This window comes from Adiantum capillus-veneris, chromosome 12 (assembly GCF_014529385.1).
Source record: "Adiantum capillus-veneris isolate H3 chromosome 12, ASM1452938v2, whole genome shotgun sequence".
In the NCBI taxonomy this organism is placed as follows: Eukaryota; Viridiplantae; Streptophyta; class Polypodiopsida; order Polypodiales; family Pteridaceae; genus Adiantum; species Adiantum capillus-veneris.
Genome location: NC_140942.1, coordinates 61905840 through 61977928, shown reverse-complemented (window position 1 = coordinate 61977928; position 72089 = coordinate 61905840). Strand labels below are relative to the sequence as shown.

The 72089-nt window shown below is 41.9% G+C and overlaps 2 protein-coding genes and 2 pseudogenes across 2 annotated transcripts; all 4 read right to left on the bottom strand.

Annotated features, from left to right (window-relative positions):
* Nucleotides 1-49503: 49503 nt before the first annotated feature.
* LOC147445820 (uncharacterized) lies at nucleotides 49504-51409 on the bottom strand (annotated as a pseudogene).
* LOC147445819 (uncharacterized) lies at nucleotides 51404-52102 on the bottom strand. Its single transcript, XM_086525193.1, has one exon. It carries the CDS (start codon nucleotides 52100-52102, stop codon nucleotides 51449-51451), a length of 654 nt encoding a protein of 217 aa, XP_086381319.1. The 3' UTR covers nucleotides 51404-51448.
* A 314-nt stretch (nucleotides 52103-52416) lies between these two features.
* LOC147445818 (uncharacterized) lies at nucleotides 52417-54718 on the bottom strand. The gene has a single exon (XM_086525192.1). It carries the CDS (start codon nucleotides 53290-53292, stop codon nucleotides 52417-52419), a length of 876 nt encoding a protein of 291 aa, XP_086381318.1. The 5' UTR covers nucleotides 53293-54718.
* Nucleotides 54719-57124: 2406 nt separating this feature from the next.
* Nucleotides 57125-58959, bottom strand: LOC147445817 (uncharacterized; annotated as a pseudogene).
* Nucleotides 58960-72089: the final 13130 nt, after the last annotated feature.

Below are 72089 nucleotides of genomic sequence, written 5' to 3'. Positions count from 1 at the left end.
ACATCGATAGAGTTTCGATTGGAGAATGAGGAGTACTCCTGCACGATATGGGAGATACCCAATACGACTATTTACAAAAGCAACCATCGAAGATTGCAGATTCTCCCCCTAACTTCTAAGCCTCTTCTTCTTCTTCATAGCCCTTTTGTGTTTTGGTTTAGTGCTTCACTTTATTTTTAAATTTTTTTTAACCCAAACATTAGCTTAGACAAGGATTGTATTAGTTAGGTCTCATCATAGGTCAATTTAACCTTTTGAAAACGTTTACTAATTACCAGTCTTGCTCTCTCTCTCTCTCTCTCTCTCTCTCTCTCTCTCTCTCTCTCATCCATTGAGTCTCGTCTCACCACAATGGAGAACTCCAACAAGGGAAAGACAGAACAAAAGGAAATCAAGCTCAACACGAAGGCAGAAATCACCCTCACCGAGAAGGTCAAGACTCAAGTGCAGGCTGCCATCTTTTGCAAAGTAGAAGATCGTGTAACGTCTACGCTATACGAACAACAACGACAAGATACTATTGCTCTCAATGTGTACATTGGCAGGCTCCCAAGCGATTGGCAAGGAAAGGAGGACCCCAAGTTCCACGAGTCTTTTGCTCACATCTGAACAACAACCCCAATGATACAATGGGATCCAACGACAATCACCACTCTCGCTCACGAGCATCGCACCAACCATGCAATTCTTACTTTCAAGACCAAAGACAATCAAGTCAAGGTCCTTGAGCAATCAAAGCTTCTCAACAAGGACACAAAAATCTGGTTTGCTGAAGATCTCACACCGACCCAACTCAAACAGAAAAAGACCGAACTCCAAAAGATGCGAGAAGCGTGCACAGCAGGGAAATGGGCAGTTTTTTGAGGAGGTAAAGCCATCATCCAAGAGTTTCGAACTCTCAAACCGGCTCTCCCCTTCTCACCTATCTCATCTTAGGTGTTTGTTCATCGCACCTTGTCTTTTTTCACCACTCGATGGACCCTCAGTCTTTAACTGATATGTACCAGATGGAATCCTTTGTATTGTTTTGTTTCTGGTCCCATAGGTCATATATGACCTCCATGGACGATAATTCAATCTCTCTCTCTCTCTCTCTCTCTCTCTCTCTCTCTCTCTCTCTCTCTCCGTCTCCGCACAATTCTCTCTCTCGGACCTGCAGTGAGCTAAAGCACACAGTCTATCTTTCTCTCGCCTGCAGTGAGCCCAGGAGAGTTCTGTGTGTGTGTGTGTGTGTGTGTGTGTGTGTGTGTGTGTGTGTGTGGCATGTAGTGAAAAAGAAGCGCACAGTAGCACACAGCTTCTATCATAGCAACAATTAAGAAGCTCTTCAACCTCAACTCAGACTTTCTCACCAAAAGAGATGCTTGGGCTGCCACCGTTGAAATTGTAAGGAGAGCTCTTCAACCTCAACTCAGACTTTCTCACCAAAAGAGATGCTTGGGCTGCCACCGTTGAAACTGTAATCTCCTTAAGAAGCACACCAAGGAAAGATTGCCCATGTACTCTCTCTCTCTCTCTCTCTCTCTCTCTCTCCAACTTCACAGTATCTCGCCTTTGATAGTTTCCTTCTGACAATAGCAAAGCCAAATAGGATGGAGGAAAGATGACTTGGAGAGTATCGTATAGTTCTCTCTCTCTCTCTCTCTCTCTCTCTCTCCCCTCTGGAGTGAGCCCAGGAAAGAAGGGAGATGATAGCGGATACACTTGCTACGTTACCACGACGTTCCATGCACTACTACATTGCATGCTCAATAGCAAGGTTCTCTACACTGCCCAAGGTGGACGCTCAGCACTCTTGCCGGCTGGACTGGTTGCTTCAGGCCATGCAGAGTTCACACTGGGCTCCTAAGACTTGTGATCCTAAGACTTCCACCGCCATGTTCACGGTTTTACGCGGCATTCTTCGAGCTACACACATCTGGCGCATGCAAGAAGTCAGCAGCGCTGGCTGATATGCGCTCATGATTTATCAAGAAATCTTTCTAGCTTCTCTGTAAATCTCGGCAGTCAATGCAGCCACTACGTCCAAAAGCAGTGCTCGCCGGAAGTAGTCAAAATAGCAAGATGCTGAATGAGATCTACCTGCACCTCAAGCAGGATTTTCTCTGCACGAACCAATCAAGGCTTTCTATGAATTCCAAGCTCGACGTAGAGCTTCCATGAGAACTCAAAGATGCCACCTCCCTCAGGCAGACCAATGAATCCCTCTTCGAATGCTAATTATATCAATAAGAAAAGCATGAGAATCATCATGGAAAGATTATATTACCCTGTGCTCTACAAGTGATGCGCCAATACCAAGTGCTGCGTCAATTGCTCTCTCTCTCTCTCTCTCTCTCTCTCTCTCTTTCTCTCTCTCATATTTAGCAGCTGAATCGCATGTGGCCACATGGCATAGCTAACCTTGCTCCTTTCACTAAATCGATCTTAGATAATCAAGGTAAAAAAAGTGAATAAAGTGAATTGACATGGTCAAGCAGCAATGGGTACATATATTTCTATACATATGTATATATGTATAGAAATATATGAGAGAGAGAGAGAGAGATTATGCCATGCTTTGTTCACTCTCCTCTCTCTCTCTCTCTCTCTCTCTCTCTCTCTCTCATATTTAGCAGCTGAATCGCATGTGGCCACATGGCATAGCTAACCTTGCTCCTTTCACTAAATCGATCTTAGATAATCAAGGTAAAAAAAGTGAATAAAGTGAATTGACATGGTCAATTAGCAGCAATGGGTACATATATTTCTATACATATGTATATATGAAAATGAGTTTTGATATTCTAGCTACATATAATCAATAAAAAGGTACTATAATTGCAGCAAGCGGCTTTTGCATTGATAAAATGAATAGCCTTTGAACCCAGAGATAATAGAACCTGGAATTCTTACCTACAATCATCATGCAAACAAAAAAATTCATTAACATTTTTTTTAAAGCATGGAATGGAGGTATAGAGCGGACATGACAATTGGCGTCCATGTTTCTATTATCTCCACATTCATGTTTATAAAAAAATCTTTGCCTTTTTTAGCTATGGGCCTGTTTACAATACCCTATTTTTAATAATAATGTGTCTTTTATAAGACATATTTTTTAGCTTGTAACTATCTTTGTCCTTGTTCAATGCCAAAATTATAAAAAATGTTGATATTGTTTTCACTTTTCAGGGTCCCGAAAGTCTAGAGAAATCACGGCCTTGTCCACTCGCGCACTGATGGGGAAGGGAATGATGTTAAGGACCCTGATGAAATGGATAAATTGATGTTTACATCAAATTATAGGCCAACCCAAGACCCGCTCTCGTGAAGTGAATGAAGCCCAGGACTACTCTTCTTTGGAAGTGTAAAAAAAATGATATCCCACTCGTACGCCTGCCTTCTAAAGAAGGCATTTACCGAGGAGGAACGCACTCTCGCACTTCAAGCATTAGGCAAGGAGAAGGCCCCTGGGTGGGACAAACTGACTACTGAGTTTTCTAAAAAAAATTTGGGATGATGTTGAGTCCCCAATCATGCGAATGGATAACCATGCCCTCGTCAATGGAGTGCTAGACTCAAGTATTAAAAGGGACTTGAGCAAACCCATCCCCAAGCAAATCTATCTCTCCCAATTGAAGCATTGGCATCCAATAACTATGATGTCAATGGCTTTAAAAATTATTGCCAAAACCATTTCCCATATGCTCTCTACTGTCATCTCAAAGTTATTACTCCCCACCAACATGGATATATCAAGGGAAAATCCATCTATGATAACATCTTGCACACGATGGTTGGAATTGAGTATGAAAGCTTCACTAAGCAAGAGTGCAATCTCTTGTAGTGAGACCTTGAAAAAGGTTATGAGAGGATCACATCGTCATTTATAGATGATGTGATGAAGTATTTAGGTTTTGGACCATGGATGTATCTATAGCTAGTCTAAACTACTGTTTAATGAAAGTATTATAGGGGCATTTGAGGTCAAAATATCAATCAAGTTAGGTTTACCGCTAGACCCACTATTTTTCGCCATTGTTTCTCATCCGCTAGTAGCTATGCTCAAAGATAGAGATGCAAGAGGGGATATTGAAGGGCTATCCCTACCGAATAATGACCAACTTCTTTCAAAGCTCTTTGTAGATGACCACTTACTCTTCCTCAAACCTTTCCCTCAAATGATTAGGAAGGCACTTGAGATTGTGCAAGTTTTTTCCTTAGCCTCATGTTCAAAGTTTAGGCTTATCTCACTAACAAAAAAAGACTCTTGGGGAGATAATATCCAAAGGGAAGGTTTTTAGGGACCTGGGAGCCCCTATTGTGGTGGACGTTGTGAGCGAGATGGAAACACAAACAATGCCTCTATAATCACCCAACACACACTCTTGGGACGATACACACACACACACACACACTATGGGGCACCACTCGGCTTACACAACCCCCCTGGCCGAGACAGGGAACAGACCGATGGAGTGAGAGGAGAGAGACTATCCCTTTGCCCACTCAACACAGACACATACACGCACACGCACACACCCAAAATACTCAGCTTAAAAGAGGAGAAGTTTTGATGTTTAGATACAATTGAGCTTAGGCCAACACCAATGGGGCAAATAGCTCACACAGTATTGATGAAATATGCCAGATACAATCACAAACTTGAGAAGAGGCTTCGCTCATAGGAGAAACTTACACAGTCGAAACAACAAAAAAAAAGTAAAAAATTTGGCAAAATGGACAGCGTCATCGCGTCCGGAACGCCCCAAGACCCTAGTCTACAATGTCAAAGTGCTCAAATCTGACCTCGGATGAGTTGTTTATGGCCAAAACAAGCTCCAAAAACAGCAAAAACTCACTTGCGACTGTTATTCCTCTTCTTTCCACATTTTTTTCTGGTCTTCTCTCAGGTTTTTGAGTTCCCACACTTAGCTTTATCACTCGGGCACCTTTGGCCTTTTAGTTGACCTCAAACGGACCCTGAACATGCCATAACGTGGCCTCGCAGTGCATAGTTGTCACCCTACTGCATCCATCCGCACACCTGGCACTCAACTTTTCCCAATAATGCATTCCGCAACCACGTGATGTAGCCCCTAGATACAGTTATTATGATGGTCTTTTTGCACAATTATCAGAAGAAAACACCCACGTTGTGTCCGTACTTATCCACGTCCAAATATTGACCCCATTCGACCTCCTCACGCCACTAGATGCCATCTGACGCACCTGCTTACCTCATGTCATCGGCTCGTGGATAGCTTCTTTGGGAAGTTTTATGTGCTACCAGATCCTCATTATTATAGAAAAATACAATGGTACTAGTGATAGTGAAAATCGATACAATATGTACATGCTGTCCTACCTGTACACATGTGGGCCCCACATAACCACGTGGCTCCAAAAAATGGGCGATCCTTTATTCGATGCACCATGCATGGGTATGTACATATGCACAATCACTCCTTCCAGAAAAATCCTAGAGTAGTTTGCCCATCCCCTAGCCTGCTAGATCATTCATGATCAGGAGCAGCAAAAAGAGATATGAGACTCGCCACGTCACAGGTCTCCTCATCCCTCACCAACATTACTTGCTCCACAGACAGCTCATCTTGCTCCACCATCACTAAGCTAGCATGATATAATTTAAGACGCAATCCATTTATCCTTGACTTATGTAGAATCCCAACCAGGTTAGCCAACTGATATGTACCATTTGGAAAACACTCCCCTTCCCACTTAATTTGAAAGTTGTAGCGCAAAACCAAGTCATGATTCTTGATACCCTTACTTTTGATCTTTTCATTTATCTTGCCTTATTCTACATCTGCCCATAATGTTGCAATGCACTCATCCTATCCAGCTGAACCTCTTGTAATTGTAAGAGCCTCTCTTTGAATGCATCACTAGGCGGCCCAAGCAACTTCTCTAGCCTCTTGACCGCACGCAACTCTACTTCCACGGGCAATAGTACTTCCTTTCCATACACCAAATGAAATGGAGTAAACCCTGTACCCGTCTTCATCGAAGTATGGTAAGCCCATAATGCACTAGGAAATTTCAAATCTCAATTCCTTCCTTGGTGCTCTGTCACTTTTGAAAGAATCTGTACCAACTCACCATTGAATCTTTCATTCAAGCCATTACACTACGGGTAATAAGGAGTGGTATGCTAGTGTCTAATCTTCATCTTCGCACATAAAAAGTATAGCAGTTTAGCTCTAAAGCCAGGCCCCTTATCTGAAAGTAGCTCCAGTGGCACCCCAAACTTGCAACATATTTCATCATACACAAATTTTGTCACATCCTTCGCAATGATTTGTTTTATTGCTATAGCCTCTGCCATCTAGAGAGATAGTCCACTGCACTCAAAATATAGCTTTTGCCCCTGCTTGTGATAGGTAGCGGGCCTATTGCATCAATCCCCCACTTTTCAAACACATCAAATGCCATAATGGTTTTTCGTAGCTCTGGCTTCAACACTCTCTTCCCAAATGCTTGACACCTATTGCAAGACCTACACCAATAGTGAACATCCTTGTGCAAACTAGGCCATACATACCCCTCTTGCAAGATCTTATGCAAGGTGATCTTTAGAGCAAAATGGCCGCCACATGCGCTTTCATGATTCTCTTACAACACTCTATAAATCTCCTCCCGCCAAGGTACACATTGATGGAGAAAAAGACGCCGTGTGCACACTCACACACCCAGACAACTCAACACCACACAATGAATTTACTTGAATTCCAACCCACACCTTCCACCACTCAAGAGCTCAATAAAAATACTACCCACAAGTTCAATTCAAACTCCCAACGCCTCGACCTACAAGCCCTTGCGTGCTAGCAAACACTACAAGGTGAGTCGAGTTTTGGAGGATGAGACCATGTAATTCATATTTTGGAATCAAATCAATATCTCCCTTTTTTCCAAACCCTTGATCATATTTTGGTTGGTTCTTCGAAACAACTTAGATTATTCTTCAAGATATAGATGACACTTTTGATATAATTTTTATGCGGATGTAATCAATCGTCATATTTATGGAATTCAAGCATCTCTAGTCAGTCAATTCTTTTGAGATTCAAATCGTCTATGGTGTTTTACAAGTCTAGCTATTATGATACGTGAAATATTTGATTACCAAGTGAAAGATGAGACAGTAAGCTATAGACAAAAGAGAAATAAGGATGGAGGAAATAAATTGGGTACACAAGGGAGGAGATATTGAAAGACTAATTGAAAGGTCAATATGAAATCCTTTAATTGTCAAAAACATGGTATCAGTTGGATGATATTAATAGTGAAATGAGTCAACGCTCAAAACGGAAAAAGTTAAAGTCTATATAGGTAAGAATGGTAAGATTTTTACAAAGCGTATTGAGGCTAGATAGAGAGCGAAGTGAAGAAATGATCTTCAGACCTCACAAGAGAAACACAATCCGGTCACACTAAAGGAAAAATACCTAGTTGAATAAGATCACACACAGTAACCCCAAGTCATTAAGACTTTTTAGTCAACGCTAAAAATACAAGAGAAATGTATTATTCAAGGTCCATACCAACTTCACTGTCCTTTAATCTAAATACCCTAAAGTTACTGACCATCTTCAATCATAAGTTGACTGAAGATCGAGTCTGACTATTCTCTAAAGCATGTCCCGAGCTGAGGACAACTCTTTCTTTTTGTTGGGGAGTTTGTAAGGTTCCTCCCTAAACCCTAGAGCCATTCAGAACTTTTTTCAGCCTAGAAAATAATTTTAAAAAAAGCAAGACCGACAAAGAAGTCATGCGGACAACAAGACTCTACTCCAGAATGAAAAGACAAAGATATTTTGGATAAGAAATTACATCATCCCTATATTTTTCCAAAAAGATTAAGATTATTTTTATACTTCTTCGTCAAAATCCGTGTGGAAACTGATCTAGATTGGGAACTGGGAGAAAAAGGGACTAACTTGATTGAAAGATAAAGTTAAGAGATAAGAACTAAGAAGAAAATTGGGGTCCAATAGCATTTGAGAAGAGAATTGGGGTTCAATAGGAATTAAGAAGAGAATTGGGGTCCAATAGCATTTGAGAAGAGAAATGGGTCCAATAGCAATTGAGAGGAGAATTGGGGTCCAATAGGATTTGAGAAGAGAATTGGGGTCCAATAGGAATTGAGAAAAGAATACCCACCATTTTCTATATAAGCACCCCCTCTCCTTTGTAATTTTATACACACATATTTCTGAGCTACTTGCATACTTGCCATGCTCAAGATTATGCTTCAGTAAATCAAGGTTTCCATTAAACCTTGCTCTTGCTCTTGCTCTCTCTCTCTCTTGAGGCCAAACCCTTGAGGGTTTTGTGAAGAAGCTCCTCTCTCCTTCCTCTTCATCATAAATCCCTTTCCTTCGTCCTTGAGCCTCACATCTCTTCAGGAAGGACTTCAACTTCACTTCCCTCTTGTTTAGAGAAGGTAATCTTCATTTCTAGTAGGATTAATTAATCCATGTGTTTTAATACTAGGAAGGTTTATGTGCATCATTTTAGGTTTAAGCTTTAATGGTAACCTTGGGATTAGGGTTAAGTATTAATGGTAGTTATGCATCATTAAGTTAAAATTCAAAGGTAGATTTGCACTCGTAAGCTAAGTTTTAATGGTAACTTTGCACTTAGATATAAGCTTTAGTGACTACCTTATATTTTTAGGTTTAAGCTTTAATGAAAACCTCGCAATTAGGGTCAAGTGATAAGAGTATCTATGCATCATAAAGCTAAGCTTCAAAGGTAGATTTTCTCTTCTAAGCTAAGCTTTAATGGTAACTTTTCACTTAGATGTAAGCTTTAATGACTACCTTGTATTTTAGGTTTAAGCTTTAATGGAAACCTCGCAATTCGATTTAAGTGCTAAGAGTATCTATGCATCATTAAGCTAAGCTTCCAAGGTAGATTTTCACTCTTAAACTAAGATTTAATGGTAACTTTGCTCTTAGGTGTAAGCTTTAGTTACTACTTTGTATTTTAGGTTTAAGCTTCAATGGAAACCTTGCAACTAGGGTTAAGTGCTAAGAGTATCTATGCATCATTAAGTTAAGTTTCAAAGGTAGATTTGCACTCTTAAGCTAAGCATTAATGGTAACTTTGTACTTAGGTGTAAGCTTTAGTGACTACCTTGTATTTTAGGTTTAAGCTTTCATGGAAATCTCAAAGACTCATAAATTATAGGACAGCGTAACCGGCAAGTTGTTATACCTAGGTCATTCATGCCCGAGGGATAAGGGATGAATGGGTTTGTTTTATTTTTGCCCGGCCGGGTGAAGTACCTGTGGTATCTTATTGGAAATCGTCCATAATCCGGATATGGCCTGATGCCAATAGTTGGATGAGAAGGTCATACTCAAGGAGGATGATGTGAATTTAATTAAGGAAATTTTTTCGACTTGGTTGCTTAAAAAGGAATTGGAAAGGCTAGGAATATAGGGACTATCCTGTGTATCTGTCACCAAATGGTGCTATACCTCTTGAAATAAAATCCTTAGGAAGGAATGATTAAATTACTTGATGAGCCTTTCCCAAACACTTAATTCTAGGAAATATTGTGAAGGTGTTTCCATTTTGTTGGCTTGTAACCGATTATCTTGGCCTGAATGGGGAGGCAAGATGAATTGGTTGAAACTAAATGTGTTGTATGATTAGCTAGGAAACTAGTTACAAGCTAATTATAGCATATTAAGGGAACAAAATGAATTAAAAGTTTTTAAATAAAGATCTAGTGGGAACAACAAGATGAATTTCCATGAACGAGGGTATGCAACAGATTGCATGCTGCTTGTTGTTTGATAATGTCCAATAGACTACTGTCTTCCTGATTTTGTAGTAGTTAAGTACTACCTCCGGAAGGGATTTTCATGAAATGGCTCGGTGGGTGGGTGGATCCAGAGGGTCAGATGGCCGGATATTCATTTAAAATTTTTATGTTAAACGCTAGGACGACGTGGAAAAAAAATGGGTAATCGGGGACATCGAGACCAGGTAGGATTGCAAGATCCCTCTTCTTAGGGGAAAGTGATAACTGTTGTGCCTGCTTGTTAGGAAAAAGGGGTTATCGCCATGAACCAAGGGAGAATAAGAAAGCAAGAGAAGATCCTCAAGTTAAAGATCAAGAGAACAAAGACTAAGGACCACAATTTTGGGGCTGAAAGCTTTCAAAGACAGATTGATTATGAGAAGCCGATAGAATCATTGAATGAAGGGATGTACCCCCTTGGGTTGACATTCAAGATAGGTTGGAGTCATGTTTGAGTGTCGGTCCCAAGTGGGAGGGATTCCTGTAGATAGATCTACGTCATTCCCTAGAACGGTCTGGAGGACTGAGGGAGGTGAGTAGGGTCGAGTTTGGGTACGGCCTTCACAAGTGGTATCAGGGCTTAATTTTGAATCTTGGACCTTGGAATTTTGAAATTTTGGATTTAAGATTAATGCATGAGAGAAAAACAACTCAGTCTAGCACCAAAATTTCAATTATACTACAAAGTGAAGTCTTGATGTTCCAATAAATTATTCAAAAAATTTCAAGATGGCTTGGGATCTTCCAGAAGAAATTCAGCTGATTATCGATGAGAGGATGAAGACTGCTATGCTAGAGGCAAGGCTCACTATGCTGGAACATTTTAGGGAGCTCTTATTTCTAGAAACCTATACTTGTCCCTGGGACTTAAGCAAGTGAGAAGTGTGAGTAAAGTTGGAAATAAACGATATAGAAATTTGTAAAAGAATAGGTAATGCACTTGTGCGAAGACGCATGGAAGTGACATAATGAATGAAGACGCATGCACTTGTGCGAAGACACATGAAAGTGGCATGGATGAAACTTTTATTGAGCTTTACTTGTCATTCTCCCTTAAGCTTAATAATAAGGAGCAAGATTGGGTAAGGTAGCTACCACATGAAGAATTAATTTTTGGGACACTAACTGGAAGATAATTTTGAGTAATAATGAAGAAATCCAAGAAGTTCTTGTGATTAGCCACAAATAAAGCTATAAGTATATATAGCAAGACTCGTTTTGAAATTACTGATGGCTTGGAATATTCAAGAAGAAGTATTTTATATGACAGTCTTGAAAGAATGGGGATAGCCGAACCAGAGAACACGTTAGTCATGTTGAGACACCTTATCGAACTTTTCTCTCCCAAGGAAAGTGCCATTTCTACTAAGAAATGGAGAGCATGTGGGCCGAATAGAGTTACACGGTTAACCCTATGGGAACACGTACAACTATTGAATAATTTACGGATTGCAATGATGAAAGAAAGCTGGGATTGGGACCAAAGAGATATGGTATGGTCCAATATTATTTTGAGATTTTGAAAGTAAACTTCTACTTATAGCATCTCAAGTTAAATAGAAAAGACAGTAAATGAGACGTGCTTAAAAACTCACAAGGAATCAAGATGGGAAAGTGCAATAGATAATCTCATAAATATTGCAGACATTTAAACTCCGAAAAAGAATAAGAAAACAAACTTATGAGTTAGCCAAGAACTCAAAAATTGGAATTTTTACTCAAGACTATCATAGACAGAAGACCCTTTGCTGAAAGCACTGAATAGAGATGTCCTTAAGAATTTAATTAAAGAGGAGAGACTGACATTTCAAGACAAAGATGTACGGAAAATACTCAAATTTTTCAAAAAAGGACTATTTATTACAAGGGAGACAGGAAGTAATTACAAGAGAGGCAAGAAAGTTTACAACTCATAAAGATCCTCTAATATATGGTCACATAACCAAGTATCTCAAGCGCCACACATGTTAGGACGCTCACCCTCTGGAATGCTTCTACAGGAAACAGCTTGAGCAATTTCTCGAGTATGAGCTGAGAAGAGAAAAGGACCTCTAAGAGGAAGACTCCAGATGGTATCGAGGCAAATCTTGGAATAGGAGATAAACTGACCAAGCAAGAACAACCTTGCGGAGAACCCAGGATCTCGTGTCCTTTTGACGCAATAGTATTGAGGGCCAAGTCCCAGAGCCTCTGTAACCATAGCAAGTCGGGTATTGTTGCGGAAATGGTCTCTACCCCAGAGAGTCACTCTTGTGAGATGTAGCCATGTCTTCCATATCGTCTGGCCGACACAAGAATTTGGCTGAGGAAAGAGGAGATCTCTGTATTGCTCTAAGAATTGTCTGTTAACTACCTCATCTGCACTCTACAAGAGAGAGATGCATACATGAAGAACCAAGTCTTCTTGCCAAGATGCCATCAGATAAGAAAATGACTAAGTTACAAGAGAGTGAAGATCGCAAAAATAAGAGGATAACAAGTGCTGAGAAAGAAGGGATTGCCAATAGCTTATAAAGAGGAAGTAGTGTATCGAAGAAGCCACAAATGCGATGAGTTATTCAAGAAGATAGCTTATTAAGAAACATTTCCCATGACTCCAACATTATATTAGCAGATTTTTTGGAGATGAAGAAGTGTAAGAGACAAGTCAAGTTGAAAGCATTAACAAGAAGTTAAGTTGCAAGACGTATCCAAGAAGCTTCATCAATTACGTATTTTATTCGAGTTGAGGACAACTCTTTTTTTTTGTTGGGGAGAGATATTGCCTTCAATATACTCAAAGACCTCTTGACCAGTAGTCCTGTCCTCATCAACTCTGACTAATTCACTCCTTAGTCCTTCTTTACCCGAGGAAGTTCAACAAGAAATTCAGGTTGACCCCTATTTTAGACCTCTTCTGCAAGAGATTCAAGCTTAGAGCCTGAGGGAACACTTAATTGACTACACCTTAGCAGATGGTCCTTCTTTACTACCTGGAGAGCTTTAATCCCTAGATATTCCTCAGATGAAGTGGTAATTTCTGAGTATGGACTTTTTCAATGGTCTTCCAAAGACAACTAGAAACTATAATTCTATTTTTGTCATAGTAGATAATCTCACTAAGGTGGCTCATCTAATTCCAATCAAGCAGACATCCACCACCATCGACATAGCCCAAATATTTGTCAAAGAGGTATTAAGATTACATGGAATCCCTACAAGAATCATCAGTGATCGGAATGCCAAATTTACTTCTAAGTTTTGGCAAGGCATGTTTCGATCTCTGGGTACCCAGCTGAATCTCAGCTCAGCATATCATCCGGAGATTGATGGTCAAACTAAGCGAGTGAATCAATTCATTAAAGATATGCTTTGAGCATACTGCAACCAACAGTCCCAGCAATGGATCAAGTTTCTTCCCCTAGTTGAGTTTTCTTACAACTCTTCTCACCATCGCAGCCTCGGAATATCACCCTTTAAGGCCTTGTATGGTCAGGAATGTTTAGTCCCTCTTTGATTAGCCGACTCACCTCTTCATGTTCCTGCCGCTAAGTCTACCCTGGATGAGATGGATCATCAACTTCTAGTCATTAGAGAAAACCTGAAGAGAACTAGTGATAGGCAGAAGAGCTACACTTATCTTCACTGCTCTACTAAAAGCTTTAGCGAAGGCAAACAAATTCTCCTCAGAGTCAAACCCAAACGCAGCTCCTTAATGCTAGGGAAATTCCGTAAGCTTGCATTCAGATATTGTGGACCTTTTTGGAATCCTTAGAAAGATAGGATAACAAGCCTATGAGTTAGCCTTACCGCCTCACATGCGCATTCATAATGTTTTTCATGTCAGCCTCCTTAAGAAATGTGTTGTTGACCCTCTACATGTTTTGAATCATGATGACACCATTCTCGTCAATCAGGAAGAATTTCAAATGGAACCAAAACAAGCTCTGGAAACTAAAGAGAAGCAACTGCGGCATAGGACAATTCGAGAAGTACTAATCAAGTGGAAGGGCTATCCTGTTGAAGATGCTTCCTGGGAGGACTTGGACCAGCTAATTATCCAATTTCCAAGTTTTGGAGGATGAGCCCATGTAATTCATCTTTTGGAATCAAATCACGGCTCCGTTTCACAAAATATTCACCAGTAGGCATTCCACGTCAGACGGGTGCTTGGACGGTCGAGGAGGTGTGAACGCGTTGAAGAAAAATATTTATTGGCTAATATGTGCAATAGAAAAGAAAATCACATGAAGTGACAAACAAAATACAGAAGACAAAATTGTTGTATGTTACTCTGGATATTACATCATGGCTGGTTGGTTTTCTTGTAAATTACATCTTTTTGTATAGGGCGAATGACCGACTTGACACCAAAAGTTTTGACAATATCCTCTGGTTTTGTCACCCCTTGACTAGGCTTAAGGCATAGTGGGAGAGGACTGACCCAGGGTGCTTTCCTGTAAAAGCATACAATGCGGCCCCTCGATCCACCAAGATACACTTGTGAGCATTAAGGGTAAAAGGGAATCTTCAACAAGGATGGCACTTAATGCCTTGCAATTGAGCAGCTCTACAGAACCATGCTTGGAGAACTCTGTGTGTGCAACTCGAAGAACGGATGGCCCCAAATGGCCAAGGTACTACCACAGGGAGCTATCTCTACCCATAGGATTTTTGCGTGAACCTCTAGTACGCATTGCAAACTTATCAACATGGTATGCAGTCTGCAAAACATTTTAAACAACTTTAACACTTGCTATAGGAAACAATTTACTATCGATAAAGTTAAAAAGTGGATACCTCAGTTTCCTCATCCATCTCTTCAAGAATCTTCCTTGTAAGGTCGATGCTAGAGCGATCTTCTCCACCCATAATGGTCAGCGGTTTGTGTGGAAGAAAAGCGCTTTTTGGGATGCTTTCATAAAATGAGGCACATGATTTGATTTCCATAAGTGTATTTGCCACGGTTTGTACCAAATTCTGTTCATTTTCACTAGGGAGGAATGAGAGGCTTGGTGGGAGACCTTGGTCTTCAAAGTCATTTTGAAAGTTGACCTTCTCTTGCCTTCCACTGGGATCTTTCATGCCTGCATAGATAGCGAGCACTGAGAGCGACTCATCTTCTCTGAGACCTAGTGTCTTTGCAATGTCATCAAGCAACAAGAAGTGACGACCATCCACCACCACTGCATGCTAAGTGAGAATTTGGAGGTCAGGAGCTTCTTCGAGCACCTCGTCTCCCTCTATCATCCCATCTTCCTCCTTAGTGGATCTAGGATCTTGCAAGAGGACAAGTGCCATAGAGGCTTTAGCCCGCTCATCAACCTCTTCAATAAATCCATTTGACTCCTCCACAATGGTTACAAGAGGTTTTTGGTCGGCCTTTTCCTTTGATTTCCCCTTCTCCATGCCCTCAAGCACAAGCAATACCAGAACCATGTCCCAAGAGATGAATTGGGTCCCTATCCACCCCATGCCCAAGTCTATGAGGTCATTCTCATTCTCTGTCCTATAGTCCCGCTCAGTAAACCCTTTTATAAACCTCAACAAGCGATAGCAAAAGTTTTTGTCAGCCGTATAGAGGTGTTTGAGAAAATCCACTGGCAACCACGCCATGTTGGATCCCTCGAAGACTATTGCATATTCTTCCATGTGCTCCATCATGTAGTAAAGAAAGCTCTAGAATCCCTGAAGGCTAGCAGTGGCATGCATGTCGATCGTCCCCTCAAACACATTGACTAGTTCGTGTGGGCAATTTGCAAGTCCTATCTTCTGTAATTGTGTGAGAAGTGCATCAAAAGATGTTGCCATGGGTCTGTTCGCGAAGAAGATGGGAAGAGAGCTGAAAGCTTGTGTTTTGTGAATGTGAGAAATGAAGTTTAAAACCTACAAAGTGACTTTTATACTCAATGTCACTTTTTTAAAGCACTTAAAATTAACATCAAATTAACTCAAAACTATAATTATAAAGAAAATCATGCGACAAGCATTGAAAGACACCAACATTGAAAGTCTTCATGCTCGAAACTAAAAAACTTGCATATTTCAAACTTAATCTTGAACAAATTAGAAATGAGACAGAGATTCAAAAGGCCATATGTATTAATGGGTAACGAAATCGTTTTAGTTGCAAGCTTTTACATTAATACATCGCGGAAAACCAATGTTTTCACACATAAATCTCTTCTCTTTTCTGGAACGAACAACCTTTTCATTGATTACAAAAACATATTGATTGGGCAAGGTATATCTAAGATTAAGATACTCGCAAAGGTGACTGAGATTCCAGTCGTTATTCACCGAGATGTCATGCACTGCATTATTGTGGAGGCATATTTACAGATCAATTGATTCTCTAGGAGCAACATCAGAGTCTAGTGCCTCCCATTCTCCCTTCGTCCGCTTCCATCTTCAGTAGGGAAAGACAATTGACAAGCTCTGGTTCGCAATATGGTATCTACACACCACATTCTCATCAACTACAGAGCAATAGATTGTATCTCTCAAGTGGTTGACCACCTTAGTCTGCCATCCAACTGCAAGGAAACTGTTGATTGCACTTTCCCCTTTGCAAGTCCACATTGTTGGTGTCCTGTGAACGCTCTGTAGTCGAAAGATAAACACGAACACATGAAGGGACATAAACCAAGTTAGGGAATCTTTATGGGAACCATATGTGCACTTCATTGCTGAATACATATCCGCCTCAATTCTTCTTTTTGTTGTTGTGATCAAGGCACTATCAGACTTAGGCCATTCCATACTCTGCAAGGTTGGTGGATGAACTGGAGAAAGATTACCATACCCAGTTTGCCTAGGTGTTACATAAGTATGGTTATAAAAAAAATGTCATGTGAGACAAGCTCCACGGATGGACGACCAGCATAGAGCAGCTTGCCAAGGTCAACGTGGATGGCCTCAAAAGTTCTTGGGAAGGACTCTATTGGCTCCCACTCTAAAAAATCAGATGGAAATACATCTGCAAATATGAACAAGCAATGAAAGCCTTATAGACATCAAAGAAATATATATACAACACAAATACAAAATATACAATCTAAAAATTTGACAAAGGAGTGAAATTACAGTTTGCAGGAAACCTTGATGGAGCCATTGTTGTCTCTAGCTTCGGTTGTGAAGCAACATACACCTTTGCAAGACGCTTGCCATCATGGGTTTGCTTGAACTCCATGATCCTTCCCTTCCAATGGTGTGCTCGAGAAGCCATGTGTCTCCTTGAGACCTTGTGTGCACCTCTTGAGCTGGGCTACATTGTCACCCACATCAATCGTTTGAACTCCATCGTCACCCAACATCCAACTGTCGTCTTGTACATTGCTGCATGAAATGGAGTCAATGACACTCCTAGGTCGTCGAGACCTGATGATGCCATGGGGAATAGTGGCACAACCTGTAGACACACACTTATGATTAGAGATTTCACATACATGTTCTTAGTTGTATAGAGCAATATTCTTGATGGTACATCAGATGCCACTTACTGCTATACTGCTCCACTTGCTTGTTGGCTTAATTGGGAAGATAATGTTGCAAAGCTTGAGAGGAAAATATATCCTCTCTAGAGAGAACAATGGAGAAGGAGTAGGAAACCTATTGAGGAAAGAAAGAGGGATGATCTAGCAGAAGAATATGCAGTAGATCTTCAACTTTAGGTAGAGTGAGGCTCATGGAGAAATGTAGAACTTCAGCTTGAGGAGAATGCAGTAAGCTTGAGGAGGGAAAGAAGGTTCAAACTTCTGCTACAGAGCTTTTGGGAGGGAAAACTGAAAGTGAAGAAGAGAAGTGAGAGATGGTACAGTAGAGAGAGAGGGAGGGAATGATCAGCACGTTTTTGGAGGGACCCCTTTTTAGGAGAGAGGGGGAAGAAACTGACAGCCACTAGAGAGAGAAAGTAATGGTTTTTACTCAACTATTTAGAGAAAAGTTCATTTTTTGAATTTGTAAGAGATTTTTTCTTTTTATTTTGTAAAAGATCACAAGTTTGACCACTTACTTTTAGGACCTACCATACCCACCATTGCAGTCCCCATGGCATCCACCCATTTGCCCCTTCCATAATCTCCTTTTTAATCCCATGGAAAATAAAGAGGCCCCCTTAGACCCAATTCCCTTCCTAATGATAGGATCTGCTAGATGAAGATCTAGCTTTACATGGTTGGGAGGGTGGGTTAAGTATGTCAAGTATGTCAGATCTACTCAGTGCGAGCAATGGTGCAAGTATGTTTTTGGATGGTGAGAAAAATGGTGATCCATTTGGTGTTCTTGGAGGTGCTTGGATGCGAGTGGGCAGTTTGCCGATGAGTGCTTGGAGTGGTAGAAGTATGATGCTGGCAGTTTGACTATGTAGTTGGTTATGTGCCTTGATGTGGCACTATGCAAAGTTGTTACAGGTGGACGGAGGAGACCAATGCAAGGTGTTTGATCTCGGAGGTTGACGATAGTTAAAGCAGGGGGTTGGGCAACCCGCATGAGCAAAGGTGGCGGGTGGCAGATGCCAGGTTTTGTACATATGTTAGGTGTTTTGCGGTGTTCAAAGAGTTTGTTTTTGGGGTGCAGTGTTTTAGTACAATAAGCCCATGTGTGGTTGAACATAAATGTTCAACGAGGGGGTGGGCAGTGATGGTGCAGCCAAGTTGATCTAAGCTAAAAATTGGTATGTGCCAGGCAAAGGCTGCACGCAAGTGCAGTGGAGAAGGTTAGGGCAAGTACCAAGGTCTTGGGCATCCCAGTGGCTATGGGAATGTATGCTCAAGGCAACTTTTTTCGGGCTTTTTTGTGCCGTTTGAAGCCTGCAAAGTGGAGCTCTCTGACAGAGGAGTGTGCCTATCAAAGCCCTTTGTATTTTCTCATAAAAATGGCCATGGTGATGGCGTTGTAAGCCTGTGTACATGTTTTGTGACGTGCAATCAAGCCACTGTTGCCCGACTTTGCTATTGTTTCCCCTTCCCCCCTTCTCTTTCTCTTGGTCTGGTGTTTCCCCTCGGTGCCGGCAGTGTGGAGATGTGTGGATCCCCTGATCGACGGTGTTTTGTGTGAGAGAGTGAGATTGAGCAGCTGTGTGCATGTGTAAGGGTGGAGACAGACCGTGGTAGTAGGTGTGCTTTGTGTGGTGGATTTGTGGAGTGTGTGCGCAGTGGAAATTGAGCAGGTGGGGGTCTGCTAGTGTAAAGTGGTTTTTTGAAGGTTTTTTCGGAGAGGATAGGGGTGTTGTGGATACCCTGAGATATAGAAAGGTCCTTGTGTTTGTGTCGGGTGTGTTACCCCATTCCCCCTCTCCAACGTCATGCAAAGGTTCCATACAAAAGTATGGTGGAGAGCTGGCATTGTGGTCTCTCCAAAAAATTATAAGAAACGGAAGCCATGTCCTGCCCCATGCCATTTATGTGTTGCGCCAAGCAAACGCGTGCACATGGGAAATTGGATGCAAACAATAGACATTGTAGTGTTGCTGAGTTGGAGACGTGCTTGCAATCACAACATCCAGTGTTGTGAATATATGTCCTCCATGTCATACACAAAACACACATTAAGACAAATACATAAGATGTAGGATATTGATTAAGCTAAAGGGGAAGCAGATGTAACTTTATGTTCTATGTCCTTTGATCAATATAAGCTCTCTCTCTCTCTCTCTCTCTCTCTCTCTCTCTCTCTCTCTCTCTCTCTCTCTCTCTCTCTCTCTCTCTCTCTCTCTCTCTCTGTTGTAAGCAACTTCCGTCATCAATTTTATCTTCTTACCTCCATGCTGACTAACCTGGGTTATGCATCCTCCTTTCTAATTGTCCATGATAATGGGCATCTTGAATTCAGTGTCCCCATAGTAGAAGGCACCATATTCACTTTGTTGCATGCACATCAAATTCACTACCCTTTGCTTTTGGCTTGGGCATGCAATTTAAACACCCCCTAAACTTTGATTGGGAGAAATTGGCTCAACCCGCCTAACTCGAATGGGTCCTCTAGCCAAGTTCTAATTATATTATATATATATATATATGTGTTAAAGGGATCGAAGCCGCTATTTTCTCACCACAACATTCAAGAGACAACCACATGCAATTCTACTAAAGTAATGAATGGCCTCCAGAGTCCAAAGCTTTTCAGGCACTGGCAGCATAGGTCACGGTGTTAGCGCCAAACACCCATCCCACCAATACCCCTCCTCCCTCGTCCACGTACAACTTTCCTTCCCACCTCTCTCTCTCTCTCTCTCTCTCTCTCTCTCTCTCTCTCTCTCTCTCTCTCTCTCTCTCTCTCTCTCTCTCGTCTCACTCGCCGCTTAGCCTCTCGCTCTCTTATGCAATTGCTTGCCCTTTTGCCCTCATCTTGGTGCATAAACTCACGCCAAGTTGTGGGTTTCACTACAAGAGGTACCTCACATTAGCGACACTCGTAGTGCGACGCTTAAAAGTGAAAATCCACAGCGTTGCTATTAGCATCGCTATGTTCTTTGTTGCATAGCGATGCTCATAGCGACACCGACAAGGATAAAAAATAAACCGAGAGCACCAGAAACTCAGATCGCAGATGTGAGTTTCGACGCTCAAGCGAAAGAGGTAAACGCTCTCTCTCTCTCTCTCTCTCTCTCTCTCTCTCTCTCTCTCTCTCTCTCTCTTCCACACACACACACACGAGGAGAGGAAGGAGATCTAGGTATGCTCCTTCCATCTCCTCTCTCTCATGTTCCCTTCCCCTCTTTCTCTCTCCCTCCCTCCCTCTCTCTCTCTCTCTCTCTCTCTCTCTCTCGCACACACACACACACACAAACACACATTGTCGCTTTGAGAGAGAGAGAGAGTGTGTACTCTCTCTCTCTCTCTCTCTCTCTCACACACACACACACACACACACACACATTGTCGCTTTGAGAGAGAGAGAGAGAGAGAGAGAGAGAGAGAGAGAGAGTACACACATGGATAAACAAAAAAACACATGCATAAACAAAGAATGCATACACACACACATTGAGAGAGGAAAAGAGAGAGAGAGAGAGAGAGAGAGAGAGAGAGAGAGAGAGAGAGAGAGAAAGTAAAGAGAGAGAATGAGAGAGAGAGAGAGATATATAAAGCAAAGAGAAAGAGAGAGAGAGAGAGAGAGAGAGAGAGAGAGAGAGAGAGAGAGAGAGAGAGAGAAACAAAAACCAAATAGAGAGAGAGGGAGAGAAGACATAAAGAGAGAGGTAAGGGGAGAAAACAAAGAGAGAGAGAGAGATATAGATAAAAAAAAGTAGAGAAAATATGAAATAAAATATCATATTAAGATTTAAGGTTAGGTTACATTTAATTAAAATTAAGTTAGATTCAGATCTAAGATCAAGCTAAATTACATTTAAATTATATTTAAAATTTATGCTAAATTTAAAATTAGGTTAGACTTAAGATTAGGTTAAGATTTAAATTAGATTTAAGATTATGTTAGATTACATTTAGATTTATGTTTATGTTGGGATTTAAGATTATGTTAGATTTAAAATTAGGGAAAGATTTAAAATTAGCTAGGTTAGATTTAAGTTAGATTACATTTAGGTTTAGATTAAAGATTGGATTAGATTTAGGTTTATGTTGAGTTTAAGATTAGAGTAGATTTAGATTTAAGATCAAGACAAGATTTAAAATTAAATTAGATTTAGATTTAAGTTAGATTACATTTAGGTTTAGATTAGATTTAGGATTAGATTAGATTAAGGTTTATGTTGAGTTTAAGATTACATTAGATCTAGATTTATTCTTGATTTAAGCTTAGATTAGATTTAGGTTAATTTTAGAGCATGTCAATGAAATCTTTGCCCAAAGAGCAAAGACTAGTTACACAACAATATGTATATTTCCATTAAAATCTAACACCTATTAACTCGCCCACTAACCATGTTCAATTAGCTTAGAATCACCATATGTTTAATTAGGTTAGATTTAAGATTAGATTTTGCATTTAGTTTTTATATTGAAGTCTACCTTCGGGATTACGTTGTGAGCGGGATGGAAACACACAGAACGCCTCTATAATGACCCGACACACACTCTTGGAAGGATATACACACACACTATGGGGCACCACTCGGCTTACACAACCCACCTGGCCGAGATAGGGAACACACCGATGGAGTGAGAGGAGAGAGACTATCCACTTGCCCACTCCACACAGAGACACACACACACCCAAAAAACTCAACTCAAAAGAGGAGAGGTTCTGATATTTAGATACAAATGAGCTTGGGCCAACACCAAGGGGGCAAATAGCTCACACAATATGGGTAAAATATGCCAGATACAATCACAAATTGGAGCAGAAGCTTCGCTCTAGGAGAAACTTACACAGCCAAAACAGCAGAAAACAGTGAGGAATTTTGCAAAATGAACAGCACCATGGCGTCCGAAACGGCCCAAAACCCCAATCTACAATGTCAAAGTGCTCAAATCCGACCTTGGATGAGCAGTTTACGGCCAAAATAGGCTCCAAAAACACAGTTGCGACTCTTCCTCCTCTTCTCTCCACTCTTTTTCTGGTCTTCTCTCTGTTTTTTTAGTTCCCACACTTAGCTTTATTAGTTGGGCACCCTTGGCCTTTTAGATGACCTCAAACGGACCCCGAACAGGCCAAAAACTGACGTCGCAGTGCATAGTTGTCACCCTTTTGCATCATCCGTACACCTGGCACTCAGATTTTTTCAATAATGCATCCCGCCACCACGTGAAGTGGCCCCAAAAGATGGTCCTCATGATGACCTTTCTGCATAATTATCACAAGAAAACATCCACGTTGTGTCCGTACTTCTCCACGTGCAAGTATTGACCCCATTCGACCTCCTGACGCCACTAGATGCCATCTGACGCACCTGCTTACCTCATGTCGTCGACCCGCGGATAGCTTCCTCGAGAAGTTTTACACGCTATCAACTCCTCATTATTATAGAAAAAACACACTGGTACTGGTGATAGTGAAAATCGATGCACTATGTATATGTTGTCCTACCTGTACACATGTGCACCCCACGTAACCACCTGGCTATGGAAAATGGGCAATCCTTTATTCAATGCATCATGCATGTGTATGTACATATGCACAATCCATTGATCCAAAAAAATCCTGACATAATTTGCCCACCCCCTAGCCTGCTAGATCATTCATGATCAACAGAAGCAAAAAGAGATATGAGACTCGCCGCGTCACAGGTCTCCTCATCCCTCACACACATTACTTGCTCCACAGACAGCTCATCTTGCTCCACCATCATTAACGTGGCATGATATAATTTAAGAAGAAATCCATTTACCCTTGACTTATGTAGAATCCCTTCCAGGTTAGCCAGTTGATATGTACCATTCGGAAAACACTCCACTACCTTGAAAGGGCCTTCACTTAATGTGAAACTTCTTTTGGAAAGTGTTGTCCAGCTTACTGTTGTAGCGCAAAACCAAGTCATGCTTCTTGATACCCTTACTTTGGACCTTTTCATTTATCTTCGCCAAAGCCTTATCCTGCAGTAGCCCATAATTCTCCAATGCACTCATCCTATCTAGCTGAACCTCTTGTAACTACAAGAGCCTCTCTTTGAATGCATCACTAGGCTGCCCAAGCAACTTCTCGAACATCTTGACCTTAGGCAACTCTACTTCCACAGGAAATAGTGCTTCCTTTCCATATACAAAATGAAATGGAGTAAACCCTGTACCTGTCTTCACCGAAGTACGGTAAGCCCCTAATGCACTAGGCAATTCCAAATCCCAATTCTTTCCTTGGTGCTCTGTCACTTTTGAAAGAATCTGTACCAGCTCACCATTGAATCTTTCATTCAATCCATTACACTACGGGTAATAAGGAGTGGTATGCTGGTGCCTAATCTTCATCTTCGCGCATAAAAAGTCTAGCAGTTTAGCTCTAAATCCTGGCCCATTATCTCAAAGTAGCTCCAGTGGCACCCCAAACTTGCAACATATTTCATCGTACACAAATTTTGCCACATCCTTTGTAGTGATCTGTTTTACTGCTATAGCCTCTGACCATCTAGAGAGATAGTCCACTGCAGTCAAAATATAGCTTTTGCCCCTGCTTGTGATAGGTAACAGGCCTATTGCATCAATCCCCCACTTTTCAAACACATCAAATGCCATAATGGTTTTTCGTAGCTCTGGCTTCAAAACTCTCTTCCCAAATGCTTGACACCTATTGCAAGATCTACACCAATGGTGAACATCCTTGTGAAAACTAGGCCAGACATACCCCTCTTGCAAGATCTTATGCAAGGTGATCTTTAGAGCAAAATGGCTGCCACATGCGCCTTCAAGATTCTCTTCCAACACTCTATAAAGCTCCTCCCGCCAAGGTACACGTCTCAACACGAGATCAGCCCTTTCATGTATAAAAAATCACCAATCAATTTGTACCTGTATGCTCTACGCACAAAACCATACTTCTTAGACTTCTGAATCTCCTTTGGAATGATTCCTGTTAGCAAAAACTCCTCTTCTTGAGACAAACTTTCCCGACCATGATAAAGCGGTAAATTGGTCCTCAACACAAATAGCTCCCCAATCATGCTTTGAGCTTCTTCATGTGCATCTCCATTTAGAGCACGTTCAATGTCTCTGATGCTCCATGCTTCGAACTTTTTTAATAGGCCTTTTATTCTGAAGCACATTTCCTTCAATGAGGTGTTCTTGCTCTTCCACACACCCAACACTTGCTTCACAACTAACAAGGCATCACCTTTTATGCTCAACCTTCTAACCCCATGCTTCAAACAAATGTGTAATCCGGCTTCCAAAGTAGCATATTCAGCCTCATTGTTACTATGAGCATCCAATTTGAACCCTCTCTTGCATACTAGCTTCCCCTCTGGATCATAAAGTGCTATACCCCCTGAGGCCGCATCATGGCTCTTTCTGTATGAACCACCAAAGAACAACACATGTGCATTTGCTGATCTGTGACACTTCTTCAACTACCTTTCTCACCACCTCTTCCTTAACAAGGAGGTGATTCTCCTTGTAGGTCAACAAATCAGCTAGGGTAGCCCTTGTACTGTCTTCCACTAGGAAAGAGAACTCGAACTCTTGCAGCTCAATTACCCATTTCTTCACACATTTGACATGTTAGTGCCATTAATTAACTGTGGCAGAAAGGAATAACTCGTCAAGAAAACAAAAGGTCGTGGTAGCAAGTAATGACGAAATCATCGACAAGAAAATATTACACTAGCCATCACTAGCTCTACTTCTGAGAATTTTCTCTCTGCTACCAACTTCACTCGGCTTGCACAATACACTGGCCTCATATAATGGCTTCCCTTCCCCTTTTGCAATAGCATGGCCCCAATGGCATCATCCCCTACTGATGGATTTACATAAAACAGTTGCCCCCAATCAGGAGCCGGCATGGCTGACAACCCCCCTAACACCTCTTTCACCTCTTGAAACACCTCTTCACACTTGTCATCCCATTGCAATGGATCATGCTTTGCCACCTGTTGTAATGGATAAAGAAGCTGCGAAGACAGTGGAATGAACCGTGCCATGTACTTCAGTTTGTGTATAAAGGTTGCCAATTGCTTTGTACTCGTAGGTGATGGAAGAAGAATAATAGACTTAACCTTGTCTGGATCAGCCTCAATGCCATTTTCTGACACCATATGACCCAATAACTTCACCCTTGGCTGTGCTAGATGACATTTCTTGGTATTTAGTTGTCCTCCACATTCATCATATCGAACCAATACCATCTGTAACTTCTCATGGTGCTCAGCCCTACTGCTGTAGACACAGAAGTCGTCCATAAAAGCCTTAACACAACTACCAATGAATGGTTCCAATACCCAATTTTCTCTCTCTTGATAGAAAGATGGTCCATTTGACAACCCAAATGGAAATACAGTGTAGCAATAGCAACCCCATGGCATAATGAAAGTTGTTTTTGTGCGGTCTTTAAAAGCAATCTTCAATTGAAAATAGCCTGAAAAACCATCACACACACTGTACCTCTCATAACGAGCCCCACTGAATCCAAGCTCTAATCAATGAATGGAAGATGATATGGGTTCTTCTTAGTGGCTGCATTTAAGGGCTTAAAATCTACACAAATCCTCCACTTTCCATCCTTCTTTGGGCTTACTACTACTGGGCTCACCCATTCTGTGGTCTCCACTGGGACTATGAACCCTGCCTTCAATAACTTGTCCACCTCTTCCCGCAAGGCTTCCATCTACTCTTGGCCCATCCTTCTTAGCCTTTGCCACACTGGCTTAGCACCTTCTTTCAGCTCTATAGGCATCTCTTCTCCCTTGAACCCTCTGATCTCTTCATATGAAGTAATGAACAAATCAGGAAAACTAGCCAGCATGTGGAAATATATTTCCTTCTCCATAGTTGAGAGGTCTCTAATGATCATATGTGTCATCAATTCCTGCTTCTTTGACAATTCGACCTTGGTTTGCATCAGCCCTTCAATCACTTCATAAGGCCCTTCACTTTCATCTTGAACTTCATTTGCAAATGCGACTAAACCAGACTCCTAGATTTCTTTGTCCATCAAAAGAAATGCAACATCGACATCCTCATCACTGCTGGTAGTACTATCACTGTCCTCGTCAGACACTGTGGAATAGTCTTCATCACTAGACTCATCCTCATCTTCATAAAGCTCCTCCAATCGTTTCCTTGTGTCCATATTATATAGCTTCTTGGCACCTGTCTTTCCATAGAGGCTAATCGTACCACGTCGCCAATCTTGAACAGCTCCCACTGCACGTAACCATGGTCTACCAAGTATAATAGGATATGCTCCCAATCCCGCTGGCATCACATGAAAATCAACCACTACCTTTGCACCATATGCCTCCACTTCTAAGCTCTTTACAACACCCAAACATTTTGCTTTTTGATGGTTTGCCAATCTAATCTAGAAGCCTGACACCCCAGTCACTGTCAGACCCATCTTCTCAACACATGAGTGTATTATGACACATATTTGGGCTCCACTATCCACATAACCTTGTCCTAGATTTTTTATTTTGTGCCACACATCTACAATTGGGAAAATGTCTGCTAGCTCATCCATCGCCAACACCTTCACTGAACCTCTCTCTGGCTCTTTCTCCATTGGGTTAACCATCCTCTTCCATTGTCTCTTTAGCTTAGGCACCATTTCTATAAGCTGCCCAAAAGTAACATCTGCCTTCCTGCTTGTCAGATCCTCCTTCAGGTCATAGCTCAATTGCCCATCCCCTAGTGGAAAATCTGAAACATGAAACTTGCAACGAGCCCTCCTTTTCCTCTTGGCCTTGACATCCTCGCCTTCATGGCTCTTTCCCTTCTTCTTACTAGGACCTGGGGAACTTCTTCCTTCATTTTCCTCTGTGGTCCTCTTCCCAATAGGCATCACTAATGTATCCTCTAGCTTTGATGCCTTCTCCAAGGTGACTACACTTAGCAATTTTGTCTTTCCCTTTTCCTCCTGGGTTAATCCACTGGTTCCTTCATCTCCCTTAATTTTGATCCCATAATCATTTGACCTAGTTAGCACCTGTCTTGGCAATGGATACATGTCTCCCCCCATCCTTGATGGCTTATCACATTGGGGGCTCATGTCGCCCAACTCTCTACAATTATAACATGTGGGTGTCTGCCTCTAGAACCTACCATTTCTTTGTCCAACACCATTCCTAGGCCTTTCTTCACATCCTGGCTAATTTGAAAGCCTCCCTCGACCTCGATTATTTTCCACTTGACCTAGCAGGTTGAGGCTGAGATTCTTCATTAAATCTACCACTTGTCTCATGTCTTGCCTTAGCCCATCATCTTGGACTACTGTAGTGACCACTGCTGGCATAACCTGAGGAGTAACAGAAACCATTGGTTCATGATGAACCCCTGGCATGCGACCTAGCAAAGAATCCATAGGCTGAAATTCAGACCTCATGGGCAAAGACTCCACTCCTAACTGTCTCATTTTCCTCAGCTTCCACTCTTTGCTCCTTGCTACCTCTAGTGCATCTTCATATGTCCTAGGATTCTTTAGCTCCACTCTCCAACATATATTCTTCCAAAGACCAGCCAAGAACCTATCCTTTTTCATCATGTCAGGCGGGGGTACCTGTGGTGCTAAGGCCTTGCACATCCACTCCCATGCCAATGAACACTTTCGTATGTACGCATCTACCGGCTCACCCTCCTTTTGCACTAAAGCCTGTACTTCTTGCCACACTTTGTAACGATCTTCTATCTTCACAAACTCCACTTCCAATCAATGCCTTAGATTGTCTCAACTCAATCTTACAGGTTAAAGCCACACGCAACTCCTCTTCAAATGCTTTGGACCAAACTCGTGCATCACTCTTCAAACAAATTTGGAGAAGACGTAACATCTGTGCCGGGTCATGATTCTAGTTGCTAATGCAAGCAACCTCCATCTTTTCCAAAAAGTCTTCCACATCTTCATCACTTCTTCCATGAAACTCAGGATAAGAGAAAGCCATGGCTACCCAAGCTACAATGCTTTGAGAACCCCTTTGAACACACGTACAAGAACCCAAAACTTTTGACTGGCTCAATCCCTAAAAACTTCAATGGAGCTTGTCTTTAGATAAGGACAAACACATCCACATCAAATGAGTTTTCATAGTTAATCATTGGAATTACAAACAGGCAAAGGACATTCCAGGATCTCTCGTAATCTTCTTGGCCCGAACATAAAGACTATGCGTTTCTGGAAAAAAATCTTCCTGGACACAAGAACATTTATCTGCATTCTCTGAGTTAAATGAAAAGGAGTGAATTGAGGGCCATTTCGATCATGCATTAAAGTCAACCATGAAGCTCCCAAGAAGGCACACCTGACTTATCCTTTGATTTTGCCACAATTTCAGTAGCATAACAGTATAAATGGCTTAAAAGACCAAAAAAACAGCCATCATAACTTGGAAAATTTTTGATAGAGCTTCCCTAGAAGTAGAGCACTGTGAACCCAAAATATAGACTGTATATGTATGCATAAACTGCCAACAATAGAACCCGAGCATCAAGTAGGAATCACTAGTACATAGCCTATGGCGAGGTCACGAAAAGGGTGCTCCAGCTACCTGTATCACCGAAAGGATCTCCACATTTGAGAATCCCCCAGCTCAATAAAACCTCACGCTATCAACCCTCACACGAAGGCTAATGCAAATCGCGTATAGTCAAGTCTCAGAAATGACTATCTTCCAGAGCATGTCTCAGAAATGGCTGGGATTACCAAATAAAACCAAATATGGCTCCACAAAGGCGTACAATAGCAGTTTCCACAAGTAACGTACAATCCAACAGACAATGCGCTCAAAAGGCGCCAAATGATGCATACCCACAACAACTGCAAGTGACACCACTGCTAGTATATCACTGTACTCCAGCTACCTGTACCTGTGTGAATCACCTGTACCTCTATCTCTTCCTCTAACCTATAACCTGTAGTCTGCAACCTGTAATCCCGAATCTCGAAGCTTGAAGCTCGAAGCAGAAGGTACTCGAAGAAGATCCTCAGTGGGGGCACCAAAAGAATGTGAGCGGGATGGAAACACACCGAACGCCTCTATAATGACCCGACACACACTCTTGGGAAGATACACACACACACTATGGGGCACCACTCGGCTTACACAACCCACCTGGCCGAGACAGGTAACACACCGATGGAGTGAGAGGAGAGAGACTATGTATTTACCCACTCCACACAGAGAGCGACACGCACACACACACCCAAAAAACTCAGGTCAAAAGAGGAGGATTTCTGATGTTTAGATACAATAGAGCTTGGGCCAACACCAATGGGGCAAATACCTCACACAGTATGGGTAAAATAAGTCAGATACAATCACAAATGCGAGCAGAAGCTTCGCTCATAGGAGAAACTTACACAACCAAAATAGTAGAAAAACAGTGAGAAATTTGGCAAAATGGACAGCGTCATCGCGTTCGGAACGGCCCAGAACCCCAATCTACAATGTCAAAGTGCTCAAATCCGACCTCGGATGAGCAGTTTACGACCAAAACAGGTTCCAAAATGAGCAAAAACACACCTGCGGCTGTTCCTCCTCTCTTCTCTATGTTTTTTCTGGTCTTCTCTCTGGTTTTTCAGTTCCCACACTTAGCTGTATTATTTGGGCACCCTTGGCCTTCTAGATGACCTCAAACGGACCCCGAACAGGCCAAAAACTGACCTCGCAGTGCATAGTTGTCACCCTGCTGCATCCATCCGCACACCTGGCACTCAACTTTTTCCAATAATGCATCCGCAACCACGTGAAGTGGAACCTAAGAGATGGTCCTCATGATGATCTCTCTGCATAATCATCACAAGAAAACACCCACGTTGTGTCCGTACTCATCCATGTGCAAATATTGACCTCATTCGACCTCCTGACGCCACTAGATGCCATCTGACGCACCTGCTTACCTCATGTCGTTGGCCCGCGGATAGCTTCCTCGAGAAGTTTTATGCGCTACCAACTCCTCATTATTGTAGAAAAAACACACTGATACTGGTAATAGTGAAAATCGATGCACTATGTACATGTTGTCCTACACGTACACATGTGGGCTCCACGTAACCACCTGGCTCTGGAGAATGGGCAATTCTTTATTCGATGCACCATGCATGGGTATGTACATATGCGCAATCCCTTGCTCCAAAAAAATCCTGACAATGTAATCCCTCGAACAAAGATCTTCTGTGAAGAGATGTTAAGATGTTGTGAACTGCTACAGCTAGAGAAGATGCAAAGGGGTTTTGTCCACTACATGCACCATCATGTAGACGTGGGTGTGTAGATTTCTCCTACCCACAAATATAGGAATTGACCAATAAAGACGAGATTATAACCCGACGGTTCTGATCTCCGTGCACCTCTAGACCGAGGTGTGCGGGGATCGGACATGACTAGAAAATGTGAGGTAGTTTACAATGTGAACAGAGAGAGAGAGAGAGAGAGAGAGAGAGAGAGAGAGAGAGAGAGAGAGAGAGATGTGTAAAATACGGAGGATGCCAATAGAAGATTAAATTTATGTCTAGGTTATAAGGTTTTTACATTAATTATGAGTAGTGATGAGGATGTGGTGCCGTCCAGCCGAAACATCTATCTTTCAACAAGGATCTTATGTCCTTGTAATCAATGCAAGCATGCTGTGCGATGGACAAGACTCGTTTCTTTGCAGTAAGTTCGCAAATTTGGAGAGTTTGATCCATCTATTATAGACCGAGTTGTTGCCAATTATAACTCGTCGGACTCTGACGTTGGTCAACAGGCAGTAATCTTGCAACCCAATAGACGTGTTCGCAGGCCCTTTGGTGAAGCAGCATCCGTGAGGCCACAAGATGTAGCCTCTGACAGCTCGCAGGATGATCATGCAGACCACATTCCCAACCAGGCAATGTTTGAGCCCAAGATCAATGAAATGATCGAGACGATCATGGATTCAGAAAGGCTTATCTATGATGATATGAAAAGTGAAGCCGATACGCCATTGTATGATGGAGCACGTTGGAGAGGGGGAATAGGGAACACACCCGACACACAAACAACTGCCCCTATATAGCCCAGGGTATTCACAGCACCCCTGTCCTCTCGAAAACACCTTCAAAAAAGACGATTCACACTAGCAGGGCCTCGCCTGCACTTCGCCCAACGCACAAACACTCTGCACAATCCTCGGACAGCTACCACACCGATCTTGCTCGCTTACAGCTCTTCCACAACTCGACACCTCTCTCTCTTTCTCTCTCACACACACAAGGGGCCTGGGGGGGCACACACGCTCACACACACCGGCACCACACACCCTGGGGACGAGCAAAGAAGAAAGGGGGAAAGGGGGGAGAGACGACACCAAAACCCGACAATGATAACTTTCCTTGCAATGAAAAAACAGCATGTACAACATCCATGTCTGCTCTACGTCGCGCCATGGCCATCACCTACTTCATATAGAGGGGCACACCCCTCCCTCCAAGCTTGACTTCCTCGGCACACACATCGACAACAAAGCCACTATTGTCTTCGCTCATGTAATAGCTTCGCGTCTTGATAGCCCTCGCTAGCTGCCTTTTCTACAGAGCTTTCACCCTTCCGAGCCTCCTCGCAGACAACGCATGCCGGCCTCCGATCACGAGCGCACGAAGCTCTTTCTTTTTCCTTCTCTTCCAAGCCCAAGGGAAAAATGAAAAACTCCCCTTGTCGAAAACGCTACCTTCTCCTTCTCTTCTTTTTGCAAAACTTCTCTCCAAAGGACTCTCCAGCAGTAGCGCCCGGCTTCACTGCTCAAGGCTTTCCTTTTTTTTTTTTTTTTAACAAACTTGTGAGCTTTACCTTTTCTTTTTTCCTTCTTCCAAGTCTAGTCTTCCCTTTTCCCTTTCTTTTACCACTCACACCTAAAGAGGTTTTTAGTCTTCATTTCCCATGGAGTCATACAATCGGTGCTCCATGTGCTCGAGTTTGTTGAAGCCCCTTTTCGTCAAGCCACACCTCGGTCAACTCCAAACCTCGAAAATTTTGCTGCTTCCGATCAATTCACACTCTCGAAAATCAAGTCGCCAAAGTGGAGAAAAAAAAACTGATTCCCTTTATTCCCATTGTCCGCCAACCTAAATCGGGCGTACCATGATGCGTTCGACTCTGATCAACGAGCCATAAATTTTGGTTGACTCCCCATATCGCATGTGATTTTCCAGAATCCGAGCGAGCTCAAAAATATCTTTGTCAGCATGCCTATCGACGTGGCCTGATGAGCATGTACCCGACCCCCGGCAAATATTCCACAGGCCATAACTTGCCCGTCTGAGCTCCGAACGGCAAACCGAAAAGACCGGAATGATCGACAGCTTGAGCTTTACATGCGTATTAAATGATCCTAGTTTTGGCCACATGTCTGTACCTGCCCTATCCGTCGGAATCTGCGAAGCCTTCTAACTTCGGACTGGCATATCTTTCACACCGAAGCCCCGTTTGACGAGCCGTCTGGACCGGCTGCTAGCGAATCTCGAATACCACATTTGGGGGCACATTCCCACCATCTCGTACACTTTGACATGCTATCCCAATTAGCCCACTTTGGAGGCCCCCCCTGGCCTAAAAAACCACTTTAAGCATACATTTCCGCTGCCACTCTCCTGCCCAGGGTCTTCATACCTGCTTTAGCCCTTTGCCATGCGCATGCTAGCACGCTTTGCACTGCATAGCACACTTTATAGCGCGGACGAACTTTGGCTGCACCATCATTGCCCACCCCCTTGTTGAACATTCATGTTCAACCACAAACAGACTTATTGCAATAAAAGAAACTACCACACCAAAACAAACTCTCTACACACCGCAAAACCACCTAGCATATGTACAAAACCTGGCATCTGCTACCCGCTGCTTTTGTTCATGCGGGTTGCCCAACCCCCTGCTTTACCTGTCGTCAACCGCCTGGGTCAAACACCATGTATTGGTCTCTTCCGTCCACCTGTAACATCCTTGCATAATGCCATACTAGGTTACATAGCCAACTGCATACCCAAACCGCCAGTAGCATACTTCTATTATTCCATGCACCCCATGGTATACTTCCCGTTCGCAACAAAGCACCTCCAAGAACACCAAATACAGCACCATTGTGCTCAACCAACACTCTCGGCATATCTGCATCATCACTCGTATCAAACAGACCTAACATATTTGACCCGCCCTCCCATCCATGTAAAGCTAGATCCTCGTCTAGCAGATCATGTACCTGCGCAATAGCCCACTGCACAGCCACTTTTATTAGCATTCCCTTCAACTGCCACTCACAAATCCCTTTAGAAAGCTCGGACACAATCTAGGAATCCGCATCGCCAGCCACAGAGTGCACTGGCTGCATAGGAAGCACCTCTATCTTTGGCTCCACCCTTGCCTTCACACATGCCATGTACTCAACTCCAACATCATCAAGATCTCCCTCATCAATTGGCCCTTCAAGGTCGATAAGCACCACTTTCTTGTCGGCTTCCATCACCTACTCTTCACGCATCTCTTCTACTGCTGCATCATGCTCCATCAAGGAAGAGAGAAACTCACTCTCTATCGCATTATCCTCGTCCCCTCCCATAGGCAAGGTTCTTCCATCCTTCTTGGCAAAACTTTGCACGTATTGCACTACCATGGCATACTCCACTGCCACTTTCATCAGCATGGCCATTAACATGGAACCGCACATCACCTTCACCTGCATATCATCACCTGTAGGCTCGGGCTCCTCCACTTGGTCTCCATCGAACATAACGGTTTGCACTGCTCCTTGTTCCTCGCACACATTCACTGTATCTCCACCCACTTGCAAGAGATCAAACTCATCATATCGTGACTGAGACGACTCGGTCTCCCAACTTGTGTCAACATCCAAAGAGCTACTTTCACTTGACTCGACCTCGCCCTCTGTCTCAAGCTCGGGAATCTCCTCTAGCTTCACCGCTTCTACCTTGTCTACAAACCGCACCCTTTGACCTTTACCACCACTCGATGGAGCTTGAACCGCCATACCTTGACTTGGCAGCACATTCTTTGCCTGATCGGGAACTACCTGCACAACCTCCACAATTGGAACCGCTCTAGCCAGCATTTTCGGCATAGGAACCACCCTGTCTCTCTGTAGCCAAAGAACCCTTGGTTCTTCTCGCACATGCACTTCTCTTTGTACCATCCTTGGCTCGGCTACCACTACATCAACTTGCTTTGAGATCACAACACCTGGCAAATCCTGTCTAGCTTCACGCTTCTTGAGAATCTTCTTGGTTCGCCCTTTCGCTAGAGCCACCGCTTCTTCGTATGACACCGGGCCATCAATCTCCACCTTATCACGCACTTCCTCATGCAGGCACCACTACATCAACTTGCTTTGAGATCACAACACCTGGCAAATCCTGTCTATCTTCACGCTTCTTGAGAATCGTCTTGGTTTGCCCTTTCGCTAGAGCCACCGCTTCTTCGTATGACACCGGGCCATCAATCTCCACCTTATCACGCACTTCCTCATGCAGGCAATCCATGAATTTGCTCAACTTAAAAAACCCAACATTCTCAGCAATAGTTACCTTTATCAATTTCGTCCAAAGGACTTCAAACTCCCATAGGAACGCTTGAAAATCACCTTCCAATCCTTGCTTCAAATTGCCGAGCCTTCTCTTTACTTCATCCAACTGCGCATCTGCTACATATTTGCTTCAAAAAGCCGCTTCCAGTGCTTCATGATCCACCTTTTCCTCATTAGGCAGGCCATCAAACCATAGCCTCGCTTTACCACGAACCAGGAGCGGAAACACCTGTACCGCACCTTCTTCCCTCGACAAACCGCTTTCCAGCACGAACAACCCATAGTCTTGGAGCCAGGTTCCTGCATCTTCGACCCCAGTGAAAATGGAAAATCCCGTCCAAGCCATTACTTCTCTAGCAGCACCTGCTCTTCAAAGGCCGCACCTTTGGCATCACCAAAATCACCGCTTTGACTTCAACTAGGAGCATCAGTGCGCTCCTCAGTGGGGGCACCAGAAGATGGAGAGGGGGAATGGGAAACACACCCGACACACAAACAACTGCCCCTATATAGCCCAGGGTATTCACAGCACCCCTGTCCTCTCGAAAACACCTTCAAAAAAGACGATTCACACTAGCAAGGCCTCGCCTGCACTTCGCCCAGCACACAAACACTCAGCACAATCCTCGGACAGCTACCACACCGATCTTGCTCGCTTCCAGCTCTTCCACAACTCGACACCTCTCTCTCTTTTTCTCTCACACACACAGGGGGCCCGGGGGGGCACACACGCTCACACACACCGGCACCACACACCCTGGAGACGAGCAAAGAAGAAAGGGGGGAAGGGGGGAGAGACGACACCAAAACCCGACAATGATAACTTCCCTTGCAATGAAAAAACAGCATGTACAACATCCATGTCTGCTCTACGCCGCGCCATGGCCATCACCTACTTCATATAGAGGGGCACACCCCTCCCTCCAAGCTTGACTTCCTCGGCACACACATCGACAACAAAGCCACCGTTGTCTTCGCTCATGTAATAGCTTCGCGTCTTGATAGCCCTCGCTAGCTGCCTTTTCTACAGAGCTTTCACCCTTCCGAGCCTCCTCGCAGACAACGCATGCCGGCCTCCGATCTCGAGCGCACGAAGCTCTTTCTTTTTCCTTCTCTTCCAAGCCCAAGGGAAAAATGAAAAACTCCCCTTGTCGAAAACGCTATCTTCTCCTTCTCTTAAACTTCTCTCCAAAGGACTCTCTAGCAGTAGCGCGGCTTCACTGCTCAAGCTTTCCCTTTTTTTTTTTTTTTTACAAACTTGTGAGCTTTACCTTTTCTTTTTTCCTTCTTCCAAGTCCAGTATTCCCTTTGCCCTTTCTTTTACCACTCACACCTAAAGAGGTTTTTAGTCTTCATTTCCCATGCAGTCATACAATCGGTGCTCCATGTGCTCGAGTTTGTTGAAGCCCTTTTCGTCAAGCCACACATCGGCCAACTCCAAACCTCGAAAATTTTTCCGCTTCCGATCAATTCACACTCTCGAACATCAAGTCGCCAAAGTGGAGAAAAAAAAACTGATTCCCTTTATTCCCATTGTCCGCCAACCTAAATCGGGCGTACCATGATGCGTTCGACTCTGATCAACGAGCCATAAATTTCGGTTGACTTTCCATATCGCATGTGATTTTCTAGAACCCGAGCGAGCTCAAAAATATCTTTGTCAGCATGCCTATCGACGTGGCCTGATGAGCACGTACCCGACCCCCGGCAAATATTCCACAGGCCATAACTTGCCCGTCTGAGCTCCGAACGGCAAACCAAAAAGACCGGCATGATCGACAGCTTGAGCTTTACATGCGTATTAAATGATCCCAGTTTTGGCCACATGTCTGTACCTGCCCTATCCGTTGGGATTTGCGAAGCCTTCTAACTTCGGACTGGCATATCTTTCACACCGAAGCCCCGTTTGACGAGCCGTCTGGACCGGCTACTAGCGAATCTCGAATACCACATTTGGGGGCACATTCCCACCATCTCGTACACTTTGACATGCTATCCCAATTAGCCCACTTTGGAGGCCCCCCCTGGCCTAAAAAAACACTTTAAGCATACATTTTCGCTGCCACTCTCCTGCCCAGGTTCTTCATACCTGCTTTAGCCCTTTGCCATGCGCATGCTAGCACACTTTGCACTGCATAGCACACTTTATAGCGCGGACCAACTTTGGCTACACCAACGTGTGTCTAGATTGAAGGTGCTCCTGGTTCTTCTGGACATGCAGGCAAAGTTTGGATGGAGTGACACTAGCATCACAACTCTTTTCAATTGATCTATTACAATGTGTTTACTTCAATAAAAAACTCTAGATGTATAATGATCTGATAGATTACTTACACAAGTGTACCACATTGTTTTTTTTTGTAGATTACTCAAAGAGCACATACTACCAGCTGAAAATGTGATGCTAGATTCCAGAGAGGAATCAAGAAAGATCTTGCAAAACTTGGGGATGGATTACAATTTGATTCACGCTTGTCCTAACGATTGCATTCTTTTAAGAGGGGAATACATAGACACGAAGACGTGTCCGAAATGTGATTCCGAGAGATATCGAGTAGATCTCCACGGAACAAAAATTCCACAAAAGGTTTTGTGACATTTTTCTATGCTTCCTCGCATCAAGCATTTCTTTGAATGTAAGTCCATGGCCGCCTTAGCATCATGGCACTAGGAGAATAGATCTTCGGATGGTGTGCTACGGATTTCTGCAGATTGTGCAGTTTGGAAACATATAGACGATACATGGCCGGATTTTTCAAGGGAAGCTCAAAAGTTGCACATAGGCCTGGCTATGGATGGCGTAAATCCATTTGGTCAAGGATCAACATCTTACAGTGTATGAACCCGTTGTCATCGTCAACTACAACATTCCCCCGTGGTTGACTACCAAGAAGGGCACCTGTGGCTAAGCTTGATTGTGACAGGATGGTATAAAGTGAAGAATATGGATGTGTTTCTTTGTCACTATTGGAAGAGCTACAACAGTTGTGGATTGGTATAGAAGTGGTGAATATGAGCCGACACATAGTTCGATGGAATGCTTTAATCAGAGGCATTTTAATGTGGACCATGCATGATTATCCCGGAGTAACAGAATACTCAAGTGATTTACACTCAAATTCAAACACTGTAAATCTTGTTTTTTTTCAAGCTTATCTATTGTCATGTGTATACATGTAGGGCTTCAAACAAGCGGATACAGAGTATGTCTCACATGTGGACCTAGACTTAATGCACGTCGGGCGTCCTCATTGAAGAAACAAATCTACAAAGGTCATCAAGCGTATCTTCCAGAGAATCATGTGTTACGCGACGAATATTTGGAGAGAGAGCCACCGAGGATGTCTACACAAGCATGGTTAGAGAAGACGGAGATTTGTGATGACAGTTTGCTCTGAGGGATGAAGAGACTCTCTCTATGATACGAGTTACCATATTGGCCTAGACTCATGATCAATCACTTGCTTTATCCAATGCACATATTCAAGAATGTGGGTAATCTCCTAAGGGACCATCTGACCGGCAAGAAAGATACTCTGGGAGCCAGGGCTTAGAAATGTGGATCGTATGGAGAAATATTGGCTGCAAATAGCATCCGATGGATCGATAAAACTCCCTAAAGTGCCATGGATTTTGACAGGAGCCCAAGAATGCAAAGTAAAAGAGACCAGTCGATCTGTGCGGACCCCCACTGGCGTAATGCACGCGCTCTGAACGTGTTTTTGACACTAAAGAAGGAAAGCTTACTGATTTGAAGTCACACGACTGGCATAAAATGTGTGAGATATATTTGAAGTGGAATATATCATAGTGGGAATTGTGTAACAAATTCGTGTATGGACTTTAATATCATTGCTAGACGTGTTTTGCAGTTTATTTTACCAGTGGCCATTGAGGGATGTTTGTTTCCTGACGTCCGTAACACAATCTACAAACTTGCAAAGTTCATGCAATGGATCTCACAAAAGGAGATCAATGTAGACTCCATACCATTGGCCAAACTAAACGTTGTGGAGGTTGTGTGCATGTTTGAGAAACACTTTCCTACTACCATGCTAACCATTCAGGTGCATCTTCTTGTTCACATAGTTGATGAGGTGGAAATAGTTGGCACAGTACATTCCAAATGGATGTTCTTTTTAGAATTTGAATATGGAAAAATTGTGGAATCATGGCAAAATTTGAACAGTCTAAACGCCGACAGTCCTCTGATGCAGATCCTGTGGTGGCGGAACTCACTTACTTCGGCACGCTACAAGAGATTTTAAGGATCGATTATAGAGGATTTTTTGTCGACTTGTTCGACATGCAATGGTTCAAGATAATCATGGAGGGTCGCAACGCTACTGTGCATAGAGGAGAGTCTGGTTTCATTGAGGTGTATTCAACTAAGAAATGGACCGACCTAGGAGACACTTTCGTACTACCCGAGCATTGTGAACAAGTAAGTATGTAAATAGTTAACATCCAATTTTAGAAGTTATGTGCTTGGAAGCTCTCATATAAGTTATGTGGCTCTGGCAGGTGATATTTCATCCTACAAAGTCTGCATCAAACTCGTGATACGTCATAGAGGTAGCCCCTCGTAGTGCACGGACGTATGAGGGCTACCATGTGTCAATCACAGTGGCATCAATGGAGGAGATCGAAGAAGATGCTCAGTTAGAAGCTGTTGAGGTGGTGCCAGACGAGCATCAAGCTGCTACTCTCTATGGGGTGCATGCAGAGGATCTACAAAATGAAACAGAGGACATATGCCTGAACGGAGTGCTCTATATAGATATAGGAAGTTATGTTGAGCTATGCGAGGATGAGAGAGAGACCTCTTAAAGCCATAAACATTGTATTTGAACAATTTTTCTCTGTTTTATAAAATATATTGTATTCACGTGGCTTTTTGTCCATTTCTATCTATATGCGTTGTTGGGCGCATTTCTGACACCCCGTTTTTTTTTAATTTGTACATATGGACATGACACCCGATGTCAAAAGGGTGTGTGGGCTTTTTGCAAGCACATGTGCATGCACTGTAAGTTGCTAGTCTAGTGACCGTTGTTGGGCTACTCTAAGTACTCGTGAGTGAGTTTTTTGAAGTGAGACTTGTATATAACTTAAACTCATGTACAAACTTAAAGAAGACTTGTATACAAATGACATAGTCTTTTGGGTGGGCGGCAGCCAGTAAATTCCCAAGGGGACTACTCTTGCTGGACTTGTGGTGTTTCAAAGGGATTTTTCAAAGATTTTGGTGTCTTGTAGTTCTCTTTCAACGCTCTTGGGTGACATCGCTATAGAGGTGTTTGGGTTTGTTTGTTTCCCAACAGCGTCATTGCATCATTGTATTTAATCGTCATTACACCCACTCCAGGTCTATATGCTCCAACTTTCTTCTCACAAGCAGGGACGAAATCACTGCGCTCCGAGTGCGATGGAGACTAAGGCTACAATCGCGAAGTAGGTGATTTGTCTCTACTCATAGATGCTGCTCGTCCCTCCACTAGATCTAGTTGATCGGATGAAAGAGACGCTAAGAAGCACTACTACAATGGGACTTCAACAGATTCTCTCTACACAGGAATCCCTCCCTCTTTATGAGTTCTCTCTCTCTCTCTCTCTTTCTCTCTCTCTCTCTCTCTCTCTCTCTCTCTCTCTCTCTCTCTCTCTCTCTACTTGTCCATGTTTTCTTCTCCATTCATTCAATATTAAGATTAAATGTTCGCGTGTTTAATGCAGGTATGGATGATGATGAGTTTCTTTCTTCTTTGTCACCCCAGCAAACGGAGGTGGTACAAGGAGCATCACTGCTCTAGAGCACCATCACGTCGTTCTACTCCTTCAGCATCTCCCTCTGTTTCAGAGCATTCAGTGTGCTCCGAAGCTTCGGTGTCGACAAGACGATCTTTACACTTGTCTAGGTACCGACGCTCTAGTGATGACATCGGCGGTTGCTCTCCATGTGGGGATGCCGCCGCTGATGCCTCGACATAGTCTCATGTTCGACAAGGATCCTTACCTTTCTCTTCTTTTCCCGCCCCCACACCAGCCACGGCATCGCCATCTATGCCAGGTTTTGCACGGCTATCAGCCTATCTTGGGTACACACCACTAGCTACTCCTCCAAGAGTCACCCCAGTCAACACTCCTCGCTTCGGGGCCCAGACTCCAGTGGAGACACCTGACTCCATACCCCCTGTCGAAATGCCTCTAGAGACCCCTGCCGAGATACCCAAGTTTACGCATCACAGGCGAGAGGGCTTGACGTACTTGATCGACATCAGCGGCGGGGATGACAAAGGCAAGAAGGTGATCTCGTGCATGCGCGGTCTTTGCTCTCAGATGTTTAGACACTACATACTAAACACCTGGAGTGAAGTGCCAAGCGAATTAAAAGACAGAGTCATCAGCATGCTGCATGACGAGTTTCCCGTGTCAAGTCGGGTTGAGCACTTCAATGAAGACCTGATGAAGGTTCGAATGGGCGAATACTGCAAGCACAAGCGTTTTGAAGTAGAAAAATCAATAAAGCATGGGTGGAATAGACCAAATTGGCTGGCCAAAGAAGATTGAAAGAATGCGAAGCGAGCAGAACACAAGAATCTTGACAAGTGGAAGCAACAGAAGGAGGCAACCAAAGTGCGAAGCTCGCACCACTTGGGGAGCGGCGGGTGGGAATCATTTGAGGTCAATTTTGTAAGTGTTTTTCCATTTCTCTTTATGTTTGGTAGTTACGTCTATTTGTACTTTTAAATTCTAACATAATGGATTCTTTGTATGTTTTGAACAGTGGTCGATGACAAGACGTGACCCCACGCCCTGATGGACATTCTGAGTTCTCGCGGTGGCATGGTTAGTATTTCACTTTACTCTTTTACATTTGTTGTATTTTAATGATAAGCTAAGAAAATAGATTGTTTTGTAAATTATATGTTTATACTTACAAAAAGTCTTATTGCTCTTTTTTGCAGAATCTGATAGATACGCCGCTTGGACGCGATGAGACGTCTGATTAGACGATGTCAATCTAGTCGTAGCCAGATAGCATTAGTTTTCTTTTGTCATAGCATGTATAATGAGATGGCGTGTATACGTCTTTTTGTAACTATTGAAACACCATGTATTTTCTCAATAATAACAATGGTGTTGTAACTATTACATTTGCAAAGCTTAACAATCAAGTGATTTATCCTAGGATGTGTACAATTGTCATTGATTTACTTTTATCAATTTAATTTTGTCACTTTTGTATCTTTATTTTGCAAACAATACTATGCATGATGGAGTTAATGGTTATATTGTCCTGTTGAGTTAATGGTTATATTGTCCTGTTGGTGGCTACTTTGGTTCTATACCTTGCACTTTCTTTCAAAGGTGAATGTGGGCTTATTTTGGATTCATTTAGGTTTACTCTATTATTGAAACATTCAATATGGTTGATGGGTGGCAGCCACCCAAAAAATTTTACTCTCGGGCGTCGCTATATAAGGTTGTGCAACGTCGCTATGAGCGTTGCTATAGAAGGCCTGCAATCGTCGCTATATGTGTCACTATGACCGTCACTATATAGCGACAGTCATAGCGACGTAGATAGTGACGCCTATAGCAACGTTTCCGTAGCGATGGTCTTAGCGGCGCCAGGGAGTATAAAAACCCAATGTATTTTCGTCGCTAAAAACGTCACAAGTGCACACAACCTCTTGTAGTGTTTGTGCATTGAATCGAACTTAGAGGCCTCACATATGTTTAATACACACACTTTAAATTAATTAAATGAATTGAAAACTCTCTCTCACTCTCTCTGCCATAACTAGAACCCATGTAAAATAAAAGACTCGGATCACTTCTATTGAGCAAGGCCCTCAGCAAAGGGCAGAACATCCCTCCATACTAGAGAAGAGAGCTACTATCTCACATGGAAAATATGAAAGAATCCAAAACTCACATGTGAGATCATTAAATGACAAACAAAGACAAAATTAAATGAAAGAGCTAGCTCAATGGAAAAGGAGGACAAGAGCAAATAGCAAGGATACTACTGCAGCTTAGCCTCAAGGTCCAACCAAATCAGCGCCGTTGTTTCTAAGCGGTGAAGAAGACATATTGTTGTGTTGGAGACTTAAGGGCCGCAGATGGCGTTTGTTAGGAAATAAGACGTAGCTAAATAGATAATTGAGTAGATTACTTACTGGAGAGAGACAGATTTATATACACGAGATTATAGAGTAGAGAGAGAGAGAGAGTACACACGATATACATGGTTCACCCAATGTGGGCTACGTCCACGGGAAAGCAGCCACTCAATGGCTTTAGTACTTCAAAACAAGAAGTAGTTCACAAAGGGATTATACCCTTAATAGAGCTCCCGACTTGCTTCACTCTCACCACCTCACACTCACCTTGTTGCATCAACTTCACACTATGAAATGTGTGTAGAAACGGCCTCCTTTTATAGGCCAAAAGGGTTGCCCTCTCTTATGAGAGACAGCCATGTGTAGCCGCCCTTGTGCGAATAAGTCCAAATCGGACCCTCCAATCCGCCCATGTGTGGCCGCCCTTGAGAAGACAAGTCCGCTTTTGAATTCGGCCACCGGCCACCGGCCATTGACTTCCGACCACCGGCCATCGGCCATTGACTACCGGCCACCGGCCAACCGACCGGTTGTTTTCTGACCACTTTCCAGCCGCCGTCCGGCCATCATATTCCGGCGAAAAAGAATATTCCGGCAAAAAAAAAGTCTCGGGGGCCTCCGTCCCCGAGGCCTTTAAAGTTGCCCCTGATTCTTGTCCGTGAAAATTTTGGTTTCCGGTGAGTGATTTTCCTTCACGCACGATGGCTTCTCCTCATAATGGGGGCCTTACAAATGTGCGCTTTTACCACAGAAAATTACAAAGGGTAAATCAGGCTCCATACTTAACAATCTCCCACTTGGAGACTGATCTCCAAACCAAACCTGTGATTGCTTTCCATTCTGGCTTCTTATCCTTGAATGCCGATTGAAGATGAGCAAAAGCTCAACTTCTCCTTGTTGACCACCTTTGTAAACATGTCTGCAAGATTTTCACATGTATGCACCTTTCCTAGCTTTAGCTGTCCCTCTTCCAAAAGAGTGTGTATGAAGTGATATCTCACCTCAATGTGCTTCGTCCTTGAATGAAAGGCTGAGTTCTTCGCAAGATGGATAGCGCTTTGGCTATCACTGTACAAGACACAATTGTCTTGTTTGAATCCAAGCTCTTCTAAGAATCTGTGAAGCCACATAATTTCTTTGCTTGCCTCCATCATTGCTACATACTCTGCTTCCGTGGTAGAAAGTGAAACCACTTTCTGCAGCTTTGAAGCCCAGCTTACTGCTGTGCCTCCAACCGTGAACACATAGCCAGTAGTGCTCCTTCGAGTATCTTTGTCACCTGCCATATCTGCATCAGCATACCCTTCTAGAAAAATATCAGTTCCTCCAAAATACAAAGCATTTGTTGTTGTCCCTTTTAGATACACAAGTATCCACTTCACAGCTTGCCAATGCTCTTTACCTGGGTTGTCCATGAACCTACTCACAACTCCCACTGCATGTGCAATGTCTGGCCTTGTCCAGACCATAGCATACATTAGAGAACCTACCGCTGCAGCATATGGAACTCTAGACATATAGGCTATCTCCTCTTGTGTCTTTGGACACATATCATTCGTTAGTTTAAAATGACCAGCCAAAGGTGTAGAAACTGGTTTTGCATTTTGCATTGCAAACCTTTCTAGTACCTTCTTGATGTAATCTTATTGAGATAGCTTTATTGTCTTCTTCGTCCTGTCCCTTGATATTTTCATACCAAGTATCCTCTTTGCAGCACCTAAATCTTTCATTGAAAAAGATTTGGACAGCTCCTCTTTTAGGCCTTTGATGTCCTGCATGTTAGCACTTTCAATCAACATGTCATCAACATACAACATTAGGATGATGAATTTCCTATCTCCCAAATTCTCCGTGTAGACGCATTGATCCGAGTTGCATCTTATGAATCCATGATCCAACATCCATCGATCAAACTTCAAGTACCATTGTCTTGATGCTTGCTTTAAACCATACAAGCTCTTCTTTAATCTGCAAACCATTTTCTCCTTACCTTTTACTTCATACCCCTTTGGTTGAAGTATGTAGATTTCCTCCTCTAAGTCACCGTGAGGGAATGCCGTATTTACATCCATTTGCTCAAGATTTAGATCATGAGCAGCCAGAAGGCTTAAGACAAGCCTAATTGAGTTCATTTTTACAACAGGAGAAAATATTTCATTGAAGTCAATACCTTTCTTTTGAGAAAAACCTTTTACCACAAGCCTAGACTTGTACCTTTTCTTCTCACCTTCTTCTTCCTTTAGCTTGTACACCCATTTGTTTTGAAGTTCCCGCTTACCTTTAGGCAACTCAACCAACTCCCATGTTTGGTTGCGATGTAGTGAGTCCATCTCCACTTGCATGCTCTTCGTCCATTCTTCTTTGGATTCATGTTGCATAGCTTCTTCATATGATTCCGGCTCTCCATAATCTGAGATCAAGAGATGGTTGAAGGAAGGAACAAACCTTTCTGGAGGTCTACTTGCTCTTGTAGATCTTCGTGGAATAGGTTGAGGCTCCTCATTTGGTTGACGTTGTTGCACATTGTCACCGTTTGCAGTCCTTGAGTCTTCACCGTCCTCAAGCTCCATGTACTCATCACCTGTTTCTTTTGTTTGTTTTCTTTCCAAGTAATCTTTGTACATATTTTGTTCGTTAAAAATTACATCCCTACTCCTTAAGATTTTACCATCTTCAGGATTCCATAGGCGATACCCAAAGTCTCCTTCTCCATAGCCAATGAAGAAACACTTTTTGGACTTTGCATCTAACTTTGATCTTAGGCTTCTATCTATGTGCATGAAAGCCTCACACCCAAACACTTTGAGAAATGCATAATTCACCGGTTTACCTGTCCATGCCTCTTCTGGAACTCCCCCATCCAATGCCGTTGAGGGTGACCGATTGATTAAGTACACAGACGTACTTACAACTTCCGCCCAAAGCTCAAGCAGTAGGCCTGCATGTGGCCGCATGCTTCGTGCTCGTTCCATGATTGTCGTGTTCATCCTTTCCAAAATCCCATTTTGTTGAGGTGTCCTTGGGGTTGTCCTTTTCCTCCGAATGCCATTGCTAGCACAAAAGCTTGGCTGCAATATTCGCCTCCATTGTCGGATCTGATGCATTTAACCTTGGTAGCTGTTTCATTCTCCACAAAGGCTTTCCACCTTTGAAATATGGAAAATACATCGGATTTATTCTTCATGACATAAACCCATGTTTTTCTAGTCGCATCGTCTATGAATGTTACATAGTACAATGAGCCACCAAGTGATGGTGTACTTGCAGGACCCCAAACATCAGAATGAACCAACTCAAGTTTTTTATTTTTTCTTTCATTTCCTGATTTTTGAAATTTTAGCCTCTTTTGTTTACCATAAACACAATCTTCATAGAACTCTAAGTCCACTTCTTTCAAACCTGGTAGAAGCTTCTTTGTTTGAAGGATTTGCATTCCTTTGGCACTCATATGCCCAAGTCGGTAGTGCCACACCGCACTGCCAACTTCTGTAGTTGTTGCACAAGCTGAAGGTTGCGTGCTAGCAGTACACAAGTAAAGTGTACCGACTTTTTCACCCTTGGCAACCACCAAAGATCCCTTTGAGATCTTCCACCATTTGCTTCCGAATGCAATGTTGTGACTTTCATCGTCCAATTGTCCTGTAGAGATCAAATTTTTGCGAAGAAACTGTTAGCAGTTTTGACAGAAACTGTACCTTTGCCGACAATCTCACAAGCTTCATCATCTTGCAAGTATACATACCCAAAATTACCTTTGGTGTAGTCTTGGAAATGTGCTTGTGTGGTGTCGCATGGAATGAAGCCCCGGAATCTACTATCCAGGAATTAGACACATTGTCTAATGAGAGAATTAGAGCATCTTGCTCTACTTTACCTGCCACATTGGCCTCCGATGTTCGCTTGTTGTCTTGAGACTCTGTCTCCTTCTTCTTTTTGGACCAGCAATCCTTCTTGACGTGGCCCTTCTTACTGCAGTTCCAACATTCAAGAACTGACTTTGTGCGTGACTTGCTCCGCCTTGAGCGATCACGACCCTTTTGGTTTTTGAACCTCTCCTTAAGCCTTCCTCTTGTTTCCACTGATAGTACAGCACTTGATGATTCTCCTGTGCTTCTCCTTCGCATTTCCTCGCTTAGGAGAACACCCACAACATCATCAAACTTAAGAGTAGTTGTGCCAGAGATAGAATTACTTACAGCCATCGCAAGGCTGTCCCAACTATCCGGTAGAGATGATAGTATAAGGAGAGCTCGCACTTCGTCATCGAAATTGATTTTCATTGATCGAAGTTGACTTATGTTTGTGTTAAAGTCATTTAGGTGTTCTGCAACTGAACCATTCTCTGCCATCTTTAGATTGAACAAGCGCTTCATAAGAAATACCTTATTGGATGCCGATGGTTTTTCGTAGAAGTCGTCAAGTGACTTCATCAAGTCCTCCGTGGTCTTCATCTCCGAAACATTGAAGGCCACCGTTGACGCCAAGCTTAACCGGATTGTTCCCAGTGCCTTTCGATCAAGGACAATTCATGCTTCATCTGCCATTGTTGCGGGCTTCTTCGCAAGACCGCCTAGTGGCAAATAGAGGTCCTTCTGGTAGAGATAGTCTTCAATCTGCATCTTCCAATGTTTGTAGTTTTTGCCGTTGAACTTCTCAATCTTGAGCTTCCCTTCCTTCGCCATAACTCCCAATCAATTCAAGGAATCCTTTTCTTGAGATAATTTAGCTACGAGCAAACCTTGCTCTGATACCAGTTGTTAGGAAATAAGACGTAGCTAAATAGATAATTGAGTAGATTACCTAATGGAGAAAGACAGATTTATATACACGAGATTATAGAGTAGAGAGAGAGAGAGAGTGTGTACACACGATATACGTGGTTCACCCAATGTGGGCTACGTCCACGGGAAAGCAGCCACTCAATGGCTTTAGTACTTCAAAACAAGAAGTAGTTTACAAAGGGATTATACCCTTAATGGAGCTCCCGCCTTGCTTCACTCTCACCACCTCACACTCACCTTGTTGCATCAACTTCACACTATGAAATGTGTGTAGAAATGGTCTCCTTTTATAGGCCAAAAGAGTTGCCCTCTCTTATGAGAGACAGCCATGTGTAGCCGCCCTTGTGCGAATAAGTCCAAATCGGACCCTCCAATCCGCCCATGTGTGGCCGCCCTTGAGAAGACAAGTCCGCTTTTGAATTCGGCCACCGGCCACCGGCCATTGACTTCCGACCACCGGCCATCGGCCATTGACTACCGTCCACCAGCCAACCGACCGGTTGTTTTCCGACCACTTTCCGGCTACTGTCCGGCCATAATATTCCGGCCCCTGATTCTTGTCCGTGAAAATTTTTGTTCATGCATTGAAGCATTGGCGTCATCTTTTGCTTGGTGTAAAATTTGAATTGCGTAATGATCATCAAAGCTTGAAGTATATTTTCACTCAGCCATTGTTAAATAATAGACAAAGAAGATGGATTGAATTGTTGGCTGAGTATGACTTTGATTTGAAGTAGTTGTGTGGAAAAGAAAACAAAGTTGCAGATGCATTGAGTCATAGGCCCGTGTGTAATTTGTTGACTGTTGTGCGGTCTAATTTGATTGATGATATACATGTTGAAGTTGAAAATGATTCTTTTTATATGCCTATTTCGAAATTCTTGCGTGAAAATATTGGTGAGATGTATGAGAACAGATATCACTTGTATAAGGAAAATTTGTATTATTATGATCGCTTGTGTATTCCTGCAAATTCTGCTTTTAAGAGTCAAATTTTACATCAGTGTCATAATTCACCTTTTTCTGATCATCCTGGATTGTATAAAACATATGAAAAGATTAAAAGTTCATTCTTTTGGCCACGTATGAAATTGGATGTTATTATGTGCATGAATGCTTTCAATCTCAACCAGTTAAGATTGAACATAAGAGGATGCCTAGTGACCTTCAACCCTTAGACATTCCTTTACAGAAGTGGGAGTCTATATCCATGGACTTTATCATTAGACTTTCTACTACTCGTGGAGGGTATGATTCGATTTTTGTGGTGATAGATAGACTCACAAAACAAGCTCACTTCTTTCCTATAAAAATAACTGATACTGCATTGACCATTGCACGCTTGTTTTTGAAAGAGATATTTCGTTTGCATGGCATGCCCAAGAGCATAGTGTCTGACAGAGATTCTAAGTTCACTTCTCATTTATGGAGAGCGACTTTTGACTCTATAGGTACCCAGTTACGCATGCCTACTGCTTTTCATCCTCAAACAGATGGAGAAACATAGAGAGAGTGAATCGTATTTTAGAAGATATGTTACAAATGTATGTCAATGAAAACCAATCTAATTGGAATGAATATCTGCCTTTGGTTGAATTTACATATAACAGTTCATATCATTCATCTATTAGGATGACTCCGTTTGAGGCAATGTATGGCTACAATTGTCCCACACCTATTAATGTTCTTAACTCGAAGAATAAGGTAGAACTGTCACGTGAGATGCTTGAGAAAATGGATAGCGAGTTGGCCAAAATCAGGGGGAATATTAGAGAAGCTCAAAAGAGACATAAATTGTATTATGACAAGAAACATCGTGTTATGGAGTATGAAACTGGTGATATGGTTTTCTTAAAGGTCATTCCTGAGAAGTCTCATTTGATTCTTGAAAGGATAGAAGATTGTCTCCACGATTTGCTGGGCCATTTAAAAATTTGAAACGCATTGGTTCATTAGCTTACAAATTGGAATTGCCAAAGCTATCACTCAAATACCTGCAACCTGCATGCAAGAACAGAGAGTCCCCAAACCCAGCACCAAACACTTCCCAGCTGTATAACTGCCTGGGCTCAACTCAATGACCAAATACAAAGCTCGTAGATCTAGAGGCAGCTCATGGGCTCGCCATAAATGCATAACCAGCCTTAATAGCCCCACATGTCATGTACATAATCCCCACAACGAGAGGTCTCAGCCTCTACAACCAAAATGAATTACCATATCCCAAGCTGGGATCTCAATTGCAATACATTTACCCAATCTCACAAATCAGCCCTTTATAGATTCAAATTCACAACATCTGTAAGCTCTATCAACAAATGTCATAGAAAAGAGACTTAAAAGCCTCATATCAAATGAACCTTGCAAGATTGCATACAAGACCCAGGGATGTGCATAACCCGTACATCAAGTCTTCACACTATAGCACCTGTGAACTCCATATGGCAAATTTAAAAAAAGGGCTGATATGCATAGAAGGGAATTCAAGACAGAAAGGCTGCAAGATATGGCTATGGCGAGTTGATAAGAAGGCAAGCATCACAAAACATTTTGGAAGAGGAGAGCAGGATCTTCAAGAGGCGTAAACATAAACTTCCAGCAACAAGCTCCTGAATCTCGAATTACCTGTCGTGTCCCGCTCTTTGGAAGTGCTTGCACTTTTGCCTTTTGAAAATACCCTCTCTGGCATCTCTCCTTTTTCAGCTAGCAGTCCTTGGCTTTGCTCTCCCTCGTTTTTGCTGCTGCCAATATCGAGCCCCCCTTCACATGGCTCCCTCTCGGCCTCTTGATGCTCCCCTTCGATCGTTCTCCTCCTCCTCGACCTGGCCACCCGCTCTCAGACAGCGCCCTCTCGCTCGGCTGTGCTAGCTACGCCACCTCAGTGCCCCCATACCGCCTTCTATATCTAGCAACGACTTCTGAACTGTTTTTTCCATCCTCAGTTAGTCCTTACCTCTTCAATCGGTTGATCTACCAATGATTGACTCCCATGATAAATCAGTTGACCATGCTTCCCACGTGTACAACACAACTGTGATAGCTGCCAGCATGTATCACATTAATATGCACACCAAGCAACGAGCAAGAAACATTTAACTACATCTTGGGCTAGCACACTCAGTAAGCCACCAATGCACTGAGAAAAAGCATCCTGGACTCTTCCTTCAGCCTGGATGAACGAGAATGTACCCCCTGAGACCTCACATATGACATGCATGATAGAAGCATCATGATTAGATCCAAAGCCAAAAGCACGAAATGCTCCAACTGGTATCAAGCACGACAACGAGATTGATAGGGGCATGGGATTGAGGCCTTCGAGGACAAAAAGAGGGAGATGCATGCATACCACAACCACAAAGCATACCAACTGTCTGACCCAGAAACCCTTGCCATCGCATCTGCCCTCATTGACCAAGTCGAGACCGCCAACTGCAAACACACATAACTCATGAGATGATTTGACAAACATTCCGGCGCTAGAGCTTGGCTTTTTGCCCATTCCAAAAAACGCCTGACATAGCTTGCCAACCCCCCTAGCTTGCTAGAGCATTCATGCTCAGCAGTAGCAAATGACTGGACTCTCGGACTAAAACCAGACAGTACTCATATTTTTGTACATTATGTACATTGCTTATCGACAAGCTAGAGACTACTTCGTGCGTTTGTCACACAAACTGCCAGAACACTCTGATCCATCAGCCATTTTTCTTTGGCATAGGCATCTACCTCTCCTGCCAAGGCAATAAGTACAGCTTTCACACTTCCATGCCTGATTATTAAATCTGAACCCACCCCTTGCAAAACAAGCTTCAATTCAGCTACACCTGTCACTAACTCCTCAAGCATCTCAAGTGACCAACCACGAAGCAAGGCTGCAGCTAAGGAGAGGCCTACATGGTCATCAAGCCGCAGGTCCTTCTTAAACCAAAAAATAGCAACTTCCTTATTCTCTGATAGAGCTTCAAACGACGCATCAGCCAACACTGCCAAGACTCTGTAGCACTGCCTTCTTCTCTTTGGCCTACCCCTGCCAATGTGAGAGAAGAAATTCATTCTTCCCTGTAAACTAGCCACGGAGGGTACCCATTTATATCCAAAATGAAACCCGTGCTCAGAGTGTTCAACGCTCACATCATAGTGAAAACCCTCCTGTGCGATCCCCAAAACTATGGAGGACGCCTTCTTGTAGCTCTGATGATGAAGTGGGATTTCCATCTTGATCAAGTCATGCTGTACATATGCAGACATCAAAATAGACCATGAAAATGCATCCCTTTCTTCAACTTTGCTGAACATGTTCTTCACATCATGAAGGCCTCCTTAGCAAGCCCTTGCCCAATGTAGCTTCTAATAAGAACTGTCCAGGATATGTAATTCCAAAGAGGAAGCACATGAAAAGTCCTCTCTGCCTTAACAAGAGCCCCACACTTACTATAGAAGGCAACAAAAGCTGTTAAAAATATAATGTCCAGTGGTTCTGACCCATCTCCATTAAGCTGCACAGAAATAGTTGTACCTATTCATGCGAGGCAATCACTGGTCAATGAAAAAACTCAACTCAAACACCTCAATACAAACTTTGTACACTGTACAAACAAATTATTCAGGTATCATGGACCTCCTGGATCGAAAGGGAAGCTCAAAGCCTCTCGAAACAAATGCAGATTGCCACCAGGATCCCACACAGTGTAGCAAAACTTACCAATCAGCAAGACACAATTTCCCATTATATAGACTGAACACTTTACATCAAAACCAAGTAGAGGGACAACATCGTTCAAACTTCCATCAAATACATCGAAAGTAACTGAAGCTGTCCAGCTACCATGCATGGCATCAGCATGCTTCTCCATATTAGCATTCTCATTAGAAAGAGACCGACATTCCCGCATAACGGAAATCCGCTTTTGAGCTTTCTCCACATTAACAAGCAGTGATTCATCCATAACAACATCTGGCTCATCAAATCCCCAGTCATCCAGATCATCATCATTAGCTACACAAGTCCCATAATCATCTCTTTGGCTGCATGCTACCCTTTGATCACAATCAAGAGAATCACCTGTAGGCAACTTAGTGTCACAAACATGATCACTACCCAGATCAACATCCCAAATGGGCCCACACACCCACAAGTCATCTGGATACCAAGACAACACATCAGATGGAGGAAAGAAGACATCGTCCAAAATGTCAACATGCATGTCATCGACAGCACAACCAAAATCATCCAAAGGTAAATAACTCCAGTAGACAGAGCTCGACAAGCCCTCATCTTTACAATCAGCCAAACATGGATCCAAACTAACCACATCATTGCCCTCATTGCCATACATGCACGCAAGGCTTTCCTCTTTCATGCTAATGCTTGCACATGACTCCTCATGAAGGTTTACATCATCAAGAGAAAAAACCTCATCGTAAGTATCTGAGTCAACCTCACTAGCACTACTAAAATCATCATAAAGGAACAGAGGAGCTCTCATGTGTAGCCCACAAAGAAGCACAAGACTGATCTACATGCTTAACGCATCTGTTCTGCTTCAAGAAGTCAACAATGCTCTTCACACCCACCAAATCTATGCAACCAACCTCAATGCCAAAGAGCCCTGGAAAAGTGCCAATGAGCAAAAACATTTCCGTTTCCGCATCAAGGACTACATTCTCAAGCACTTCCATCTCCTGCTTCAGACTGTGAAACCTCCAATAATGCATATCCAGGTCTTTAAGATCTTGCAGCCGCAATTTTCCCATCCTATCATTCATTTTGATGAGCATGTCATCGAGGACAATCATCTTTGCAACTTTATTTGCTCACCACTTGCCAACTGAAGGTACTCGAATCAACAGATCCTCAGTGAGAGGCACCAAAAACATGACAGGAGGAAGCCAGAGCAAAACATAACACGTTGACAGGAGGAAGCCGGAGCAAAACCCCTCTATAGCTTGGCCTCCTTGCTAGTTCCGGATCACAAACATATCACTCAAATACCTACAACCTGCATGCAAGAACAGAGAGTCCCCAAACCCAGCACCAAACACTTCCCAGCTGTATAACTGCCTGGGCTCAACTCAATGACCAAATACAAAGCTCGTAGATCTAGAGGCAGCTCATGGGCTCGCCATAAATGCATAACCAGCCTTAATAGCCCCACATATCATGTACATAATCCCCACAACGAGAGATCTCAGCCTCAACAACCAAAATGAATTACCATATCCCAAGCTGGGATCTCAATTGCAATACATTTACCCAATCTCACAAATCAGCCCTTTATAGATTCAAATTCACAACATCTGTAAGCTCTATCGACAAATGTCATAGAAAAGAGACTTAAAAGCCTCATATCAAATCAACCTTGCAGGATTGCATACAAGACCCAGGGATGTGCATAACCCGTACATCAAGTCTTCACACTATAGCACCTGTGAACTCCATATGGCGGATTTGAAAAAAGGGCTGATATCCATAGAAGGGAATTCGAGACAGAAAGGCTGCAAGATATGGCTATGGCGAGTTGATAAGAAGGCAAGCATCACAAAACATTTTGGAAGAGGAGAGCAGAATCTTCAAGAGGCGTAAACATAAACTTCCAGCAACAAGCTCCTGAATCTCAAATTACCTGTTGTGTCCTGCTCTTCGGAAGTGCTTGCACTTTTTCCCTTTTGAAAATACCCTCTCTGGCATCTCTCCTTTTTCAGCTAGCAGTCCTTGGCTTTGCTCTCCCTCGTTTTTGCTGCTGCCAATATCGAGCCCCCCTTCACATGGCTCCCTCTCGGCCTCTTGATGCTCCCCTTCGATCGTTCTCCTCCTCCTCGACCTGGCCACCCGCTCTCAGACAGCGCCCTCTCGCTCGGCTGTGCTAGCTACGCCACCTCAGTGCCCCCATACGGCCTACTATATCTAGCAGCGACTTTTGAAGTGTTTTTACTGAGCCAAAGGCCCTTTTGCCCCTATCTGATCGCACAAGACACCACGTGTCATCTTCTCACTGGAAGATTTTACGCCTGCAAAAAGCTAAAAAAAACAAGTAAATAAATAAAAACGCCACAGCGTACATTACAGAGCAGTTTGTGCAGTTGCAGCTCGCGCAGAGCAGTGTGTGCAGTTGCAGCCGTTAGCAGTTTGTGCAGTTCGAAGGTTCTCGACAATCAGCAGGCGAGCAGCTCGCGCAGTTCGTAGGCAGAACAGCTTGTGCAGTTCGTAGGCAGAACAGTTTGTGCAGTTCGTAGGCAGAACAGTTCGCGCAGTTCGTGTAGTTTGCAGGTTCTTGACAATCAGCAGGCTGTTCTAGTTCACAGTTTCCCGACAATCAGCAAGCAGTTCGCAGGTTCCCAACAATCAGCAGCCGTTCACAGGCACCACAACTAGTTTGCAGGCTGTTCCAGTTTGCAGTTTCCCAGAAGCAACAGGTTTGGTGACTTGAGTTCAGATTATGCCAATTGATCATCGATTGAAATCTGATATCTTCTGTTTCAATAGCACTAGAGCAGACCTCTACCATGGCTTGATCGCATGAAATATCTGATCTTGATCCACAGTCTGGGTTGCTTGTCTATCGCTTGCCATTGATGTTAGATGCCATCATGAAAGAAGGCACTTACCCCGTTGCAAGCACAAAGAAAGGGGTGGATTACACAGCTGATTTTAGCATTTTCACGAGCCTCTGGCGACTGGAAGATTTGGCGATGGTGCGGAGGAAGAAAGACAAGCAATATGGAGGAGCCATCGCCACGGCTGATGCAAGAGTGAGGGTGCTGAAGGCGCTGGTGACGGGGAAGGGAGGAGAGAACCAACAATAGCCAACTGGAAAAGCATCAATGTCGAATACGTAGATCATGTCCTCTAGGCATTCTTTGCGCTTGGAACTTTCTTGGGTGTTGGTTTTGTCGGTAGCCTATCACGACGTGATGAAGACTCCAGATGAGAAACACAGTCATATTCATCTTTATGTGCACTCTATGTCCCTTATGGCAGAAGAAGAACCAAAGATCTGCAAAACAAGCTTGAGAATGAGGCTGACAAGTAACAAATTAAGCATTCAAACTCACTTTCCTTGGGCTTTCTGAGGGAGAATCAAAGATCTGCAAAATGAGGTTGGACATGAAGCTAAGTTGAAAGAAGAGGAACAAAACATATGTATTGGTGATGGTAGACATGATAATGTAAGTGAAGGCAAAATCGACACGATACAAAGCTATTGTAGGAGTTTAGTCCACAACAGCAGGTAGGATCTAAATATATACCAGCATGCCATGCGATATGAAAGTGAGTGTGACTAGCTCAACCGCTTACTTGTTTTTTACTTGGTAAGCCTAATCTGCTCTTGTGATTACTTGAGTCCACAAGCAGCCGCTTTGTATGACCAAAGCCATTTCGCTTGACCGTAATCAGACGGCTTCAAATAATAGGGCATGCTTTTATATTATCTAGCGTAAAATCAAACTGTCTCCTTTTCTTACCTCCTCCATGGATGACATTGTACGTATTACCCATACACGATCAAAGGACATAGAACATAAAGTTATATCTGCTTCTCTTTAAGCTTAATCAATATCCTACATCTTCTGTATTTGTCTTAATGTGTGTTTTGTGTATGGCAAAGAGGACATATATTCAGAGCACTGGATGTTGTGATTGCAAGCGCGTCTCCATCTCAACAACACTACAAGGTCCGTTATTTGCATCGAATTTCCCATGCGCATGCGTTTGCTTGGTGCAACACATAAAAGCTACGGGGCAGGGCACGTCTTCCATTTCTTATAATTTTTTGGAGAGACCACAGTGCCAGCTCTCCGCCATACTTTTGTATGGCACCTCTGCATGACGTGCACTGTATATTTTGCACTTTCAGTATGTGAGATTTCATTATAAGACAATATGTTTAACTATTCACATCGCTTTTTTTGTAGCTTGACTCAAATATCGAACTATAGATTCGACAATCCACGAAAATTACAAGTACAACATTGCAGGTCAGGAAAGCACCTCATTTCTTCTTGCAGTTCATAGATGCACTTAACTTTGTATCGTCCCATGAACACAATAACAATTTTAAAATGTGCGTGCTTCTCTTTAAAAATCAACTAACTCTCTTAAAAATCACCCTATAATCTCTATTAATTGATTCCACTTATTTATCTCTAACCAAAAAAATAATAACATTTTCTAAACGTATTTCCCTCTCAGTCCGTTGCCGAGTTAGAAACAATCTTGTTTCCTTTAGTGCTAGATGCTAAATGTCAATTTGCATATGTCCTGTTACATTTTATAGTTGTTATATAGCAAGGCCCACCAAGCAAGACTAGTTTACATCCTCAGTTAGTCCTTCTTACCTCTTCAATCGGTTGATCTCCCAATGATTGACTCCCATGATAAATCAGTTGACCTTGCTTCCCATGTGTACAATACAACTGTGATAGCTGCCAGCATGTATCACATTAATATGCACACCAAGCGACGAGCAAGAAATGTTTAACTCTACATCTTGGGCTAGCACACTCAGTAAGCCACCAATGCATTGAGAAAAAGCATCATGGACTCTTCCTTCAGCCTGGATGAACGAGAATGTACCCCCTGAGACCTCACATATGGCATGCATGATAGAAGCATCATGATTAGATCCAAAGCCAAAAGCACGAAAAGCTCCCATTGGTATCAAGCACGACAACGAGATTGATAGGGGGATGGGATTGAGGCCTTCGAGGACAAAAAGAGGGAGATGCATGCATACCACGACCACAAAGCATACCAGCTGTCTGACCCAAAAACCCTTGCCATCGCATCTGCCCTCATTGACCAAGTCGAGACCACCAACTGCAAGCACACATAACTCATGAGATGATTTGACAAACATTCCAACGCTAGATCTTGGCTTTTCGCCCATTTCAAAAAATGCCTGACAACGTATACTAACTATCATAACTAGAAATGGTAGCTAGCATAATTGGGTATGCTAATTAGCATATACATTATGCTAGCGAGAATACACACTATGCCAACTAGCATACAGACTATGCTATCAATCATACAAAGAACAACTAGCATAACTAGCTATGCTAGCCAGCATACAGACTATGTTGACTAGCATACATAGCATAATAAGCATGTGCGTTGATTGATATGTATGTTGAGTAGTATACATAGTAGAATAGATTCTAATAATCATAATTGGGCATGCTAACTACCATATAAACAATATTAACTAGCATACACAAAAGCATGTATGCTAACTAGCATAACTAGGTATGTTGGCCACCATAGCCAATATGCTAACTAGCATACATAACATAACTAGCATGTATGCTAAATAGCATACACAGTAGAATGTATGCTATCCAGCATAAGTAGGTATTCTAATAGTATACGTGGGTATGCTAACTAGCATACAGATTTTGCTAACTAGCATATAGAGTCTGTTAACTAGCATACATAGCATAATTAGGATATATGTTGACTAGAATACACAGAAGCTTGTCTGTTGACTAGAATACATAGAAGCATGTCTGCTAACTAGAATAACCAGGTATGCTAGCTAGCATACAAAGTACCATGTATGCTATCCAGCATAATTGGTTTTGTTAACTAGCAAACAGAGTACCATGTATGCTACCAAGCATAGTTGGGTATGTTAACTAGTATAATTGGGTATGCTAACTAGCATACACAATAGCATATATGCTTACTAGCAATGATAGTTGTGTATGCTAACTAGAATAATTAGGTATGCTAACTAGCATACAAAGTAGCATGTATTCTTACTAGGATAGCAGTGTATGCTAACTAGTATAACTGGGTATGTTATCTAGCATACATAATAGCATGTATGCTTACTATCATAATTGGGTTTGCTTACTATCATACACAGTAGCATGTACGCTTACTAGCATAATTGTGTATCCTAACTTGCCAAATTGGGTATGCTACCTAGCATAACTGTTATGCTAGCCACCATACCCACTATGCTAATTGGGTATGCTAACTAGCATACAAACTATACTAACCACCATGCCCGTTGTGATAGCTAGCATACAAAATATGCCTACTAGCATTTGAGTATGCTAACTAGCTAATTAACATGCTGCCATTTATGATTATATTACCAGAGATTGGTGTGATTGGATTTCCTTGCCCTATGAACTTGAAACACCATTCTGTTGGTATCCTCTGCTGGCAACTAGAAGCTCTACCCTTTATCCCCAGGGATCATGCAACAAAAAAGTAGATAAGATGATTAACTATATGCACAAGTCATCTTGACTATTGTAGTGATTTCATGTATATCTAGTGGTAGACCACAACCGATACAATGGTTGATCATCATCCCATCGCATACCCCTCCTATCCTTTCTATAAAAGTGTCCATAGGTAATTGATAGAGTGCAACCAGGAAGAAGGAGCCTGGTAGCATCTTGCTTGTATGCATGACTAGCTAGAATTCACTTTCATAGGCATCACACTTTTGCTTCCTGCACCTCTATATTAATCTACAATCCAAATAAAAGAGAAGCATGGTAAGTACATAGGATAGTTGTGCACATATTCCAAACATAAGGTGCAAGCACAAAAGTCATGGACACTAACATGATGACAAGTTATGCCAATTTTAGCGTCAATGGGAGTGTCCTCACTATGAGGAAACCCCAAGCCATCCAGTGTCTCTATCTACACTTTGAGCTCTATTTCCCTCTTTACATCCACACTGTGGCTTCTGTCTCATAGCAACCACAATTGGGAAAACCCTAGCGTTGCTTGCTTTTGAAACCCTCATAGCTTCAAACTCATGTCTTGCATTGGCAAGATGTTTTTTAGCATTCTGCAATTGTTTTGTGAGATGATCATTGGCAACCTTTATGTGGTGCAAATACTCAAGGCCAAAATATGACAATCTTTTTGCCTCTTGGTGAGTGTTGTGGTGAGAGAGGGATGTCACCTTGGTAGCTTTGACAATATGTGTAGCTACTCAGATCAGTAGTCCTCCTTCATTTCCCTAGACCCTTCCTTGGTGTTGTTTTGACATGAACAATGGGATTTACACATCCTCCACTTTTTGACGTGGGCATGTTAACTAAGCCGACGTCAGTTAACAAGAGTTGCTAAAGGCCCAAGCCTTACAAATAAACATGGAAGATGAATACGTAGAAGTAGTTGAAGATTGGGCTACAAATTTTTTAGACTTTCCCAAAATGTCCATGTTTTTAATTTATTTTAAGCAATTGTAATATTTGAAATGTGTTACAAGCTCAATGAGAGTTCCAAGCTATAAATAACAGGTCCGTTAGTATGCTTAGGTTGCAGATTTAGTAAGTTGTGGAGCCCTAAAGGCCTTGGGTGCATAGACATTGAATATTTTTCCCCTAGGTATATAAGGTAGTTTATATATGAAATTAGGGTTCTCAGTATCATTTGTGGAGACGCATTTTTGGTGAGATCTCATGAGATGTGTGGCTATGGAGTTATTGAGCTTCTATGTTAGTCATAAGGTGAGATCCCTATGTTAGTCACCAATGCTATGGAGTTATTGTTAGTCATTGGAACTATGCTATGATGGTACCCCCAACATTTGGCACCATTGCTGGGGAGAAATGGCCTACGCTAGTGTAGTTATGGCATTAAAGAATTGGTTTTCTCACTAATTTCACTTGTGTGTTAATGGTTTTGTGGATTTTGGATGTGTGTTCAACGTGAGGCACTGTGTTCAATTTCTCCTAATTTGATACCATATCTTGCTGATTGTGTGCCTACACAATTCAATTTCACACTAACCCCTTGCTAGTTTCACTAATTTTTGCTAACTTAAACACTAATTTTATACTAAAAATTGGAATATCATTTTGTGCTTATGCATTGATATTTGCGTAGCTAGAGGCTTGGCTTGCATTCTAGCAATGGTTGTTTGTGCTAATTGTTTAATGATTTGTTGATTTTGGAATGCAAGATTAGGGCTTTGGAGTATTGACGGAAGCGGCCTACACATTGTGTAATTGGCAATTCGATGGGGCCATTGTGACCTCAAATCTTGTGCGGTATGCTTAGCCATTATCAATTTGTGATATGGAACTTTTGATTATGTGCGTTTGCATGTCGTCCGAATGCCAAAATTTTCTTGGATTTAAATGTGCAAATTGATGGTTTCATGGCTAATGTGCAATGTTAATTTTCCTACTTGCATGCTTGAATGGTCAATTGCAATTGTGTGCATCAAAATCAAGTGTGTGTGCATCCTAATTGAGTGTGTGTACGCCTAATTTTAGATGTGTGTGCACTATTCTGCCCTTGTGTGCACACCTAAAAAACAATGTGTGCATAAAGATTTTTCTAATGTGATGATTGATTTGTGTTATGATCATGCCCAATTAGACATTTGTGAATTCAATTTGCACGTTTGACATGATTAACCCTCGTGTGTGCGCACTTAAAAATTGATAAAAATTACCAATTATTAGTGTGTGTGCCTAAAAAGTGCTTAATGTGCATGATTAATTCAATGTTTGATTAAAACATTGATGTGTGTAATGGTAAATTGATGCATTTTTGAGCTGAAAATAGGGATTTGCGCACTTGGATTGCGTCAATTTTTGACCTAAAATTGCTGGTTTAATTACCTAGTTTAGGATTTTTTGGATGGAATTAATTGGTAATTGAATCAATGTGACATTTGAGTTTTTATTTGGCTGCACTAATCCCCTATGTGTGGAGAATTTTTAAAAAAAACGGGTATTTTTTTTATAATTTTTACAAATTTTTGGCAATGCACCCCTGCTAATTTTTGTGTTGATTTCCGATTAATTCTGTAAAAAATTGATATCTTGTGATCTTGATGAGATGATTTGTATACATAATTACGACATGATCTTGAGCACTTTTGTGTCCTCATTGGTCAAGTTTTGTATGTTTTGCTATTTTTAGGGATCGGGTTGATGATTTTTGTTGTAGTTGTCATTTTCGACAAAAAAATGCTATTTTTGGTGTGTTTGAATGTGATTGCCAATGATTTTCTGAGATTTATGGTTTATTTTATTTTTTTGTGGTTTTTGAATATTTTTTTGCATTTTGGCTAATATTTGGGCTAAATATGGCATTTTTGGGCATTTAAAAAATAAAAATTGAAAATTTTGGTGATGATTGGCCGTGCCGACGGTTGATCACAAGCTTTGGCGAATGATCTGGCAAGTTTTTGATGGTTGTGCGGACTCGACAGTCAAATTCTGGACTTCGGACGGAAAAGCGACTTCGACGGATTGGTTTCATGCATAAGACCAAAAGCAAATTGAAACTTATTTATCTTAATCTGTCAATAAATCATACAATAATCTTGCAAGGTTCTCCACCACTTTTTGACCGCCCTACAATCAAGGAACAAGTGTCTCATAGACTCCAATTTATTACATTTGTTGCACATGCCATTCTTTACATTTTTCATGGCTAACAGTTCACTAATCGGTAAGGCTCGAGTCATTACCCTCCAAAAAAAGACTTTATGTTTAAATGTACAATGCATTTTCCATATACAATGTATTCTCTACATGCACCATTGCTGACTCTTGGCCATTCCCCATATTTTGTTACATCTGATATGTATTGAAGAAGCATGCAATAACATCTGATAGATTCAAAATCCCAAGGCCTCCCAAGTCAATAGGCAAGGCAACAGAATCCCAAGCAAGCTAGACTTTAGGAGAAGCTTCTCATAGAAATTTCATGAAAAAAGATTTGAGTCTGAACAGAGAATTATCCGACCACTCCAGCAAAGGCAAGAAATACAATACATAAGGAATCATGATTGATCGCATAATCCTCACTCTAACATGAAAAGGCTATTCATCATAGTGCCATTTAGCAACTTTACCATGAATTATTCCTTCTACCCATGGAGTGAGTTGTTTAGCAGATACATCCACACCAATAGGGGGAGTATCCTAGATGTGAAATATTGTGCCTCTGGCCACCCTTTGCCCTCTCCAAATGAGAGAGTTGAAGTCCTCAGTAGAGATATCAATGAGATTAGATTTACCTCAGTCAATTTCAAGACTAGCAGCTAGTGAATACACACTCAAATAGTTCATACATTTACCAATGTTAGCATTTGTAGCCTGCAAAAAGCTTAGAGTGTCATCAACAAACCGAAGTACCACCACCTGCTCCTGACCCACTTCCATCCTTCTCAGATTACCAGCATTTAATTGAGCAAACAAGAAACAAAACAAGGGATGAATAGCTACTACAAACAATAAGGGGCTTAGAGGACAACCCTGTTTGACTGATCTGCCTATAGCCACTTTCATAGACAGTCTACCATTCACCAGAATGTTAGATGTGGAGACCACCCCCAATAACATAATGCAGGATGCATTTTTTCCCCAAATCCGAGTTTTGCCATAGCTTTACCTACAAAGTCCCTTAAAATGGAATCAAAGGCTTTTGCAAAATCCAACTACATCATAATTACCTTTTGATTTGTTTTCTGACAAGCCTCAATTTCCAACATCACTCTCAATATATTGTCAAAAATAGATCTACCCCAAATGAGCCCAATTTGTGCCTCATGTAGATGTTTCTTAAGAAAGGGAGAGATCCTAATGGCTATTGCCTTAGCCAACATTTTGTACATAATACCCATCATTTTTATGGGTCTTCAGTTTAAAAGACCCACAGGAAAAGTTTTCTTAGGCAAAAAGTTGATGAGCTTTTGTTTTAGCAATGGATCCATGCATTGAGTCTGTGAAATCTTATTGATGACTGCCATTATCAATGGGTTCAATTGTTCCTAGAATGCCAATATGAATTCCTTGGTAAGACCACACACCCTTGGTTTTTTGTCATTGCCCAATTTCTTGAGGGCCCATAGAATTTCCTTCACCTCAAAAGGTGCTTCCAATCTTTTGGAATTACATTCCTCAATGCATGGATCCACCACAGAAAGTAAGAGCTCAACAACCTATTGTCTTTCAAAAGACTTATCTGCTTGTTTGTTCAAAATCCCCTCAAAATATTTTGTACATTCCTCCATGATAAGAACTCGTTCTGATAGGGAGTTCCCATCCTCAGTGCTGAGTTTATGAATGCATTCCCTAGCATGCTTGGATTGCACTTTCTGAAAACGTTTGAGATGAACACTAAACATCCCTGAGCTCATGTTGTTTGCATAAAAACCTAGCCTTAGATGCTTCATACTATTTTAACACTTATCTGATATCCTTAAGCAAATCAATGTCCCTATCACTCAATTGATATACATCCCGAGCCATCATTAATTTTACATTTATTGCAGCCTGCCTTACATTCCTTTTTCCCCCCTGGAAACCCTCTTCCCAATGAGTCTAATACAGTGTTGCATCTCTACATAGAATATTATCCAAGTTTGCTATGGTTCTTTCATACCGTACAATAACAAAGATGTGTCTAAAGCTTGCAAAGTGCTTTTTAAAAGCTTGATTCAGAGGCCTACTAGAATCCACAATTTTAAAGGATTGCATATCAACATTATTCAAGCTTAGAACCAAAGGAAAATGATCAGAGAGAGACACTTGAATTTTGACATTCAACTGACTTGAAGCCGGTAACCAATCCATTTCAATAAAATAGAGTTGATTAAGTATGGACCATGAGGATGTGTGAGAATGAGAATGAAAAGTTCTACCATTATGAATATGCCCATGAGTTAGCCATGCATTATTCCAATTGCCAGAGGTTAATGCATCCCAGCTTGAGGCTTCTGATTGAGACATAACAATAGCATGAGAGGTAGTATCCCTGGTAGAGCACACCATATGAATCCTCCTTTAATAATACTTGGATGTAGGGGAACAAAATCCAACCAATCCCATAGGTCTTTCCTCGCGTTGATAGCCGTTTTTGGGCTATCCGGAATTTCCATAGTGAGCTACCTCACCCTATCAAAATCACTCAAACATTGTGGCTATCTTCACCCTTTCACTCTACATAGGCGTGTGTGAGTTAGGGGACTTTCCCCATATCTCCTTAAAACCCTCAGCTAGCTAGTAATTGGGCTAGTTCAACCAAAAAATTAGATAAAAACAAAAAATAAAGATATATTATGACTCATTTTTGTGTAAATTTTTCATTTTATTAGGGTCTAAATATAGCAATTTTTATTATATTTACTTTTGGTCTTCATTTCAATATTTTGACCTAGGTGGGCGTTATTTTCCTAAGTATGTTATACTCACATTGCCATATTTGTTTATTACCAGTGTGCATACTCTTTATTATATAGATAAATATTTTCATGCAAGCCTCTCCAAATCTTTGTGTGAAACCACTTTGAGAAAAAAACACAAAAATAAATTTTACCCAGTCATTCCCTTTTACTAAATTATCATTTTTTCTACATGCATTTTTCTTTACTTTTTGTAAATATTCCTAAATAAATAGAACAAATGAGAGACTCATCATTTGATTCCCTATATTTTAATATACTTCTTTTTTCCATTGTATATTTATATACATCTAACACTATTCTAGATTCCACGAATTGTTTATATACTAATTTGTTTTCTCCCATCATATCCATATATCATATTTGTGAATAATCCTAATCCATGCATCTTTCCAAACCCTCAAGAATCTATTAGGTCATGCACTCTCACGCAAGGGAGAGGCTCACTCTTCGAGGATTATGCAAATTTAACAAAAGGGGTCCACTGAAGACTTTTGTAGGAGGAAAAAAATGCATTTTGGTGGGACTTTTGGCGTCCACCTCCACTCCGAATTTGTGGAAGTTACCAAAATAAAACATTTAGCCCACAAGCTGAATAATCACCTCAAACGTTTTCATAATTTTTGAAGCTTCCACCGATGAGATATTATTTTTTTGGTGGATCCCAGTCTGCTCATTGTTTCTCACAAGTCACTCTCCCTAGTCTTCTCTCACCTCCATTCACTTCCACACACCCACACTAATTCCTCTCCATCCCTCACTCAAACCTACACCTTCCATGGTTTCTTTCACCCTCTTTACCATTAACCTCCCCTGTCACCTCCATTAGCTCTCATATAAACTCTACAAGTACATACATAATCTCTATGCGCCTCTCTATTACCTCTCAATCACAATTTCTTCTTACCTCTTCTCTTTATACATAAAATTTAGCATGTAAAACCATGCTTAATCTCTTCTAATTTAGGATTCTTGTCAACGAACATCGGCAGTTTCATCATGGCGATTCAACCTTGGCGTTGACAATGTAAGAAGAGAAGAAGAAGAAGAGGATCGGGAGTCATTTTTGAAAGCCTATACAGGTAAGTTTAAACTTCTTCAAAGCTTCACCATCACAAGGATTATCTCACTTCATTTACTCATCTTCCTTCAACCATCCACCTCATTCTACCCATTGTAAATGTATCACTAACTTTTTAGTGATTACTAACACTAACTACTAACATACTCACATAAAATAGCCTTTGACCTTACCATAAAAGGAATCTCACCTCAACACATGTGCATAGTAAAAAATCTCTCGATCTCCTTCCTTAAAACTCTACTTTCACACTTATCTACCATCAATAATGCTCTCTTTTGAGTCCACATCCATGACTCAAACAGACAAAGAAGGCCCGCAATGTTTTGATGTTCAAAATAAATCCTAATCTTGATTTGATTAGCTTGTAAATAAGGTAACTAATAACCTTAATGAGGGGTCTCTAGCCTATAAATAGGTCCCTGTGTTTATTGTAAATCATCCCCCAAGCTCTCACATAGCACCCTAACACTCTATACGCAAGGAGAGATTTAGGTGTATTCATCGCCTTGTGAGTTTCACCCTTGGTGTAAGAGAGGCTTTGATGCTACATATTGCAAAGTGAGAGTGTGAGTGCCCTACCTCAAAACACTATTGTACATTCTCTTTCTCTATCAACAATCGAGGTTTTGGTGCTTGAAAGGCGTGCTTGGCTTTCAGATCTTCATTATTCCACTTGTGTAAAGCTCTTTGGCAAATGCAAGGTGACTCGTGTCTTTTAAGTTGTATCATTTGAGCTTGTTTGAGAAAGTGCTTAGTGTGTTTTCATCACTAAATTTGTGTCCATTGTAAGAGGGGATTATGGTGAGAGGGCTCCGCTCCCACACCCTAAGACAATGTGTGTGTGTGTGTGTGTGTGTGTGTGTGTGTGTGTGTGTGTGTGTGTGTGTGTGTTGGCAATGTTTAGCATTCACTATGCATTGGATTAATTTTTGTACAAGCTTTATGGTAGCGTTGTAGCGAACCATCTCCATTTGCAAGCTATAAACAAGGTATTATGCAAGTTCCCTTTCTCCCTCTCTTCCCTTGCTCTAGCTCTCTCTTGCTCCATTTGGTGTTGGTCTTGGTGTGAGATCACTTGTGTGTGTTTTTGTTGTGTCTTTCTTGCTTGTGACAAAATCTCTCTTGCATCCTAGTTCGCATCCCATAACTAGGTGGTGCCCCTTCACTTGTTGGTTGTGGGTTTGTTGTTGTTGTTTCTTGCTTGTGGTTGTCCCAAGCCCAATTGAGCAGCACAGGAGTCTTGAGGGGTGTTTAGAGGTTGTCTCTCTTGTTGCTCGTCTCGGACCGCCCCAACGTTATGACAATTATCAACATAAATGTTTACTAAATCTTTATGCCCCCATTCAGTGTCAATCAAGAAGATTGAGCATCTACCACTAGGGTGGTCCATAACCCACTGGGGATTTAGAGATGCTTTAATGAATGTCAAAACACCCATCCTCTATAATGCAAAATTTTCCCATCCCTATTATGCATTTTATTCTCTTGAACAAAACAGACATCCAAATTTGAAGACAATATCCATTTATTGAACAAGTATAAATGGGTGGGGTCATTAAGCCCCTTCACATTGAAGATTGAAAACTTCATTGGGGAGTATGTACTACTTGGGTCTCCCCATCCTCACTTTCATTATCATGCAAAGAAACCTCTAGTTGAACACCTTGTCCTTCTTCAGAGTGTAATCTCGCTTTCTTACTGGAGTCATGGTTCTCAACTATGGTATCTATTATAGCCAATGTCTCTGGTGAAGGCATATCTTCCATGAGCACCTCATAAAAGTTATGTAAGGAGTAACCTAATGAAAACCCTTTAGATTTGAATTTTTTCCTAGAAGGAGTGAAGCCTTCTATGTCAACCACCCTTTTCCCTTTATCTAAATGTCTTGATCCATTGAAAAAGGAAGCTACATTACTACCCCCTGTATTTTGTTTGAATAAGGACCTTGGATTGGAGGCATCTCCCACCCTCGGTGTCCGAGCATAGGATGGAGTAGAGGGGGGACTACACTGGGAGTGCTATGAGGCCTAATTGGTCCCCTTTCCCAAGGGTTTTACCATATATCTGCTCCTTAGGCACCAAAGTCTTGCTTCCAGAATATGAGGGTATATCCACTATCTTATTTACCAGAGGACAATTTTTTGAGAAGTGCCCTAAATCCCCATAGTGAAACAGGCTCCTGTGAGTTTACCCCATTTAAGGTAGATGACAAAATTCCCAATAGTATCCAAGTCAATTTCCAAGTTTTAGGAAATTTCTGATCAATTTTCCATAGCAGCATGCTTTATTCCTATTAGGGCAATGGATGGTTAGTGAGAACAAGACCTTACCCAGTGATTCCGCTAGTTCTCTGATGCATGGCCACTAGAATTTTGGGAGATCCACGGACTCCACCCAAACCAGACATTTAGTTAACAGCTCATCCCTAATTACCTTTATCGATTTCCATGGGATGATATGGACAACTTGCCCACATAGCATCATAGTAGGAACACTCAACAAAGCTCTTTTTTCCCATAGCTTTAAAGAATAGAACCTCAAACAAGCTAGACCCCAAGAAGAAAATCTTATCAACCATAAGGCATTTAAAACTAGCATGAATCTCAGATGCAATGGCATCGAGATCAAGCTGACGATTGGTGAAAATAAGAACCAAAGCCCTATCTCGGAAAACAAAGAGCTGTGACCACACAATAGAGGAGTTCAAGCAAACCTTGTGTTCTCCCTTAACCTTGGGTTCCAGGGTGAGGGGCGAGGGCATCTTTCAAGAGATTATCCATGACTTGTGGATCATAGTCATCTGACCCTTTACCCAGCATAGAATGCCTTGCGGCAATACGAGGATCTAGTTGAAATCGGGGGGGGGGGACGCCACAGTTCTAGAGAGCAAGTATGGACCTGATAATGTACTCGAGGAGGATGGTGATGATCGCTACGATGTCACAAAGTTCCAAAACGCTAGTGTGATCACCATACAAAGAAGCACAAGGACCTTCAATAGAGCCTCCAATGAGAATAGCTATAGTCCTCAGTAGTGAAAATGGAGCAAGTGTCAGATGCAATGCTCTATTGGATAAAGAATCAAAGTGAAATATGGTTGCAGACAGCATTCGAAGGATCCTCTAGATCACATCAAGCAAAAAAGACAATAAAGAAATTCTAGGTAAGGCTACAAGTCAAGAAGAAATTGTTGCTACTCTTAGCATCCAGAAGCATGAAGAGCAGGTAAATTTTCACGTAAAACCTTCAAAATACCTGCTTGCAGATGTCATCCTTGGACATCAGTGGTTAGACCAGCACAAGTTCTACAAAGAAGATACAATGTTGATACTCTCTTTTCCAAGTGATAGCAAAAGCAACATCTACAGGTACCATTAATAATAAATTCAAAGTTGCAAATGTCACAAGAATCATCGACAAATCTTGTAGACAAAGGTAAAACTAAAGTGGACCTACAATTGACTAGCAAAAGAGGTGTGGCGTCATATGCCTCAACATCAAAGAACCCTCATGGATCAAATTCTTAAAGAAAATCAGGCTAAAGGAACTTCAATTCAATTGCTGAACCAAACAAAATCTCCAAGGAGCCACCCAAAAAAGAAAAATTATATAAGCCCAAGTACTCAAGGAAGCAAAGGAAAGTCAAGCAAGAAATTTATCTGAGCAGTCTAGTAAAATTTATCTGAGCAGTCTAGTAAAATTCAATGATCTAGAATGGATTGAAGACAACATATCAACATAGAAAGACAAACACATGGGATGGATAGCATCACAATGGAGTTTAAAGGAACAAGAGTACTATACAGGTAACAAGAAAATACGGGTACCAACTCTGCAAGTCAGGGCATATAAAGTGCATTTGAGACCCTCCCAGAGTAGAAGGCCCACTAGGTATCAACCTTGATAATATCTGAGGATACCAAAGAAGTGGTTAAACAACAAAACAACACCAAGAGATGATAAATTTCTACCACAACCCTCAAGAAGATACAAATAAAAAAGGAATCTTCCTCTTGAACAAAGGATCTACACAGGCTATACAAAGGTTTGACTACCAGTCAATCAAAGACCAACTGCAACTACAATAGCATGAAGATCTCAAGAGTTCAACAAGACCTAGTACCAGGAAAACTCATCAAGAAAGCTATAAAGGTGATGAAGAAATGTGGATTCCTATGTCTTCAAATGCTCCAAGTCAAAATCCAAATACTGACAATCAACAAAGACCTACAAGAACATCAAAGACTCCTCATAGCAGGCCTAACTGGACAACCCAACAACCAATGGATTCTTCACAATCAAAGAAGGATGACCATACCAACAAAGCTACATATTCAAAGGTGATTAAACATGTATGGAAAGAGAAACCTTCAGTGCCAACTTGATCCTTCACTAATCCACTTTTTTAAGATTCAAGCTTAATTTTACCAGATGAAATGTTTGTAGTAAGCTCAAGAATTTAAAAATTCAAGTCGCCATGGTGAAAAAAACATTCTTTGGCATAGTCAGATTTGGGTTGTTGAGCCACAAAATGAGCAAAGCGTTAGTCCCAAATCTTTAAGTCATATTAAACTATGTGCTAAGAGTTGTAGTTATTAGGCTTACACTCAATGTGGAAAAGTTGAGCATATCTTAGTCGTTTCGCTCATGTTGGATGTGATGAGCATAAGCGTCAAAGTCTACTAACTTAATCATGGTGGAGGGACGTAGAGTCCAACACTCATGCACAGTACACAGTAAGATGAGAACACTTATCCTAAACAACAAAAACCCTTCCTAAAGGGGTTCCATCTTGTAAAGACACCTCATAGGATATTGTAGTTACACCTTCTTTCTAAAGAACCCCTTTAAAATCTTTCTTACATAGCATATTGTTTTCAATGCATTTTTGCGTGTGCATATAGAATGTCCTATCATTGGACATATGCATTAGACACTCTTTTTTGCTTCCACCTATGCACCTTTAGTGAACTACAGTAGGCAAACCAATGTTCCATCATGTTACCCTATATATTTGATGCCCTCTTATTTCCATATCCAGCAGCAAAGAATCCCTTTAGGACTTTATCAATATTTCCCATTTAATATGTACTCCAATAATGTGTGTATCCCAAAGGCACTTTTTTCCCATTGGATTTTTTCCCTTTGTTCATTTAGGTATTATACCCTAATTTAGATCCTCACTTCTCTACTTACTTTGTATGTAATCCCAAGAAATAAAAAAATCCTCGCCATATGTTGCTACAACTGATAAAGGCGACATCATCTCTCACATCAGAGACAAACTTGGAATAATGAAGATGCTACAGTGGAATGAAAATCATCAACAAATTTAATGAAAAATGAAGACAACCCATCAACAATCAATCAAAAACCTTCCACTGCCTCCACTGACATTTTTCAACAGCACCCGAGGGGACTGGCATTAAAATTGAAAGGGGGGATGTTAACTGAGCTGATGTTAGTTAACAAAAACTGCTAGGTCCAAGCCTTATGAATGCACATCAAAGATAAATACGAATAAGCAGTTTAGATTGGGTTACACATTTTTTACAATTTCCCAAAATGGCCATGTATTGTAATCTCTCGATTTATTTCAAGTGATTGTAATGTTTAAAATGTGTTACGGATTCAATGAGAGCTCCAAGCTATAAATAACAGGTCAGTTATTGTTCTAGGTTACAGATTCAATAAGTTGTGGAGCCCTAAAGGCCTTGGACACCTAGACATTGCATATTTTTACTCTAGGTATATAAGGCAGTGTGTAAATGGAATTAGGGTTATGAGCCACATTTGTGGATAGCACTCTTTGGTGAGAGCTCATGTGGTGTGTGTCCATGGAGTTCTTGATTTTCCCCTTGATCATGTGACTTGACTAGCACTAATCAATGCTTAATTCTCTTTCACTATTCCTCTCTCATACTCTCTTATGTTTGCTAATGATGCTTGATTAGCTAGATCATAACTAGTTAGTGGTTAATCCCACTCTAATCTTGTGAGATTTCCCTCTATTCTTTGT

Bases quoted from the DNA above. Each gene is read 5' to 3' on its own strand.
- LOC147445818 (XM_086525192.1), bottom strand. From the start codon at position 53,292: ATGAGAGCTCCTCTGTTCCTTTATGATGATTTTAGTAGTGCTAGTGAG.
- LOC147445819 (XM_086525193.1), bottom strand. From the start codon at position 52,102: ATGTTCAGCAAAGTTGAAGAAAGGGATGCATTTTCATGGTCTATTTTG.